Below are 72,089 nucleotides of genomic sequence, written 5' to 3' on the forward strand. Positions count from 1 at the left end.
CCTGTAAAATGTCACTTTTACTTAAGAGGGCTAAAATAAAGCGAAAGTAAAGCTGTGAGGGGATTCGTGAGTCGTGATTTGATATCTCAGATGGTAGAATACATGCCGGTACAAAGCATAGGTCTCAGGCAAAAGTACCAGTACGGCAGAGAATTTTAATCCCACAGGAGGTTTCAAATCAGTCCACATTCTACTACAAAGTGAAAATTCATTCGGGAAACAATCCCCGATAATGTGGTGAACTACGACTTCGCAATATCCTTTCTCCCAAGAGTCCTCCAAGGTATGGAGGAGAACTTCTGTAAAGTTTAGAAGGCAGAAGTAAAGATGAGAGGACACATCAGGAGTGGATCACTTTCCAGCCTATGCCAAAGATCTCAGTTTCGAGAGCACCTCAGTCAACAGTTTTAACCTGCCAGGAAGTTTCAAATCAGAGCACGGGCGATACGGAGAGAAAATATATTCTGGTCGTCACTGTGTTTCTACGTCTCCAGAGAGAAGAAGGTCAAACCATAATAAACTTGGAGGATTTTAGCAGTTGCCAACATTTTGCTACAATTAACAAAGTCTCTAAAAATTATAGCTATTGAAGCCCGTCCTCGGGTTTTTATTCTTCAGTACTACGGCAATAATTATAATAAAGTTTATCTTCACTCTGGAATATTTGTATTGTGATTAAAACGCAATATAAAAATAAAAGAACTCAAAATAAAGCTGATACACAGACTGATGGTTTGTTAATTATCAAAGTCCAGGTGGTGCTGTAGTCATTCTTCTTGACTATACATCTGTATGTTTTTCTTTCCTTGTATGGCGCCTAATGTGGACACACTCCTGCATGTGCTTGACAACGACCATTCTTTGAAGTCCTGAGTTCAACCCAGGCGAACCCGTCTGTCAGTCTCTTGAGACCCCGTCGCCATTGTCGACGCTAAGAGAATATAATATCATTTATATCGAATCTTAATATAAAGACATAATTGTCTGTTTTACGATCTGGTCTATCTTATCTTTATCGATTATACCACTGTAGCTTTAAACCTAGACTACATTAACTAATTAAATTTTTTACATTCCATGTGGAAGTGTGTTATATTAATTAAGGAAATATTTATCTGTGTTGGAGCAGTGCGTGACTTTGAAAGCTTCCAAAAGAAATCGAGTCTGTTAGTAGCAAACTGGTTACTGGGATCCATCTAATAGCAGTGAGCTTTTATGTGTCTAGTATCGAAATGCTTACGACTAGACATATAGACGATTCTTTACGAATGTGGATCAGTTTTCTTTTCGCAATCAATGGACACCAAAATTTACATCCCATTTGACTTTCATTTTGCCTCTTCGATTCGGCCCCTTAAACTGTAAAATAGTTCAGCCAATATCTTCCTGCGTTAGCAGGTTTTGAAGTGTAACACGCTATCCGTCGATTGAACGAAAACAGTTTGGAATATTGTGAAGGTCCACTTGTACGTGGAGTCCGATTTTGTAACATCATTCATGAAAAATGACCTGAAACGGTTGTCATATGTGGAAGAGACTGTATTTTTGATACGACTGAACCAATGATGTTGCCTGAGTGGCGGAATCGATTGTAAGTAGGGGCGCGCGGAACGCAGTAGCAGTTGCCGTTGCACTCTCATGTAGGTAGAATGTAAGAGTTCAAGCTACTGGCTAGCTGTGAGCATTTAGTCGTTGGTCTATGGACGCAGCATAATACAGTTTTCAGAAAATGAAGTGATGAATGGTGTTGTTTGTGCTCACGCAGAGAACATAAATGTTAGGTTGTAGTTATTTCTATAAAAGTGTAGAGAGTGTATCATTAATTTCTAAGGCTGTAAGATTATCAAGAATTGAAGTGATACTTATCGTTAACAAATATTGACCACTGTCCATGGCAATTAGAGAAGAGTAATGAATTGATACTGTAACCAAAGGGAAAGCAACTGGAAGAAATCTGTAAAGTAATAAAATTTTACATATTATTTTTAAGTATGCAGCAATGGAATTTGTGGATTTCGCTGAATTTTAAAGTTCTGATCCTTGAATGTAGGAACCAACTATTTACCAGCAGGTTTAAATTATATGTTCATTAGGTATACCCGATTTTCAATATTTTGTGTGGTTTGGAATCCCTGAGACAGAGAAGTCAAATTTTGAAATTTATTTTCTCAAACGATGTCAGGCAATTTTCATGTACCAATCCAAATGGTTTTAATTACGACAGTGAGTGAGAATTGTAGAACAGTTGAGAAGGTCACTGATGTTGAAGTTAGTATATTAACTGGCAAACAAAAACCAATTTTTTATAAAGGAACATTACAATATGTCATTTTTAATCCTTTTCTGTTACATCAATCTAGTTCTTCCAAGGCAGGTGGCAGGCATATACTTTGTAGGTTATCCCATGTTCCCTCGTACAGTTTTGGATGTAGAGGAAATACTATATTTGAAGTAGTAATGCAGATCTGCAAATTTATGGTCTGTAGCAAGGTATCCGAAATAAAACACTGTTTTTTATTCCAACCTCACCGCCAGAGAAGTAGTAGAAGAACAATCGTGACTATTAAACCAGAGAACTCAACAAGATAAAAGACTTAAAAAGTGGTTACCCCGCAGAATTAAACAAAAGATGTATATTTTGATATGCTAGCTCTCCCATGACATCTTATTGCCATTAAACCAGCCGATTTGGAAAAACTTTCGTTCATAATTTTGTGGAAAATGATTTTGATATACAGGATAGAGCTGCCTCTAGGTTTCGTGAGAGATAATGGATGAAGAGAGAAGAAATCGTTTCAGGCACTTGCAGCAAACTTCAACAAAAAACAACCTGACAAAACCTAAAGCAAATATGGGTTATTACATGATCTGAAATATATGTCACAGTATCTGAAGAAGGACGCTGAAATTGAAATAATGTCAGTTTTGAAGATGCGCAGCAGGTTTCACAGTCCCAGTTAGTCTTCCCATCCAGCCAGCGTTTTCTTGTGGGGCATCGGATATGTGACAGGTATGTGAGGAGGGTGTGGTCACCGGCGCGATACCATAGGTAAACGGTATGGACGACAAAATAGCATCCACTCCATCTACCATAAGAAATGTAGAGTTATATGCGTACACCAATAATCTAGACCTTCTAGCTGCCCAGCTGCCATTGCCTGAGTAGGTGCAGTGTCTCTGTCCACCATCTCCAGGCGCCTAAGTAGACACTGTTCAAAGCCCAGTGTGGACTCTAGCCCTCATGTTCAGCCTTTCTGGAAGCCAAGGTCTGACCTTGGTTGCCCTAATGTGTCTTCCATCGCCACTACGGAAGCAGGCCAGCAATTAGAATTGCCTCTGTCGCTCGTAGTAAGCAGCCATTGCTGACTTGGGTCAGCACTCTAGTGCTGACTTCAGCATGACGCTGCTAGCAACAACGCCACACGCGGTCTTCCTGGCAGGCGGCTGCTGCAGCTGGTATTTTAGCTGGTGCACTACTGCTAGCACCGCCTTTCAGAGACCTGCCTCGATTCCTTCGCTGCAGCCATTACGAATAAAATACTTTCCTAATCATGAATGTTACTGTGATGATTATCCATTCGACTGTAGCCCCAGCACCACCATTGCTATCCACATTAGTGCGAGGGAACTGTGGTTCATACTGACAATCCAGCTGCCCATTACAGTCAGCCTATGCACCAGTCTGTGTCTTCATCGCACGTAGTCAGACGCCAGCTCGCTGAGCACAGCACAGTCCTTTCGGTAAAGGGACGCGGATGTAAAAAATTCATGAAGAAATCTATTTGATCTCTCTAATGATTTATGAAACGACAAAACTCCCTTTTCGAAATTGCAATTGTTTTATTTGTAAGCTACTCCTGATTAGTTTCTAAACAAAATGATCATGTTTTTTAATTACTTGGCCATCTTCTGCTGCAGATTTTATGTTTCAATTGTGACCTTTCTGATAATTTGAGAGGTTTTTCACCATACGTGTTTGCATTTATTTATAAATTAACTTTTCTTTCATCTTAAATTTACTTCCGTTTACAAGACGCTTTTAAGCGAAAGCGTTTCGAATTCGTTTATGAAGCGTCTTATACGGTAATTGTCGACTGCTCCTCTTGTTTACATGTTTTAAGGTCCACTGTTTTTATTCGTTGCTAGTGGATGTTGTAGTCGGAAAACAACATATTGCACAAAAGCTGAGAGTGGAACAGGTAAAACTGAGAGAGAGTTTCTGTGAAAACTGTGAAATTCACGTAAGTAAAGTAAACATAAAAAAATCGGAAATGCCACAAAATGGAAAGCGAGTATGTAAAAATTTGCGAAAGGTAAATGTGTAACCCTGTTTTTCTTTTTCGATTCCAAAGTGCACTAATAACGCATAAAAGAGCAGCGGATTTCAAAACATGTAACCGAAAAGAAACAAAGCAGTGAACACAGAAGATGCTTTGTAAATACAATGAAGACGCTTCTGGAGAAACGCTCCTTCTAAATTTGAGAAAGTTAAAGTTGGGTAAAGGAAATAATAATTGCAAATGAAATATTCTTCTTCACAATTCGTATAGCGTCTACATTCAAATGTCCCACTTGTTCAAGATGAGTATGTACGTTTTTGCCAGAATGTTATGACAGGCCTACTTCACAAATTACGTGGAATTCACTTTTTTCTGTAAGCCAACTGAATTTCAGTCAGTATTATAAAATGTTATCACGTATCACATTACGGGTTACCGATAAAAATTTCACTTATATAACTCCAGTAGTTATGAAGAGAGCATGTTTTCTTTTTCTCAATGCTCACATTGTAAAAACAGAGAAACAATAAGTCCACTTTTAATGTCCTAACTTTAGTAGTAATGTATCATTTGCTTACTTGGAGCAAAAACATTAATTCAATGTCTTCAGTATTGAAGGACCTCTCACATTAAAGGTGGGCAAGAAATCCTTTACCTGTTAAAAGTTACAGTGATTGAGAAATTGCAGCTTTGTTAACAACAACTTTACCGGATCCGGCTACGATGTCAATCACAATTAGGTCACAAGTAGCAACATAGAACATTTCACCATTATAACATTCAACGCCGTGTCTGCTGAACAACGTTCGTATTTGTACTTACTTAGTTTAACATCTCATTTGAATTGCAATAACAAAAAATTCAACCGAGATGAAAATATGTGCAACACCTGAACAGAAGGTTACTAGGTGTGAAACACATTGCAAAACAAATGCCAGTTGTGATTGTTGGTGGTGTATGGTGTTATTTAATTGCTGGTAGATTGCAGTCACTGTTGAAATATACGATAACTGATCAACTACAGACGCGTTTCTAGGAAATGGCTATGACTACCAATTTCTTGAAGCAAATGGAGCATAAAAATAACAATACAGCCTGTGGGATAATAGTACTGACGTCAGGAAGTTCATAAAATAATATAGGCTGCTACAATCAACTATGGGCGTCACAAGGTCGGTTTTCTGAGATCTGTTTTTTCGAAACATTTACAGAATTGCTTCTATTGCATAATATTGAATAGAAGTAAAAGTACAAGTAATGTAATGTTAGCAAGAAGCCAAACGAATTACGGAAGGATAAAAATTGAAATTCTTAGAGGAAAAGTGTAGCGACTCCGAAAACTCAGCTCTTGAAGAGGGTTTAGGTGAAACATAGACCAAATACTTTGAGACCCAAATCCATTGCATTTGAAGATGGTATCAGTTCCCGAAAGAACAGATACCAATGATGACCGTGCTGCTTCTCTAGAATGAAATGATAATTAAATCGAAACCCTTAGATGGCGACAGGTGTTGTTGATATACATCATTGGGGACAACTGAAAATGTGTGACCCGACCGGGGCGCCAACCCCAGATCTCTTGCTTGCATTGCAGACGCCCATCCATCTCAGCCACCAAGGGCACAGAGGATAGTGCGACTGCAGGGACTTATCTCTTGCACGCTTCCCGTGAGATCCACATTCCCAACTGTCCACAACCTACATTCGTAGTGTTCCTAATAGATATTGGCCCATTCAATCATTACTCGCGCCAGACTAAGCTGACGAGTCCAGTGAAAGTTTAGGCAAAGTGTGCGCACTCTCACGGAAGAAGGTAAAGGCCGTGTAGCCTTTAACGATATGAAGATGGTATCTGTTTCCGAAAGAACCGATACCATTGATGACCATGCACGTTTTCTAGTCTGGCGCGAGTGGAGACCATTCCACACTGCACGTGGAGTGCGTTTCTGGATGTACGCCACGCCGGCCACGTTAGCCAGGTACAAATTCACATAGCGGCGATAGTTGCGATGCTATACCGGCCACATTTTATGCCAGTATGGAGAAATATGTCAACTCGTACGGTTCCGTGGTGTCAGTCTGGATTTTCGTGCGGCTTACCTTGGTTCGATGACAACAGCAGCAGCGACAGTAGCGACGTTGAGTTGGTTTTATTATATACTTTGGCTTCAAGAAACAAGTGAGTGCATTCAATCAATAGGAAAAGGAAGAAGCATGGCGAATACCACCACTTGATGCGTGAACTTGAGGCGGATAATGAAAAATTCAGCACTTATTTTAGGCTACGTCATGACCAGTTCAATGAGGTCCTGACAATGGTTGACAGTGTCATCAGGATATAACACACCACCTACAGGGAAGCAATTAGTAACAGGGAACGACTGGCCATTTGTTTCAGGTAAGGAAGAATGCAATTTTGACTGTATTATAGATCACGTAACTAATGAGGAGGTATTGAATAGGATTGGGGAGAAGAGAAGTTTGTGGCACAACTTGACTAGAAGAAGGGATCGGTTGGTAGGACATGTTTTGAGGCATCAAGGGATCACAAATTTAGCATTGGAGGGCAGCGTGGAGGGTAAAAATCGTAGAGGGAGACCGAGAGATGAGTACACTAAGCAGATTCAGAAGGATGTAGGTTGCAGTAGGTACTGGGAGATGAAGCAGCTTGCACAGGATAGAGTAGCATGGAGAGCTGCATCAAACCAGTCTCAGGACTGAAGACAACAACAACAACAACATTTTATCCGTTTATTCTTTAATAGTTAACAAACATGTTTATGTTACAACTGTAACTCATTAAAAAGTAACATTTAGACAAATTACGTTTTATTAAACTTGTTTTTATTGTTTATTTAAAAAACTAAAGTAAATGAGAAATTGAGTAGCTTAAAGTGTCATACGAAAATGTTACATGTCAAATAACTTAAATTAACCTTCTTGACAAAAATGTTAATGTAGTTCAAAGGTGTTTTCATTGACAGATTTAAGGAAATACCCAGCTATAGAAAGTGATGAAGCAATACACTCTGGGGAAGGATAGATGAAGGTGCAGATATAGTTGGCAAAGGAGAACAAGAGGACTGATTGTGTGAAATTGTAGGTGATGGAGTCGGTACAAAAGACGAAGATGAATCAGGACTAGTAGCTGAATGGTAGTACAGATCGTTTTCGTCTTCCGCTTTACAAATGCTACATAGCGCCTCAATTTTTGTTTTGTTTTGTAGGCGCCGAGGTAATTTCTGAACAGACTGGGCTGCACTGGAAAAAAATAACCCTATTCCATCAGGGACACTTTTTGTACGAGAGTTCTTATTTTTGCTTTGAAATGAATGGAATTTAGAACTTTGTCTATGCCTCTTGGAGATCAGTTTCGACGTTCTTTCCCCACTGCAACTATTTCGTCCACTTTTTCTACATCATCGGCATTACTTCCGATATCATCGTGGAGGTCACGTTGTTATTCATTTTCGTGCTGCTTCCCAATACTTAATTCATATTCCTCGTTTCGATCCGGTAACGGAATGTCAGAGTTACTCCTGAAAGTATAATAACGAAATAGTACTATCCTGATATGTGTTGGGACCAAACATAAAATTTATGTTTGATGAAATAATTGTCTTACTTTATACCATACTGTCTTTCATAAATTACGAAATGCTGGTTTGTAACTACCAGTAATGACAAAACAATTTTTTAGTAAATTCGAAAATGTCCGCAATAATTTTTTTAAAAACTAAACCTTCCATCACCAACAATGAAGTCAAAAAATGAATAGTGTTCACTTTGTACAATGAAAGTTTGCTTTCAACCGTACAACTGCGAGAAGAGAGATATTTCAGGATTAGATCAAATCCCTAGTTAAAATAACTGTTATACTAATCTGATGTTTAAAGAGTGAAATAAAACTTAATTTACAAATTATACTTACGATCTGTGCATCATTGTCTTAAGTACGATCTTCATATCATCCTCGTACTTCCATTTTCTTATTTTGTTTGAGAGCTGCGCAGTCGTAGTTCTTCTTCTATTCAAAGCTTGGCGGTGGCAGTGCCTTAGCTTTTTCCACTGTTGTCTTAAGGAGTTTTCAGAAACAATTTTCATTTTAAGATTTTTGGCAACTGGTGATACGTATACTACGATCAGCTTCAGCTACAGGGTTGGAATTAGCACAGTTGCTAACATCGTGGAAGACGTCTGTGACGCATTATGGCAACGCTTGCAGCCAGATTTCATGCCAACACCAGATGAAGCTATGTGGCGTAAGACTGAGCGGGGAGTTAAAGAACAATGGAATTTCCCTCACAGGATTGGCGCCATTGACGGGAAACATGTTGCCGTCCAGAGAACCCCTCACTCTGGTTGTAGGTTTTACCATTACAAACAGTATTATTCAACTGTACCTCTTGGACTAGTTGATGCAGATTATAAATTTATAGCAATAGATTCTGGTTCATGTGGTAAAAAGTGTGATGGAAGTACTTTCACGGAAAGCGCCCTTGGACAAAGGATCTGCAGTTACAGTATTGCAGTACCTCCTGATGAGCCTATTGTTGAAGGAGGAAGCAATCTCCCACATGTAATAGTGGAAGCTGAGGGATTTCCTCTTAAGCGATTTTTACTGCACCCTTTTCCATGTGACAAAAGAATGACATCTGAAAAACGTGTGTGTGATTACAGAGTATGCCGTTGTAGGAGGGTGGTTTAAAACACTTTCGGTATACTGGCACAAAGATGGCGGGAGTACTTTCGACCATTGACTTGTAGCATTGATACAGTAAAGAAAATAACGAAAGCTGCATCCAACCTGCACAACTACCTTCAGAGCAGAGGTGACCCGGTACCTATGGGCTCTTCAGAGGCCATCGTAGAATCCTACAAGAATTGCTGGAAGCCTGTGACTCAATTTGGATGGCAAGCCTCCAATGAAGCAAAAAACATTCACGATGAGTTTGTGGCTTACTGGCGAAGTGCCATGGTAAGACCAACTTATGTGGAAGCGCTAAATTGCAAGGACTACTTTCATACTTCAATTATATACTGTATTATTTTACAAATTTTTAAATGTAATGGTTATAGATTAACAATATTATTACTTTGATGAAGTTTCGTATGAATTTTTTTTCTCTCTCTTTTAACTTGCTATTGTAGCTGATGTAGGGCATTAGAAATATTATATATGGTTTTCATAAAATAGTGATACAATTTTCACATGAAATAACGAATAAACGAAAAAAGTTCAACAAAAACGTATATTTTATTGAAATACTCATGGAATACATTTGTATATGCAAGACTAGTACATTTCACTGTGCCTATGATTTCAGCTGTGCAAATATCTAAATGACAGTCTAGTTCATCGCACATATGGTGCAACATGAGTTTTGTTACTGAGGATACCGCCTCATTATTGCTCTTAAAAGAAACAGATTGCAATTTTCGATAGCAAAGATAATTTAAATATCCTGTTCACATAGAAACAGCTGAAGAAGGTAATTTACTCACAACAAATTTGCAATGTGGTTCATTTAAGAGATAGTTTAACTGTTTTCTGTGGGAATTTCAATAAACTAAATATTTTGGTTGTATCTTTTTTGGTTTGTTTGCTATTTAATTTCAAAAACGCACCATTATTTTATGAAAACACTGGATATTCCAGTTCCCTGTTATGGATATTCACTGTCTGTAAACACAATGAGCACTGAATGTTAATACTGCATTTTATTTATAATAACTGCATTTTCTCCGCTATTATTTGAACAGACTATAACAGTAGCTGATTTTAAAATTTTCTTGTGATTATTTCAGTTTATTGAAATATTAGTTTGTTTCAAAATGTAATAATTAAATTAATAATACAAATATCATAAATACATACAGTGAACAACTATGGTGACTGGACACTACATTTAACAATTTTGCCCGTTTTAATAAAATATTACAAAAATTTATCTCTAAGATATTTTATAATATTACTGCAGAATATGCATGTACTTACTGTCTTTTGATGACGATTCGGCTATTTCATCCCATGCTTTTTCCTTCAATGTCATATCTCTGTAGACTTCTAATGTAGAGTCCCAAAGCACTGGATGAGTACGTACTTCTTCAATCAATTGCTCCATCTTGTACCCACGAAAGTTACTGAAAGCACAATCCCACGCCTGCTACTTGCAAATGATCCATAATAAACACAACAGCCGGCCGTAGCTAGCGTAGGTGCGGACACGCACGGCACGTGCAGTGTGGAATGGCCTTAATGAATGAATGGGCAAATACCTATTAGGAACACTTAGAATGTAGGTTGCGTACAGTTCGGAATTTAGGTTTCACGGGAAGCGTGCAAGGGATAAGACCCTGCAGTCGCACTATCCTCTATGCTCTCGGTGGCTCAGATGTATAGAGTGTCTGCCATGTAAGCAGGAGATCTGGGGCTGGAGTCCCGGTCGGGGCACACATTTTCAGTTGTCCCCAATGATGTATATCAACAACACCTGCCGGCAGCTAAGGGTTTGGATGTAATTATCATCCCATTGCCTTTGCTTTATCTCACAGCAGCAGCTTTTGCGACTAAGTATGGAACATAATATTAAACTTTTTGGACCTGGTATTTACATAATGTCAGAATGTAATTTGTGTCATAACCATTTATAACCAGTAATTTAAAACCACAGTGTCAAGAAAAGTCATTCAAAGCTGTTAAACACTGTGACGCTCCAGGCACCAGTGGCCGATAAGCTACACTGAAGCGCCAAACAAACTGGTACAGGCAAGCCTATTCAACTACAGAGATACGTAAACAGGCAGAGTACGGTGCTGCGGTCGGTAACACCTATATAAGATTAATGTTCGTCGCAGTTGTTAGATCGGTTACTGCTGCTACAGTGGCAGGTTATCAGTACTGAAGTGAGTTTGAACTTGGTGTAATAGACGCGCCCGAGCGATGGGACACAGCAGCTCCAAGGTAGCGATGAAGTGAGGATTTTCCCGAACGACTATTTCTCGAGTATACAATGAATATCAGGAATTCAGTAAAACATCAAATCTCCGACATCGCAGCGGCCGGAAAAATATCCTGCGAGAACGGGACCAACGACGAACTGTAGAGATTCTTTCAACGTGACAGACGTGCAACTCTTCCGCAAATTTCTGCGGATTTCAATGGTGGGCCATCAACAAGTGTTAGCGTGCTAAGCATTCAACGAAACATTATCGATACGGGCTTTCGGAGCCGAATGACCAACCGTGTACGCTTGATGAGCGGGCCACACAAAGTTGTACGCTTCGCCTGGAAACGTCAGGACTGTAGATGACTGGACACATGTTGCCTGGTCGGACGAGTCGTTTCAAATTCTATAGGTATGGAGACAACTCCATGAATCCTTGGCCTGGAGGCTGTTTAATGGTGTGGGGCATGTGCAGTTGATGCGTCTAGATGCTACTCTGACAGGTGACACCCAAGCATGCTTTCTGATCATATGCCTCTGTTCATGTCCACTGTGCATTCCGTGGGACCTGGGCAATTCCAGCACCACAGTGCGACACCACACACATCCAGAATTGCTAGAGAGCGGTTCTAGGAACCGTCTCCTTAGGTTAAATACTCCCACTGGCCACCAGACTCTGCCGACACGAACATTATTGAGCATATCTGGAATGCCTTGCAGCGTGCTGTTCAGAAGAGATGTCCAATCTTACGGATTTATGGACCGCCATGCAGGGTTAATGGCGTCAGTTGTCTCCAGTACTACTTCAGACATTGACCGAGGCCAGTCCTTGTCGTGCTGCGCCACTTCTCCGTGCTCACGGAGGCCCAACACGGTATTAAGCAGGTGTACCTATTTCTTTGGCTCTTTAGTGTATTTTGCTGACTGAGGAGCATCACCTCGAGCCGCACGTGTATTGATCTTAAAACTGGGTAACCTAGATATGTGAGTAGTAACGAATACATGGAGAAAGAACCAGTGAAATAATACAGATAGTACAGATAACGCATAGAGTTAGTTGGTCATTTTCAATGAGGCAGCAGTGGGAGACGTTCATAATAATTTTCACCATTTTTATCTGGCAACCCTGCGACACCATGCTGTTACTGTAATAGCAAACGAACTCTGTATGTTGTCTGCTCTGTCTATACTATTTTACTAATTCCTTTTCCATGTGTTCTTTACTACTCACCTGAAAACCGATAAAAGGTCGCTACTTCTTCTTTCGTCTGTTTAGTCGGTAGCAAGAGACACTAATAAATAGAACTTCTCTGATAACAGGCCTGACTCATTTTCTTGTTACTGATGACGCTGGTATGAACACAAACTTTCACACTGTCATACCACGTAAGAAAACAAGTTTATTTTTTATGAATACATTAATAATTAAATGGTTATGTAATGAGGCATATTTGAACTACTAATCGGCATGCTATATAAGAAAATGGGATTACAGAATAATAAATTTCAATAATAATTAACTGAGTGGTTGATGGAGTAATTTTAAGCTACTAAACAGCATATTTATTTGCATCAAAGAGAAGCCACGAAACATTTAGAGAAGTGACCCTACATTTCTCATTTAACGTAATGATGTACAACAATCTTTGTTATCGGCGCCAATACGAGCCCAGTTGGCATTTAAGTGATTGAACCGGCAAGCCGTATTAGTAAGCGTAACTGTAGAATGATGAATTTAATGACTCAGAACAGCAGCTTTCATTTAATTGATCGTAGCGGCATGCCATATTAGTAACTGGATAGGTGATTGAGAGCGGTTAATGTGCTCCACTAAGTTGAACTGGCTGCTTATAACCGGAATCTGTTTCAAAATTTATGCACAGCAAGTTCTACTTAGCTTCTATTATTGCCAGTCCTACTGTAAATAAATAGCTTGATGTTCAAATTATTTATTCGCCTAAAATGAATTACTGAGGACAGCACTGTTCTGTGCCGTAGTAAACAAGTTTTCTTGCGCTTCTGGTTGCTGCCAGAGATGTGTAGCTTAGGTCGGCCTACCTAAAGTTGAAGATAGTTGGCAATTGCAGGAGACTGTGCGTTGTATTTCTGGACCGTGACTACGGGATATCTGTGTTACGTTGAGTCAAAGTGGTGGCAAGTTCTTTCCCAAATTGTAATGAATATGCAGAAAATTAACACAGTGATGATTCCACTCCAAATAATGGACGAATGTACTCTAAGCATCTCGTACAAGAACGCGTGGGATAATTCAGGATAGGTTGCATTTAGGTATTTTTCTAGATATCCAACTATTTACTTTAAAAAATTAGAAATCACATAGCTGCTATATTTGATAGATGAAATGCATATTTGTTTAAAAATGACAGTCTTCATGAACAAACAACAAAAGCACTTACAAATTGTCCGTCGTATACAAAAGACCACGTAATAATCATTCCTTCTCAAACGCCAATCGTTCATTTGCCACAGTCCACCTTAACGACACAGCCCAGATACACCTTCCCCTTTAGCAGGAAATAGATGTTTACGAGTGACAGCACTCGTTGTTAAAATCGTGTTTAACCTCTCGTGCCCACAAGTTTTCAATCAGGGTCTACATAGTTACCCAAAAGTCCTCAGCCACGACTTGCTGTCGTCTGCCATTGAACGGTTCTTGATCTTCATTAACTGACTGTTCGATTGCATCTTGGTAAAATACTGTACGCATTATGAATGAAACGACACCGACAGTTGTGTTATATTCTACAATACTTTTATTAATTGTTTTCTGTCATTAGGACAAGTAACTTTGTACCTGACGATGGGATAGTTGTTGAAAACATGTTTTTAAAATAATAATTCTTGTAGATTATTACAACTGTGTCGTGTGTTTTTCCGTTCATAATGATTATTCTTTTCTCTCTTATGAAACTTCATCACACAGTTCGTTCTTCTCCTCCTTCTGTCTTCCAATTGTATCGTCTCCACAGTTTTAAATAATAAACAAGTCAGTTTACATTTTATGACTCCACAATGAAATGACGCCATTACCTTTCACGGCTACAATTTTCATCGTTAGATCTACGAAATTCTCCAAAGCCGCATTACTGCTTCGCATTACGGTATTTCTTCCTACACCCTTCCTCTGCACATTACAGTTTAAATATTGCTTCAAAACAGTTCTTGTCCAATTATAAATCGCTACCTTGGAGGAAACCCGGCACATCTCTAAAACCACTAATTTAGGGTAAACCCCACTTAAAGATAACAACCGAAGTTTTACTCAACATTACTTTTCTCCATGAAATCACATCAGCACTGTCTTTTTCTTTGTATGTAGTACATACGCAGGGGTAACTTTTACATAGTTTTTCTTTCATTTTGAGTCATAAATTAACCCTAAGGGCTTCGATATGTGACACTTTTCTACAAATAAAACTTCTATTTCAGTTAAAGAGCTTTGACTTGTAACACATAAAAATATAAATATCAGCTCTTATATCTGTAAAGGGTATGAAATAAATATTTTAATAAAAATAAATATAATAAAATATTTATTTATAAAAATACAACATAACACTGCACAAATTATTTGAATCAAATCAAGAAATCAATCAACTCATTCCTTTTGGTTTGTTATACATTTTACATAAAATAGTTAGCGCAGAAAAATTAACCAACAAGTTAATAAAAAATAATTTGGAACTATATTTTTATGTATTAACTGCAACAATCCAGCCTTTTTAGCATCTGATACACCTTTTTTTTTTTTTTTTTAGAAATATAGGCTTTTGTCAGACACGCCTTATGCTTGCCAGTTTCTGATGTTTGTGATCGAGTTCTTTCATGATTATTATTTGGTAACACTACTTTAAAATCTTGTTCACTTGTTCTTGTAAAGCAGCTCCTTTGGTTTGTCTCGGTTAATCCCAAAAATATTGACTTCAGAAATCTTGAATGCTTATTGTCATTATTCCTTTTATTGGCCTCCATGCCATCATTTTGAAAGTCATAAAAATCGTCATAATGCAGCTCGTGCACAGTATATGGCATGCTAGGTTTTTTTTCTGACCTTATTAGGCTCAGATGAAGATGAGGAACATAGATAGGACCAGATCTTCCAGCTTTCCTGATCTTTATATCAATATTAGAATGTACACTATCTCCCTCGTTTTGGGTATGACCAGAGATTAAATACTTGGGCCTTATGGCTTTAATATACTTGAAGTCAGAATAGCTTTATGGTACATAGTAAAAATGTTTTCACTTATATTTTGACCGGCGCAGTTATCTGAATAAAAAATGCCCTCAATTTTGTTTTCGTTGTTTGACTCATGGCCCCTTACTTGATGCAGTTGTTCTAAATTAAATAACGCGATACATATGAAGTAATTTCAACAGGACCTGGCTTTGCTTTCCTTCGTGCCAAATGTAGCTATTAACTGAATATGTGTTAAGGTGAAAAATAGTGATATTGAAAGGGGTCAGTTTGGAAACCTAGTAAATCATAGAGGTGTCACCCACAGGACATAGTAATACACCTTGTCTGTGATAAGCTGCTACTATATTACTAGACTTCTTATCCTTATCTTCCTCAATTCATAACAGATCATTCTCTTTCAAATGTTTCTCGTATCGCACTGCTAATTTTTCTTTTTCATTATTAGATGCATTCTCGAACTTGATGTAGAGGTCACACTGATCCCTCTTCGGAGTAAAAAAAGCCAGATTAAATTCTTTGGTGAAAATTTTGTAATACATGAGGTAATTACCATACTTCAACTTTTCTTTGCACTTATTTTGTAATCTGTATACTGGTCCCTTATTGTTTTACCGCCTTCAGTGTATTCTTTAGAAGTTCTGGCACTGCAGTAGTGACTAGAATCTTTGGAATTGAGCTGATATTTTCCTAATTTTTCTTTCGTTTCTGTTGACACAGTAGGTTGTTTACCATGTTTTCCCCCGTAAACCAGTGAAAATAACTCTTCCTTGAGCTGACATTCTCTTTTCCTCAACAGTTCGAACCATTCGTATACTTATACGCAATGTAGCAGTAAAAACTGTTTACAAACTCTTGCTTTTTCTCCATTATGACAAAAATAAAAACCAGTGTTAAGACGACGCCGACTATCTACCTTCTAATAGCGGTACCTTGGCTGCACGGTTGTCATGTTAGCAGCGATGTAATCACATTGCCTCTGTAAGTCTCCCATTTCCCAGTTCTCCTGAAAATATTTTGTCTCTCTTCATCAGAAAATTTTTTTGAACATCTAAGCGTACACTTTTCCCCACATGTAGGCATAATTTTCGACCCTCTCTCATTATTAGAGTCCTTTCAATTGTTCCATCGTCATGTTGTATTTTCTTTGTAGACTTTTAAATTTTATCACAGTTCCTAAGGATTGTGCTTTCGTTTTTTCCCCTTTGTCAACATCCGTCTTTCTCTATCGAGTTTTATTCTCACATTCTCTTCTACCACTTCTTTACGCTTTGTAATTCTTTGAGCAGATTGTGAATTTTAAGTGAATGATGAGTCACTAGAATAGCAAAAAATTTGGGTCAGTATCTGTGTCGTCGGAATCAAAATCTTCAAAAAGTTCATCTGCAACACTCTTCAAAAAGGTGGAGGTACTGTTTTCACCTGGATCACTACAAACGAATCAATCAAACCGCTACTGCCTTATAAAACCTCAGTGTCACGACAGCATATCGGAAGAGCAGCAAGAAACTAAATAAGTAAGTACCTTTCATGTGAATCGCATAAAACTTACTTAATATATTATTTGTAATTGCAGAGAACCGATCGTGAGAGCTGGTCATAACATGCTGTGCATTTTCTTCAGTATTGTTTATATGTTGGAGCTCCCTAATTGTAGCATTTTGATCATTTCGTTTGACAGCTAACGTGACAATAGTGGACTTCGTGAACTAGCCGATATTGTTGCAACTAAAACAGATTCATCACTATATGAACTTCTTTGTTCAAGAGCTGTACAAGACAAAACATTAGAGCATTATATTTCAGTTTCGAAAAAAAGGTTATGAATAATTTTTGAGAAGAATGGCACATCTCGAAATAAAACAGGAAAGGAAATAGTATCTAATCTCATTTTGTAAACAAAACTGTCAGATCTAAAAAAAATTATTTCTCATGTAAATGTACTGTGCCTACTTACTTCCTCATGGAGAACACTGGCACAATTCAAAACATGACTCATTTCTTCCAGCATCTACATGAGCATTTGCCAAACGCTGCTGCACATCTGACAATGAGACACTCATTTTCCAGTTGTTGGAATAGGTTCTGTTAATGCATCACTGAAATAACTGCTCTCTATTGGCTGAATACGCCAGTTACGTTTGTGACACTCTTCCACATAAAAGTATTTCACTTTCTCGTTCTGCTGATGACATGAGTGAAAAATCGGCGTTTTCAGAGCTGTGCCGATTTTCTTCCAAGGTAGCCATATGAACTTCCATCCACCTACTGATTGCCATCACCTCACGCTACTCCTTCCACCGGAAACTGTCTTCTACTTCTAATTATAGAACGTAGGTAATAATTGTAGCCTAACGGACATAAAATTTCATTAAACAGAGCACACAACTTGTGTTAATATTACACACGAGTACAGCCGCAAGTACAGTTTCAAATATGTGAATACAGACATTTACGTTTCTCGTACACAATATCCGAGTAAGTCTGTCTGTGGTAGGAAGAACAGGTCCACAGAAAGTTTGAACAACACTCGTGTTCTGAACTTTCCTCTTATGTTAGCAGAAAACACTAAGTTAGGTTTATTAAACAACTATTGGAAAAAAATTTCCAGTTCCATTGACTACTAAGAAACCGAGTAATTTGCAATCATAAAACCGTAGCAGACTGATTAGTAGCGAACAGATTAGATACAACAATGAAAAGTGTAGCAGTACAATAACCAAGCTAGAAATTCTTTCTCGAAAGAAACTTTGAGATTTACAGTCCAAAACGGAAGTATACTGTGCAAATAAGTGTCATATAAGAAAGGAACTATAACGCCGGATAGCGGAGATCCGCAAGCCGCACAAGAGAAATAAGAGGAAACAGATCTCAAAAATTCGTTCTAAATTATTAATAGTGGGAATCTTTATGAAATTTATAGATCTTAAGACTGCAAGTGTTTGAGCAGCCCAAAAACCAATTATGAATACAAGAAGGAAGATTAATAAGCATTCACTTGACGGAGCCATACGTGCATAAACACGTTTAAGTAAATGAATCTAGTAATTATTCAGATGGCAATTAGCCGGTTAACACCAACAGTTTACTTGAGGTAGAAATAAATGTATTTAAACAAGAGTGGCAGTTGGCGTGCAATGACGAAGACACACGTAAATACATCGACGTGCTATACAACCACGTCTTGGCAATCCTTAGTAGTCTCGGAAAGTTTAAGTGGTGCACGACCACCTGCACCCGGCTGGCAGTTCAGTCGAACGCTGCTCCTGCTCTATCATCGAGGTTGATTTCACCCAAGTGACATCAAAAGAAACACCGATAGTTGCCTAATTAACAAAGAAATTATAACAAACTCACGCTACGTGGGAGCGGGGTAATTGAACGACTGCAGAGACGAGCGGAACACTAAACTTCTAGCTAGGTTGGCTATGAACACCTGACTAACGGCAGATAGAATATAAACTTTTGACTAACGTTACATCCACATTTAAGATAGCAGTAACAAACGCAAAATAATGTTTTCACTGAGAGAGAATAATTAAGATTAAGAAGCAACAAAAACAATAAAATAAAAGAACAAAGTCAAACTTAATAGTATAAACAGTAAGACAACGGATGAAATTACGCGCTTCGATAATAGTACATGCCGGATGTGGAACATGAAATGAACCGACTTGCTACACAAATGCTCGCCACCAGAAATCCAACGCCTTAACGGAAATAACATTCATACTGGAGCATTAAATAAACAAACAAATAAATTCAGTAGTTTTAAAAGAGTACACACCCAACTTTCGTGCCTAGGATTAGAAGTGGGTTCAAAAATTAGAATTTCGATATGGAATCGGACGTGAACCTCGAACAAACAACCAGAAAACTACTTAACTAAACAGTCACAGAACTAGTACGAGAAATGGCAATTACAGCTATGGTTACTGGCGATGCTCGGCTCACTCGCATCCGATAAACGAAATCGGAAGCTCACCACACACATCCGTACAACAATCCAAGGTCACCGTGGAGCGGACACACATCTTCAACACAGCGGCGGTGCGCTGTCCGTCTCCAGGTCCGGTGGATCTCTGAAGCGCACAATAAGTACCTTCCCGGGGTACGCGACACACACGTCCAAAGCTTTGCAGTCGGCTGCAGCCGAGGTAACAATCGCTCGCAACGGCAACCCATCTGAGTGACTCCTCCTGTTATCGCTGCTACACTCGGAGCGTGTGACTGTTAACTGATGAACTTGTACCAGCCATCAACTTTCGGCACACTACTCGCCCTGTCACTAGGCTCCAACTCGGCCGCCTCATCCTAAGCAAACTGTTTCACCTTTCCGGGGACACTGCCCTCGTGCCCCGGATCTTCACAGGAACGACTTCTTCCGAAGGCAAAGATGTTCTACTAGAGACTGTGGCGCACGACCTACCGAACGCACTACAGTGGAACTCTGTATTTATATTAACAAAAGTCGATGAAGAAACAGGAATTAACTCGATGTTAGAAACATAGAATCATAACAAAGCAGAAAATACTGCGTAACTGACATATGGCAATGACATTTGACGAAAGCCACCATTACTCTCCGCTCCTCATGGACCCGCCAGCATCGCATTGTCTGCGACATTAGGCATTGAACTTATCTTACAATGTTAAGTTCACCTACCAAACAGCGATTTTGACCAGTTGTGTTTCTGGCTATGTCTACAGCAGTAGTTTCGCATATTCGCAATAAAGTTTTTTTATCGAATGTGTTGTGTAATAGTACAACTGTGTGTCAAGTTCCTTTAACGCCTCTAGGCCTGAAACGGAATTCGTAGTACCTTTTCAAGCCGTAGATTGTTGCTTATGACTTGCATGTAACGTAGATCCGTAGGAGCTGCATATACATAGACTGAAACTAAATTTAACGTTCGGTTGGCGAAGTATTGTGTTATGTCCTCGTCACAGGGCGCTTAGCGGGCCACATATATTAATCTACCTCATCCCATGTGAGGGGGGACGATGGATTGGAAATTGTAACACTTCACTCTTCAGCCAAGAGCTTCATATATATATATATATATATATATATATATATATATATATATATATATATATATATATAACAAAGATGAATTATGATATTATGAAAAGGAAAAAAATATATGCAATGTTTCTTACGATGAATAGAACGATAGAATTTTGTTTTCGCTTACGTACAAAGATAATACTGTCGACCTTTTTGTTAAAAACATATCTGCCCTGGGATATAAGGGTTTGGGACAGGATAGCGTGTGTTCTGTAGGGTAGAAGGTAGTGGGTACAAAATATATGGGGGTCTGTAAGATAGGAAAACTATGGAGGTGAATATATAATACGGGATGGGTTGTGGGAAGACAGAAGGTGAGGAGGAGTCTCAACACGGTTGTCACATTAAGTGGGGACGGTAAGAGGATATGTGAGTAGCGAAAAGGGAGGGGGAGCCCTTATGAGGAGTGGGATGGGTAGGAAAGTCGATAGAATGGATCTCATTTGCGCAGACTCTAATTTGGCGAACTCATCGCAGAGAAGGAGTCTTGATGCAGAGAAAACTAGCGAACAACGTTAACGGAAACAGCAGACAGGAATGCGAATGAAGGACTCGAATGATTCAGTGACGTATGTCAGAGTCAGTTTTATTACACAAGTAATCTACCACGTACAAAAAGCCACCAAAGACAACATATGACTCTTCTCATATGTTAAATCAGGACAAGCGATTCCCTTAATAATGTTAGTAATATTTACATCAACTTCGGCAAAATATTAACTCGTGCTCGATTTGCCGTTTTATCAATAATTACCTCCAAAAAAACAGAAAGTAAGAATATCAGGCCCCCCGCGCTTAGAACAAACGTAACATGTAAACAATTACTCAGCACTGCACTTCATCCTGTCCAGTGCAGATATTTTACATAACTGACAAAACATGATACGATGAAGCTACAATCGTCATATTTTGACTTTAAACAGATCGAACACAATACGTAAGTAACAGATAACGTCAAGGCACATTAAATTAACGTACTCCAAACAATCAGGAGCAGAAAAACACAGAGCGCCAACAATCCATACCTTACAATTGAACGATTATTTGACGCTAAAGTAGTGATTCCATAGTCACAGTATAAAACATTTTCTTTAAGAAAGGGTTTACATTACCGGTTTCAACGAACTACGTCTTCATTTTCAAATGTAAAACATTAGTTAGAGAATATATAACCGGAAATATGACCATACCTGTGACACCATTAATGAGAAATATTGAGAACAGGCAACCGAGGCAATGGTGGCACTGCCAAGTAACTACAAGTCATACCTATGCTTGCCCAAATGTCCATTCGATGCCTTTCTATGGAATGGATAAAAATACACCAGGTTAAAAATTTGCCAAGAAATCTTGTAATGTGGCCTGCTGAGACACAACGATCGTATGGCCGACATACATTCGTAAGTATGATAATTCAAAACGTATATGAATATTTAATCATTATCATCTTCAGTATGCAGGGTTAAATCTGACTTCGGCACAGAAGAGGGTAAATTATGTTGCCACAAAAGTCTTTGGTCACCTACCAAACAGCATCAAAAGCCTGACAGATAGTCAACCAACATTTAAAAATAAATTAAAAGAATTTCTAGATGACAACTCCTTCTACTCATTGGCTGAATTTTTAGATATAAGTTAAGGGAGGAAAAAAAACTAACTTAAGCATTAGTGTCATGCAATATTTTGTATAATGTAATATCTTGTACAGACATCTTTCATTAACCTGACACGTTCCACATCATTACGAAGTGTCGTATTCATGATCTATGGAACAAATATTAATCTAATCTAATCTCTAATCATGGCGCAAACTCCCACGAGACAAACATCTGTAATAACCTCACTCTAAGTATATCAAGCACAGAAAGCTTTCGTATGGTATGGACACACAATTTTACTGCGTTCCGAGAAGAGAATCTCAAAAACAGTGTATTCTCATGAAGGATTGACACACTACTAACTTGCTAACATAACATTGCTCCATTTGCCTGGTAATACATTCTGTCACTAGAGAGCGTGAACGTAGTATAGAAACACAAGAAAGAAAAAACAGGATCTACATAATGTACAACTACAGGCACTAGATGGCGCAACTGACAAGTTTTGACAAAAATTGTCTCTAGCTGACATATTAACGCAAAACGAACACTACTATACAAAACAAAACATTGGCATACATTGTTTATTGCTTTAAAATTGAATAGCGCAGCATAGTCGATAAAGTATGATAACAAAGAAACGAAGTATTATAACGACAAAAATATTGTTGTAGATACATTACAAAATGCCATTCCCCTGTTTTCCATTAAGATGTCGTTTGTTAGTCCTTAACACAGACAATTAAAAATGGTTCTAATAGCTCTCAGCACTATGGGACTTAACATCTGAGGTCATCAGTCCCTCAGACTTAGAGCTACTTAAACCTTACTACCCTAAGAACATCACACACATTCATGCCCGAGGTAGGATTCGAACCTGCGACCGAAGTAGCAGCGCGGTTCCGGACTGAAGGGTCTAGAACTGCTCGTCAATAGCGGCCAGCCAGAGAATTAAAAAAAACTGAAATCCTATTTAACAGATATAATAACTGTGTATCGCGTCAGTACACTGTACAACAGAACAACAGAAGCATAAAGGTCTGGATGTGTTGCGTATTTGAAGCAGGAAGGGGGGGGGGGGGGAGTGGAAGGAAGAACGTAGCTTTTTTTTATACACAGCAATGCATGATAAGGCATTAACAATGGACAACAACAACATCATAATTACAGCAAAACTGAATCTATATTCCATATACTACATTCCAGCATCTTATGTAATGATAAAGCTACCTATGATAACAGGTACACAGTGTGTACAACATATCAACTAACACAACCGATACATAAGAAAGTAATTTATCACATGTCTATTTATATGTACTATTCAATCACAGCAACTAACACGGTCGTCTAGACAATCTGCAAGATTCTTTATCTTATGTAAAAAAAAATCCTGATCCAAAATATACAAGGTAAGCAACTTCAGTATTTTTATATATGGATGAAACCATTACCTTTGAGATATATACAGGGTGAGTCACCTAACATTACCGCTGGATATATTTCGTAAATCACTTCAAATACTGGCGAATCGATACCACAGACAGAACGTGAGGAGAGGAGCTAGTGTAATTGGCTAACACAAACCCTAAAAAATGCACGGAAGTGTGTTTTTTTCACAAACCTACGTTTTCTTCAAATGGAACCCCGTTAGTTTTGTTAGCACATCTGAACATACAAACAAATACGTAATCAGTGCCGTTTGTTGCGTTGTAAAATGTTAATTACATCCGGAGATATTGTAACCTAAAGTTGACGCTTGAGTACCACTCCTCCGCTGTTCGATCGTGTGTATCGGAGAGCACCGAATTACTTAGGGATCCAAAGGGAACGGTGATGGACCTTAGGTACAGAAGAAACTGGAACAGCACATTACGTCCGCATTCTAACACCTTTTTATTGGTCTTTTTCACTGACGCACATGTACATTACCATGACGGCTGAGGTACACGTACACACGTGGTTTCCGTTTTCAATTACTGGGTGGAATAGAGTGTGTCCCGACATGTAAGGCCAATAGATGTTCTATGTGGTGGCCATCATTTGCTGCACACAACTGCAATCTCTGGTGTAATGAATGTTGTACACGCCGCAGTACAACTGGTGTAATGTCGCCGCAGGCTGCCACAATACGTTGTTTCATATCCTCTGGGGTTGTAGGCACATCACGGTACACATTCTCCTTTAACGTACCCCGCAGGAAGAAATCCAGAGGTGTAAGATCAGGAGAACGGGCTGGCCAATTCATGCATCCTCCACGTCCTATGAAACGCCCGTCGAACATCCTGTCGAGGGTCAGCCTAGTGTTAATTGAGGAATGTGCAGGTGCACCATCATGCTGATACCACACACGTCGACGCGTTTCCAGTGGGACATTTTCGAGCAACATTATCAGATCATTCTCTAGAAACGCGATGTATGTTGCAGCTGTTTTGGCCCCTGCAATGAAGTGAGGACCAATGAGGTGGTCGCTAATGATTCCGCAACATACATTTCCAGTCCACAGTCGCTGTCGCTTTCCCTGTCTGAGCCAGCGAGGATTGTCCACGGACCAGTAATGCATGTATCGTAGATGCACTGCCCCGTGGTTTGTGAAACCCGCTTCATCGGTAAACAAGTAGACCTGCAACGCATTCTCTGTTAATGCCCATTGACAGAATTGCACTCGATGATGAAAGTCATCACCATGTAATTTCTGATGTAGCGACACATGAAACGGGTGAAAGCGGTGACAATGCAGTATGCGCATGACACTTCTTTGACTCAGTCCACCGGCTCTCGCAATGTCCCGTGTACTCATGTGTGGGTTCATGGCAACAGCAGCTAACACACCAACTGCACCCGCTTCTCCTGTGGCGGGCCTGTTACGGACCCGTTTGTGTGCTACTACCATACCTGTTGCATACAGTTGGCGGTAGATGTTTTGCAATGTGCGGCACGTTGGATGCTCTCTGTCCGGGTACCGTTCTGCATACACGCTGCAGGCTTCAGGTGCATTTCGTCGACACTCGCCATATATGAGTATCATCTCCGCCTTTTCAGAGTTCGAATACACAATGGTCACAGTTCCTACAACACTGCATTATCACAGACGTCTGGTAACACGGTGTACTACAGTTGGTTTGCGTGCGGAGACGAATGAAGAATAACAATAGCAGCAAGCGCTACATGCGGCCACTGCGACAGCTAGACCAAACCACAACAGTGCAGTGCAGCCACAGTCGTAAACACGGTCGTCATCGTAAACATATCCCTGCAGATGCTGCTCGCCGACCGTGGCCCGTGTTTGTTACAACACGCAACTGAACGTCGGTGGTTTCAAGCCTCAACTTCAGGTTACAACACCTCCGGATACAATTAACATTTTACAATGCAACACACTTCTTTGATTATGTATTTGTTTGTGTGTTCAGATGTGCTAACAAAACTAACGGAGTTCCATTTTTAAAAAACGTAGGTTTGTGTTAAAAAACATACTTCCGTGCAATTTTTTATGGTTTGTATTACACTAGCCCCTCTCCTCACGTTCGGCCTGTGGAATCGGTTCGTCTGTATTTGATGTGGTTTACGAAATATATTCAGTGGTAACGTTAGGTGATTCACCCTGTATATATAAAGGTAATGATTCCTTCCATTTCCTTTTCGTGTATTTTTGTCCCTGGCGGCGCACCGTTTTAGCCATTCCACGAATGCGGATCGTCCTGCACATTCGATAAAAAAAAAGACAGATAACGTCAGCATCCCAGGCCGGACCTGCTACAGGGCAATATTAGACACCAGCAGTGCACAGTGCATGAACATAGGCACTCCTATAATCGATGACAGGGCACTAAGATAGTTAGTAAATACTAGTTACTCGTAGTATCAATATCACACGCGACCTCGTCATACAACCAGGCACACAGAACATTATTTTTGTTTGTTAATAAACACTCTCTAAGCCAGTCTGCTCTGGGATACATGATTCAAGTCTTACAAGAGACAAATCAGCCACCCATAAGCGGCGCGTTGCAGGCGAATGAACAGAAAACAGACCGGCTTGGCCGAAAACAGTACCTCAGTGACGCTGCATCAGCCAGAAGCAATCTTCACGTCCAGCCTGCAGGCTATACTGACGTCCAACATTCCACAGTTCACTTCCTCCTCGTGTCAGCGCCAGGCGTCTTTCTCCCGCTAATGTCCCGCGACCCAACGGGAAGTCACCTCATTGCCGACACTGCTGAGAAGAAGCATAACCAACATAGTCAGCTAGTGCCAACCTAAACCCATAGTGCAGTTCACAGCACATACTCCCCCCCCCCCCCCCCCCCGCCCCGGTCCCCCATTCAGCGACCCCCTAACACCAAAGAAGGAAAGCAAGTCATCTGTTAGCTTCCTAGGACCCAGTTTAATCTGAGACATATGACCTTATATCTTTTTACCCGTTTCCTGATTCATTACGCGTACAGTAATGGGTGTCAGGAATTCCTGAATTTCAAAAGGCCCGTTACATCGGGGTAGCAATTCCTTGACAATCTTATCTGAAGTCTTACTCACGCCTTGGAAATTACAGGCCCACACTGGGTCCCGACCTTACAATAGTTGGCCCGCTGCCCGTTATTGTATCGCCAGGTTTGCTTTGTTTCCGCCTCCTAGATATTCCTCCTCGCACCCCACCGCTACGCAACAGCGTGCTGTTCATCCTCTAATTCAGGTAATAAGTCCTCAATGGATCATAAATTGCACTGCCGAGTGGCCAACCGATATCTCAGAAGCAACCCGGTGGGTATGAACTGATGGTTCTCGTCGTGAGCGGTATTGAACACTACCGACAGCCAGGCCCCCTTAATCTCCACAATGGTACGCGATTAAGGCAGCTTTGAGATTTCTGTTCAGTCTCTCAAACATAAGCTGGGTTGGGATAATAGGGGGCCGTGGTTATGTGGCAAGCATCCATCCCAAGGCAGAACAGTCTAAACTGAAGTCCATGGAAGGCAGTGGAATTATCCGTAAGAAGAATTTGGCGGGGCCCAGAGGCCCCAAATATGACCTTGTAACTACTGTAGAACCATCTTTGCATTTGGCCCCTGAATAGATGACAACCAGACGAACCTTGTAAAGGCACCGACACATGGTAATATACATTTATCCCTGTTTTAGATCCAGGCAATGGCCCAACAAAATCGACATACATCCACTGAAAAGGACTGTCTACCAGTTTCTATGCTAGATAGCCAGTCCTGCTATTTTGGCCAGGATTACTCATGGCACATACTTGGGAACTACTTATCTTTGTATTTCCTTATCCATCCCCACCTAAATGAACTTTTCAAGGAACTTCTCCCTAGTCTTTATGCATCAAAGTGACACCGCACCGGAGACTCGTTAAAATATTCGCATAAAAGCTGGACTAGCTGGTTAGATACTATTACTTTAGGTCGTCCTAAAGCCTTATCTTCCAACACACTACCCCATCAACGAAGGTGTAGGACTTAACCGTCCCTACACCAGCAACATCTTCTTAATCGCTCTAATACCTCGGTCGGTGGCCTGGAATTTCCTGATGCCGCGGAACAACTAAGGAATCTGAGTAAGGATCGATACAATCACAGCCTCCTCCACATACACTCCTCGAAATGGAAAAATGAACACATTGACACCGGTGTGTCAGACCCACCATACTTGCTCCGGACACTGCGAGAGGGCTGTACAAGCAATGATCACACGCACGGCACAGCGGACACACCAGGAACCGCGGTGTTGGCCGTCGAATGGCGCTAGCTGCGCAGCATTTGTGCACCGCCGCCGTCAGTGTCAGCCAGTTTGCCGTGGCATACGGAGCTCCATCGCAGTCTTTAACACTGGTAGCATGCGGCGACAGCGTGGGCGTGAACCGTTTGTGCAGTTGACGGACTTTGAGCGAGGGCGTATAGTGGGCATGCGGGAGGCCGGGTTGACGTACCGCCGAATTGCTCAATAGGTGGGGCGTGAGGTCTCCACAGTATATCGATGTTGTCGCCAGTGGTCGGCGGAAGGTGCACGTGCCCGTCGACCTGGGACCGGACCGCAGCGACGCACGGATGCACGCCAACACCGTAGGATCCTACGCAGTGCCGTAGGGGACCGCACCGCCACTTCCCAGCAAATTAGGGACACTGTTGCTCCTGGGGTATCGGCGAGGACCATTCGCAACCGTCTCCATGAAGCTGGGCTACGGTCCCGCACACCGTTAGGCCGTCTTCCGCTCACGCCCCAACATGGTGCAGCCCGCCTCCAGTGGTGTCGCGACAGGCGTGAATGGGGGGACGAATGGAGACGGGTCGTCTTCAGCGATGAGAGTCGCTTCTGCCTTGGTGCCAATGATGGTCGTATGCGTGTTTGGCGCCGTGCAGGTGAGCGCCACAATCAGGACTGCATACGACCGCGGTACACAGGGCCATTAAAATACACAATCAAACACAAATAAGAAAGGCAGTACAGCCAGCAGTGCTCAGAAGTTTCCGGGGCCTTGTCTGCCTTGAACTATTAACGTTCGCTTAGGGGAGACATGTAGTCAGCCCAACTATATCAGATCTGCAGGCTACCCAACCAAGAGACAGTCAACGGACTCACCGACAAGACGACTTGCTTTCCACCCGACCGGTACACAAGGTTCAAATGGCTCTGAGCACTATGGGACTTAACATCTATGGTCATCAGTCCCCTAGAACTTAGAACTACTTAAATCTAACTAACCTAAGGACATCACACAACAGCCAGTCATCACGAGGCAGAGAAAATCCCTGACCCCGCCGGGAATCGAACCCGGGAACCCGGGCGTGGGAAGCGAGAACAGGTACACAAAGAACTCCAAAGCCAAAACGCAAAAGGCGTGGCCCCCAACAACCAAGTATGCATAAGCTGTCAAAACTACACACACGTGTTGGACAGCGACAGCACGTTGAGGAAAGGACACTGCCTGATTTTTACGTCAGCGGCCAGGGCAGGTAATCGGAACGCTAACGACCACAAGGCAGAAAATTCCGCTGCTGCCCTTGGACTTCAAATAACCAAAATACAGTTAAACTCCACCAGATGGTAGCCAAACTTTTGCCAACTCGAACACTCGCTATTGCTCACGGGAATAACCCCAAACAGCAAACCATGAAAACCAACGCCACAATGTGAACAGAATGGCTTCCGTAATTAAATCACCACTCAACCTTGATGTCCCGGGTCGGTGAGCCACGAACCTCGTAGCAATCGGAATAGCTCCCACACATTCTGACACTGCGTTAACACCGCCAGCGGGCCCGACCCACTGCGCCGAGAGCAGATTTTCTGGTTGATCCACACCGACAGACCTATTGCTCGAAGTCAGTACACCGACAACATTTAAAATAACTTGTCAATCAAAATCACACAAACTACATACAGTTTCACGAATACTTGCACGAAGAACTAGACAGTGCTAACGGCAGTTACTGTACAATAACAGGGACGAATCACGAGTCGGCACACACAGCCAACCCATAAGCGATCACCGGTCAAATATACGTCGCCCGGAAAGACGACCGACCGACGACCAACCAAAGCCATCGCTACTCCAATCATGTGTGTCGGCAACCGTCGGGCGAGTCATGGTGGTTCGGACCTTACTGCTGACGCCCCTGACTGAACTTGAGTTGCGTGCTGACTCAAACACAACCAGGTTAGAACTAACTGCTAGCGCGTTCCAACTCCGTTAGTCACACGACGACCGGGAAGTAAAAGCAGTCCAGCAAGGATAATATGGTAGGGCCTATATTGACAAGACCTGCTGCTGCCGCTCACGGGCAGGCAAGGCAGCAACTCACTGACACAAGTAATTGGAAATTACATAACGAGGCGTCAGTGCGCTAAAAACAAGATGTAAAATATGAAATTAATACGAGCCATGCACGGCTCTCTTCTGTGTTATGCAGCCGTTGGGATCACAAGTGCAATACAAACAACACAAAATTGGTTCTTATGAGAAGCCAACGACGAATGGAACCTTTACCCGGGACCGTGTTCAAACCGATGTCCATGTAAAACAAGATAGCGACGTACTCGATGCCTTACCACTCTCGAAATGTTGCAGGCTCCGTTCATCTCATTCTGCTTAGTCTAAAGGCAATTTTCAGATCCTTGTTGTAACTATAGTACGTTCTCCGTTGTAGCACCATACACGAGCTTCTTGAGACGTCCAGGGGGCTGAGATCGCACGGGCCAAGCAACTGGTTCAGCATGACCTATCGACTTATCGGGACAAACAACAATGCAAGGTCACAGTCTTGCATAAACCATTGATAGGTTCATGTAGCGAGCTGGACATCACGAAACAGATCATTCTGTTTATGTTACAAAAACTGTCGACATATTCTGGCGGCCAGGCGCTGTGGAATAACATGTGATCCTGTAACTCATTGTCCCACTACCACACCAAAGGTTCACTATAAAACAGTACCGTTGTACTGAAAGTGTTGTTAATAAAAATTCCTTTTTTCAACTAGACTGAACTGCATATGACTGCTTTAGTCTTTAATAAAACTTGCATCTGACTGCGTATTTAACTGAACTGAACTTTATCTGACTGCATGAAAATATTGTTGGAAAATTAATACTCAAAATACACATCTGACTGCATGAAAGTTTAGTGGTCAAAATAAATGAAAGTCACCAACCTGCATCTGACTTCGTCTTACCTTTTGGTTCAATGCGGAGATGCGGAGAACGACATAAGGTGTGAGATGAAACTCAAATTCTATCTAAAAATTATTTATTGTTCCAACTTTTAAGGCACGTGTGAAAAACAAAAAAAAATTCTATAGCATGGATTTACGAGAAAGTTTCACAAAACCCTTATTCCACCAACAATGGGATTTATATCTATCTTTTAGACATTATTTAACCATTTTCAGTTTCCCCAGGTATGTGCCGAGTTTCGCTCAATATGTAGCTTATTATGTGCGTAGCGCCAATTCTTACTTTGAAGTTGTCACGACCCGGCTGCCTCCTGCAGGCATATAGCTCCGACTCGAAACACGTCTGCTGTCTCTGCACATCTCCTCACTACTACTCAAACTTTTGCCGCGTCCACCTAGCTCAGTTAACTGTCAAAGATCTTACTACTCGAATATGTACTACTCGTCCAACCTTGCGGTTGGGAGCTATCGACATTTTCACTGGCTCTATCCTGATCGAATCTCAGCACATACCTTTCAATACTTACGTCAGGATTCTCATACCCCCATTCTTGCATGTTATGAGCATTGACAATACTCGCAAGAGTAAGGTTGTCATCCATAAAAAGTACGCAACGACTGAAGACTGAATCAACAGCATGGCGCTCTAATAACCACGGAGAGAAATTTTGAAGCCTTGGATGGCTTACATGTGTCAGCTCGTGCAGCTTCTGCAGGTGAAAGGTGTGGAACTGCTCTCTCCGAAACAGGCGCCATATAGTGGATAGAGGAACTCTCACAGCGGGTACTTACTATCGAGTCTTCATCTATCGTCCCCAGGATGTTCTTTACACCTAGCCCATCCAATTGAGACCGACCTAACCATGACGCATCCCGAATGCCATATTCTCTTTAGCGCCTACCGATACCGGCGAATGTCTGATGTTCTGAACTCTTCTGTTTGGAAACATTCCAAATACCGTCGTCTTGCTATTCGTGCATTGTCCTCTGCTGCTCCGTAAAGGAATACATATTCGCGTATTCATCGTTTGAGTATATCATCGTGCCACACACGACTACAGTCTATGAACTACCTACAAAATACATGCACAGGACGTAGCTCGTCTGGTGCCGCTACCCTACAAGAGGGCCATATAGTACAGCCGGCCGGTGTGGCCGTGCGGTTCTAGGCGCTCTCATTCTGGATCCGCGTGACTTCTACGGTCGCAGGTTCGAATCCTGCCTCGGGAATGGATGTGTGTGATGTCCTTAGGTTAGTTAGGTTTAAGTAGTTCAAAGTTCTAGGGGACTGATGACTACAGATGTTAAGTCCCAAAGTGCTCAGAGCCATTTGTCTGGAACCGCGCGACCGCTATGGTCGCAGGTTCGAATGCTGCCTCGGGCATGGGTGTGTGTGATGTCCTTAGGTTAGTTAGGTTTAAGTAGTTCTAACTTGTAGGGGACTGATGACCTCAGCAGTTTAAGTCCCATAGTACTCAGAGCCATTTGAACCATTTTGAACCATTTGAACCATATAGTACAAGGAATCATAAAGAAGTAAACAAAGGCATTTCGTACCAGAATCAGTCGAGCAGTGGAGAGGGACGTATAAAGCAACATCAGTCGATATACCGGTGAATACAACACGCCAAAATCCTGTGCTGTCCCATGATGTAGCGCCTGCGACATCTGTCATTATGCATCACAAAAGGAAAATAAACAATAACCTTTATTTTGGTGCATATATGAAACCCACAAAGTATGCACAGCTACTTTTGGATTTCCTTGCGTACAGGACGTAGATGACGTTACTTCTATCTAATCTGATTGTCCGTTAAGAAAATATTCACTTTTGCCCTGTTATGTTTAAAAAAAATATTGGACACTAAGTCATTCCAAACCATTTATTATTTAAGTGAAAATACCAAAACTTTAGTCTCGTAAAATATATGTTGCGTTACAACCCGTTTATGATAGAAAATAATCTTCTCACAAAGAAGTACTCTACTGCAATGGCGCCTTACTTAGCATACATTTATCGCGAATCCCTTGCCCAACGTTAAGTCCTGAGGGAGTGCAAAAAAGCGCAGGTGACGCCTGTATATAAGAAGGGTAGATGGACGGATCCTCAAAATTACAGACCAATATCCTTAACATCGGCTTGTTGCAGGATTCTCAAATACAGGTATATTCTCAGTTCGAATATAAAGAATTTACTTGAGACAGAGAAGTTACTGTCCATGCATCAGAACGGCTTTAGAAAGCATCACTCTTGCGAAACGCAACTCACCCTTTTGACATGATATCTTACGAAACCATGGATAAAGGGTATCAGAAGGATGCCATATTCCTTGACTGCCGGAAAGCGTTTGACTCGGTGCCCCACTGCAGTCTCCTAACTAAGGTACGAGCATATGGGATTGGTTCCCAAGTATGGGAGTGCCTCGAAGACTTCTAAAGTAATGGAACCCAGTACGTTGTCCTCGATGGTGAGTGTTCATCGGAGGTGAGGGCACCATCTGGAGTGCTCCAGGGAAGTGTGGTATGTCCGCTGTTGTTTTCTATCAACATAAATGATCTTTTGGATAGGGTGGATAGCAATGTGCGGCTGTTTGCTGATGATGCTGTGGTGTACGGGAAGGTGTCGTCGTTGAGTGACTGTAGGAGGGTACAAGATGACTTGGACAGTATTTGTGATTGGTGTCAGGGATGGCAGCTAACTCTAAATATAAATAAATATAAATTAATGCTGATGAATAGGAAAAAGAGTCCTGTAATATTTGAATACTCCATTAGTAGTGTAGAGCTTGATACAGTCACGTCGATTAAATATTTCGACGTAACATTGCAGAGCGATATGAAGTGGGACAAGCATGTAATGGCAGTTGTGGGGAAGGCGGATAGTCGTCTTCGGTTCATTGGTAGAATTTTGGGAAGATGTGGTTCATCTGTAAAGGAGACTGCATATAAAATACTAATACGACCTATTCTTGAGTACTGCTCGTGAGTTTGGGGTTCCTATCAGGTAAGATTGAGGGAGGACATAGAAGCAATTCAGAGGCTGGCTGCCAGATTTGTTACTGTAGCTTTGATCACCACGCGAGTGTTACGGGAGTCTCTAGAGAAAAGGGAGCGTTGTTTTCGTGAATCGCTACTGAGGAAATTTAGAGAACCAGCATTTGAGGCTGCCTGCAGCACATTTTTACTGCCACCAACTTATATTTCGCGAAAAGACCACAAAGATAAGATAAGAGAGATTATGGCTCATACAGAGGCATATAGGCAGTCATTTTTCCCTCGTTCTGTTCGGGAGTGGAACAGGGACAGAAGATGCTTGTTTGATGTACGAGGTACTCTCCGCCGCGCACTGTATGGTGGATTGCGTAGTATGTATATAGATGTAGAAGTAGAACCTAAGTTCCATTGCGATTCCTGAAACAAGAAACAAGTTTTTTTATGTTACCGTATATATTAATTGTAGATGGCGTTACTTTCATCTACTTCGATATGCAACTAAGAAAATATCTACTTGTATCCTGTATTTCTTTCCAGGTTGGAGCCTATGTTACCCCAAAAAAATTATCATGTACTAAATAAATAACAGCCCCAGTATGGTAAAACGTATCTTGCATTAAGACCAGTTTAGATTCCGAGGCATCGTTTATGCTTTCAGGTATTATGTGAACAGACCACTGTTTAGGGAACATATATTATCGTGTTCACTGTATAAATGTACGGCAGTTCACTTATACTTCGTGTTTCTGCTGCGGTTGTGTGGTGGAGGATGAGCTAATGTGGAATCAAAAAATTTGCAAATGGGTGGCCAGAGTTTCTCTTGTGGCTGTGTACGACGGCCGACAAAAAAAATATCCACAAAAAATTTCCACTGCCACTGCCGACCTCCAGCTTCTAAATACTGGCTACTCTGCTAACGCACCAGCGTTGTTTACTTTATGCAAGACTCCCACACCGCTTCGTGTTTTATAGAAGTAGCCATATTTCTGTGTCGGGTAATTCTATAACGCCCCACAACTTTTTACCCAGGAATATGTACGTATTTTTATTCTTTAATTAAGAGCGTCGTACTTAAGAGCGACTTCATGTTATACAGACACTAGACGACATAATACTCAAGGACTCTCGAATTCCACGAGCATCTGAATCTATAGAACAAAATATACTGGTGTATGTTATTAAAGTTGTAAAAATATCAGTACGTATGACATATAGACTTAGAATGTAACATTGGCCACTCAACGCGAAGGACATATATTCCACTGTAACAACATAACTTTAAATGTGGTTTCTAAATAAACTGTGACTTTCAAACGAGTTTGTAAGAGAGCCCGGGTTTTCTGTTGAAGTACATCACAACTGTGCCCATAAGAGTCTTCCCTAAAGCAGTACAGTAAATTTAACAACTATTTTCTGCTGATTTCAATGCAATGAAGAGAAAACCGGGTAAGTGAATCAGATATTCCGTAAGTCTCTCACCGGCTGGCATTAAATTGTTTGTTTTTGTTTATGTCTTCTATCTGTACTGAGAAATACGGCATAACGTTAGTATTTCACAGGACAAACGAGTTGCGATTGGGTCTCTCTTCGGACAATGATTTTTGGTTAGGAGAACTGCCATAGTTAATGCACATTCTGCGATAGTTAATGTACATCCTGCTATAATTAATGTACTTCCTTTCATTGTAACTAGAGAATTACACAGTAACAATCATATTAGCAACTGCACGATAGAACTGGGTACATTTCCCGTAAGAGCTACTTTATTCAGCTCGGCATCTAGTTTTATTCCGCCATTGCTACAAGTCGTATTGGCCGCTCGTTGTGGCTGATTGCTCACAAAAACATGAGGTCATCCTTCCTTCAGTATCAAACAAAGCTGCTACGCCGTAATGTAATAATCGCTCACGTGTCTGCGAAGATCGAGAGTTTAATAATGGGTCAATTGTACACCGTAACTTCGCACCACTGCGACGCAGACGTTCGAAAGGTTCGTCAATTGTGATGGCAAAAGCGTGGCAATAGGGGCCACAATCATGTGGCCCAGTATCGAAATGACGCAGATTTTCCTACGAGTGACCGACGATAACATTTCTGACACATCGCTGCTCACAGTCGATACGAAAAGGTCTCAAAAGGTGGCATAAAACACTTGAATGTGACCACTCCCTCCATTTCATACAGTTCACTGTCAGAAGCGACACCTCTCAGCGCTATGTGCAACAGGGCGACGTTCTTGTCTGTCTTTCAAAATCGTTAAACAAAATTGGAACGGGACAACAAGTAAAATCGCTCCATTTTCGCGCCATTCTGTGATGCGTGCATTGTTGGTTTGCGACATTGACACATGCGTGAGTAAGACCACAAAGGGTACCTCAGTGACGATTTCAAGGCACCAACGGGGAAGACAACCCTTCGCCACCCCTCATTATCATAAGTACGCTGTACTAGCGCTTGCTGGTCACATGCGAAACACCACAGTTGAGTGTCATTACTCTACTATTTTGTTTTGATGCACAACCACGTCTTTTGAGGGTGAAGAACGACACAAGTTCTGATATTAATAATTATGTTTAATAAAGCGAATGAATTTTCAGTAACAGATAGCATGGCGGGGTGCGAGGACTGCAGCTGCAGGTCGAGGAACCGATTTAGGTGTTGGTGATTTTGTTCCAGAGTTGTGTAATGCACTGACCAATTTCTCACCGTCTCTGGCTGGAGTTTACGTTCCTTAGCCTACGATCCGATAATCACACACATATTCGTCCGGTTTTAAATAAGAAATGTTGGAAGCAGCATAACGAACGCCTACCTTCAGTGCTGTTGCTTGTCACTCCCGGATTGCCTACCGCTGAATAGCATGATTTTTCTGGGACGGCCCGGACCTGAATGTCACGTACTAAGGCCTGTCTCCCGGTGACGTTGCAGAACGCTTTCTACCACATTATGTGACTTGCCTAGTGTGTTCTCATTATTTCGCTACGAACTGCCATCTCCAGACAGAAAAGTAGCTAGGCTACCCTCAGTGAAAGAAATCTTTGTCCACATAAGGACTCTGTGAACCCAACCAAACATTCCAGTTCCTCTGTCCTGAGGAGAGCCAGAGCTTACAGCACGTGTCTTTATTAACAGAATCCTCATCATGCTCTGATAACAATGGCAATAACGGAAACAAACCACACTGTGTGAGGGATGTCTGTAGAATGATTTGATTGCATATCTAAACGAAACTGCTGAATGGTCTAAGCAGCTAGGCTAGCGTTTGCTTGCTCTACGAAAAATCTGAGTGGTACTGAAAGGTTTGCCTTCTAGAAATTGGTGGCTGTGTATCTCTGATCAGTGGCAATTTGCAAGTGCCCCACAGTGACTTGCGAGTGGCACCAAGAATGTAACTTAACTTGGGATCTCAGAGGGTGAGCCGTGCACAGCTCGTATTTCCGCCATCGTGTATTTTACACCTTGTTTTTAACGTACTTCCACCTCACTACGTTAATTTAAATTACTGCTGTCACTGAGTTATGCTTTGCCTGACCGAGAGCGCCTTTAGCAGCGCGTATCGATATATCTCCTCCCGTAGTACCTTTGCTCGACTGCTATTACTTCCCGCTCGTTGTCTGTTGTGAACCGGAGATCGGGTGGCGAGTTTGGGTCGGCCAGTCAGTTGGAATGCGTCTCGAGTGCAGTCCGGACCTGCCACTCGAAAGTTGCAATGCGTCACTAGTACAGTCGTGTTGGAGCAGCAGTGAGGTCTTCATCGACAGTACAGTCGTGTTGGAGCAGCAGTCATGTCTTCATCGACATGGCTCGCCCGACCATTGCCGTCACACGTTACCTGAGCCGGGGCAAGTACCGGACGACGCGTTTTGGCTAGCCAATCGTTCATATTGGGTATTGTTCAGGTCTTCGTGCAAGTGTTTGTTAGGTTGTGTATGTAGTTCGTGTTTTTTTCCACTAACGACTATTTTAGATGTTGTCGCCATTGTGCGGTAGTCGGTCGGTTGCTGCGGACCAGGGAAGTTATCTCCGTGCGGTGCAGTCGGCTGGGTCCGCTGGCGGTCCCTGCACGGTGTCGGAGTGGTTGTAGAGCTGCCCGATCGCTACTAGCTTCCTGGTTCACCGACCCAAAACGTCAAAGTCGAGTAGTGGTTTCAAGTACCCTAGCCACGTCCATTCATGTTGTGTGGTTCGGTTCAGTAGTTCGCTGTTGGGGAGGTTTTCCTGCGCGCAACACCGAGTGTTTGTATTTCTGAAATTTAGCCGTCATGCGACGGAATTATCTGTATTGGTTGACTACAATTCAAGTTCACCAGCAGAATTTTCTGCCTTGTGGCCGTTGGTGTTCCGGTTACCTGCCCTGGCCACTAACGTAATTTCTGGCAGTGTCCTTTCCTCACCTGTTGTCACTGTCCAACACGGTGTGTAGTTTTGACAGCTTAATACTTATACTTATTTGATTCTGGATAATCACGCACATAACATTTTGTGTTTGAATTCTCATGTATTTATAGGTGGCAAGCAAGTGGTTTGTCACTTGATCCGTGGCTGTCCCTTGGTTGTGTTCCCACGGATCTAGTGTAGTTGGGATACCACCTGTCTCACCTAAGTGAACGAGGTCAGACCGACTCCCTGGAGACTTCTGAGGGCTGTTGACTGTACTATCTTTCTATCCGATGTTTAATTATCTGTTTATAATCTATAATAGCCAATGATAAAAGAAAAATTCTGGGTTTTACTTTGTTTTATATAAGTAAGTTTGAATTTTAGCAAGTCGATTTTTGCTGAAAGGTTATTGGCGTTGTTTTGTCTTTTCTTTTAGTCCGGTTTCAGCTACTTAAAACTAAAGGCTTATGGTTATATTCTTTTTAAAATTTTGGAAAATTAATTGTTGGCCTTCAGCCTTGGAACCTTATTCTTACAATTACCTTTCAAGCTGAACCAGTACGGCCTCCTGCCTTTGAAAGGTTATCGTAATGTATTTTAAAATTTTGAAAATTATACTGTGGGCCTTCAGCTATTTCTATTTCTTCTAGTTTATGTCTGTCTATCCACCATCGCCTTGAGGCTTTCAGCTTAACTGTGACATATACATATATTTTAATTATTTTATTTGTAATTGTAACTGACTGCTTTCAGTCACTTGAAATTTACCTTGTTGATTTTTAAGTTTGCTCGTTTGGAGTCCTTCGGCCGTGAAAGATTGGAGTTTGAAACTCGTAGTTATAATTGTTCGGCTATGTGCCGCTTTGGTTGTAAATATGTTATTAAATTGCAATAAATTACAATTTTAAGTTGGAACACACCCCAACCTTATTTTGCCTTTTCCACAATCCTAATCACCTGTTCTGCCGAGCGGGTTTAGCGAGCGTATCAGAGGGACCTTCCCATTTCATTCACCCACGTGTGAGTGTTGCTCCTGCACAATTCACAGGCTACAGGAGGGCGTGGAAAAATGGGATAAAAAAGGATTAACAACAATTTATACTTCGATACACGTTCAGATATCGTAGAACGAATAGTCCATAGTGGTTGAACCTGTATATTAGAACAAAACGCTACAGTTAAAAGGATGAGAACATATTCAGTATGGTTGAAGTCCTCTGATGTCCTTAGAGATTGGCTGAATCGTCCAGGGATGTCATCAGTGCCAAAGGTTGGCAGAAATGTTTTCCTGTGGCACACCTAGCTGTAAACTGTCGTTTTCGCCTCCTGCAAAATTAACAGGCGTGAAAATGCCTGCTGATGAACGCCCGAAAAAAGGGGTAGTTTCATTCACGTCCTTTATGGCACTTCCTGAGGCCTTTCGGGTCTGTTCTCAGCACCAGTGCATCGGAAATGTTTTCCTGGACCATCCACATAGCAGCCGCTTGGTTTCAACACTGGGCATGAAAGCCCTGGCCTTCGTCGCAGAAGCGTTAAGAGAAGGGGTAACACGTGAGTAGGAGGAGATGTGATATGTCACATAATCATTAACCCACCTTACCCTTACGTAAACTTTCTCATTATTTTTTAATTTTTTGTTTATTTATTTCTGCACGTGTTGACACCTTGCTGTCCGAAGCGTAGCCGTGTCCGATGGTGACGTACCAGGGCGCCACATTTTCGCACCAGCATGGAGGAAGGTCGTAGGCACCTTCGAGCCAAATGTAGAACTTCTGGTCGCAATGTAATAATTCGGTGTTTCAAAAAAGTGAACCTTTAATGTGGTTGCGCAGTTTATTAATGTGCATTTCCACTTTTAGTGGTATCGGTGGTTTTGTGAATTTAATTAATGCTGCCCAGAGTCAGTAACTGAGAATTTTATGTTCAGTAATGAAATATACCTCACTAGTTCTATGTACTTTTGTAAAATGCGGCACAGAGAGGGGGGAGAGAGAGAGAGAGAGAGAGAGAGAGAGAGAGAGAGAGAGTGAGAGAGATTGGGAGGAGAGGGAGATAGGAATGAGACAATCTGAGATTATTTTGTGCACCAGCGAAAAATTATGATTTCCTTGGGAGCCAAACTTGATAGCTTATGAACCGCTTAACGTTTAATCTGCGGCACCTTTTTACACCAAATACTCATCAGAAATATTGTATACTTTTTCTTAGTTTTTTACTGACCTCTCTTCGATCCCTTGGACATATGTTTTAGCAGGTCAGATACTGCTACTGAGAAATGTGACTTTCAAAATTAACGAAAAATAGAAAATTATATTTGCGAAATAATCTAATTACACGTTAACTAGAATGTTTTAACGATATTAGAATGGATCGAAACTTGTAACTGGCTGGAAAATGTCCTCACAGAAAACATGACGAAAAAAGTACAATGTATCACGTAATTTACGTTCAAAAACTACAATTGTTATTAATAAGTAAATTCACAGAAGAAATATACTAAATGTTAAAATACTGTAGAAAAAAATTATAAATGAACACTTACAGAATTTCGGAAACACGCGTAAGAGGATTTTAATGTGACATTCATATATGAGTTTATTCACGGAAAAGCGATGATGGAAGACATACCGAATGCTGCTTTGTCTGAGGTGGACGTCTGTACGCGCTACACGGTGTCCAAATATTCTATTCCCTTCAAACGTAATTATCTCAGTGGGAACGTATAATCGCAACGCTACTGCTCCCGGAATATTTCTATCTATATGCGAATCCCGCTCCAGCTAATGCCGGGTCTGGGTGTTGACCGGTCCTCCCCATGTGGCTCGGCCCTCCCACAACTTTTTTTCCTCCACTTACTGCCAGGTCACACCTCTATACTGATATTCTCACTCTCATTTTCCACCTTGTTCTTGGGCGCCCTCTAGGTCTTTTCCCTTCACTCTTCAGTTTTTCCATAATTTTGGTGACTCTCTTCCCATGCATCCTCTTAACATGCCCATACCATCTTAATCACCTTCTTTTAATTTCTTTTCTCACACTTTCTTGTTTAAGGTCCTTTCTATTCTCTACATTCCTTACTCTGTCCATTCTCGATTTTCCTTAACTGCTCTGAGAAATTTCATTTCCCCTGCTTGCAGTCTGCTCCAGTCCCTTTCTGTCATTGTCCATGTTTCTCCACCATAGATGACAAAAGGGATGTAATAATTCTTATACATAAGGAGTTTTGCTCTTTCTGAAACTTCATTGTTCCAAATCAGGTGTTTTATTGTTTTGTAGAAATTGCCTCCCTTCTGTTATTCCTACTAATTTCGTTAGTTAATCTTCCATCTCTAGATATTTCACTCCCTAAACAAGTGAATCTTTCTACCACTTTGAGGGGTTCACCATTCAAGGTACTATTTCCGTTGATCTCTTTCTCTCTTCCAAATACCATTACTTCACTCTTATCTTTATTTATTTTTAATCCAAAACTTTTCATTATTTCCTTCCACGCAGCAAGCTGTAACTGTACATCTACCTCATTATCACCCCATATTACCATATCAGTTGCAAAAAATCATCTCTTTTTCTTTTTCTTTTACTATATCTTTAACTGCCCTATTCATTCCCTCCATCACAACATTGAAAAGTGCAGGAGATAGAATATTTCCTTGCTTAAGTCCTTGTCTTATTTCGAAGTATTCAGAGTTCCCCAATGGTGCTCTAATTCTACAATTGTGTCCTCTGTACATTGTCTTTATGACATTAATGTATCCATCTTTTATATTTATCTTCTTCATTTCTTCCCAGAGTCTTTCCCTGTTAACTGAGTCATATGCCTTTTCTATGTCTATAAAAACCATTATCACCCTTTTGTTATACTCTCAATTTTTTTCCAACACTTGGCGGATAGAAAATATCAGGTCGATCGTGCTTCTTCCTTTCCTAAACCCGTGCTGTTCTTCAATGGGCTCGTTTTCTATCTTTTCACTTATTCGATTTAGTAAAATTCTTTCAAAACTATTGGCTGTATGACTCATAAAGGTTATTCCTCTGTAGTTTTTACAAAGTCTTTTATTGCCTTTCTTGAAGATGGTAACAATGTCTCTTGTTCTCCAGTCGTCAGGTATTGTACTATTTCTCCACACGCTTGATGGTACTCTATACAGCCACTGCATTCCCACTGGACCTGCTGCTCTTATCATGTCCACTGATACTTCATCAGGCCCTGGGGCTTTCCCCCCATTATCTTCTTCACAGCTTTTTCCATTTCTTCCCGTGTAATTTGTCCTAATTCTGCTTCCCAACTTCTCTCCATTATTTATTGTTTCCTCATGTACCTGCTGCTCAGCGTTTAACAGCTTCTTAAAATGTTCTTTCCAGAGGTCTTTTATATTCCCTGGTTCCTCAATAATGGTACCGTCCTCTGTTTCCATCTTTACTGGTACTTCAGAAGCCTTCCTTTTATTTTTCATCATTTTATAGAACATTTTATTATAGCTCTTCACATCTTCTTCAAGTTTCCCGGAATACTTGCACGTGATAAAAACATCAATAAATCTACAAGTTGTTCCATAAAATTTCGGGCAAAGTCTGCAAGCTGGTTGCCACGATATTTGCAGACAAAATCTTGTGGCCATGTTTAGGTGAATACTGACGGAAATGCACCGAGCTCAGCTATTTAAGACCCCACTTGCACAAACGTGGTGTATCTAGTTTTGCGCATGCGCTGCTAGAGGTCGCCTTTCCAATGTCAAATCTGTGTATCATCCTTATCAAGAACGTGCATAGTTGGGCTCTCAACCTGATTGTGCAACAATCCCCGCTCTTGTCACTTCTTGCAGCCTTCTGAATTGCTTGGATGATTTTTTTCTGAATTTCAGATGTTAACGCTAAGCTGCTATTTCGTCCATGGTTTCGAACCCATTACATTCTTTGTTCCTGTGTTTTTCTTTCCATCTTTTGTGACTGCCCTTTTTAGCGCTGGCCATTGATCTCCACCGAGCTCTCTACTGAACTATTTCTTATCGCAGTGTCTATAGGCACAGATAACTGGAAGCGTATCTCTCCATTCCTTAGTACTTTCATATTCCACGTCATTGGGCACTGATTCTTTCTGACAATCCTCTTGAAATCAGCCTACTCTCCATCACTACTACATTGTCATCTGAGTCTATATCTGCTCTTGCGTACGCCTTAAATGCAATACCTGATTTCGGAATTACTTGCTCGACCTGATGTAACTTACCTTAAATCTTTCCGTATCTCCCAGCCTTTACCAAGGATACCTCTATCTCTTCTGATTTTGAACTGAGTATTCGTTATTACTAGTTGAAATTTAGTCTTTCTCCTCTCTCAGTCTTAGTACATAGCCCATATTCTCCAGTAACCCTTTCTTCTTGTCCTTCCCCTCCAACCGCATTCCAATCCACCATGACTATTAGATTTTCATCTCCCTTAACATACTGATATAACTGCTCAATATCCTCATATACTTTCTCTATCTGTTCGCCTCTAGACTGCATCGTCGGCATGTGTAACGGAACTGTCGTTGTCAGTATTGGTTTGCTGTCGTGAGAACAAACCCATCACCTAAATGTTGACAATAACTCATCCTCTGCTCTGCCTTCTTATTTGTAACGAATTGTGCCCCTGTTAAACCATTTTCTGCCGCTATTGATATTACCCTACCCTGCCCAGAAATCTTCATCTTCTTTCGCTTTCATTACATTGACCCTAACAATATTCAGATTGTTCCCTAGCGTTTTCCTTTCCCTACGACGTTCAAACATCTTATGTTCTACGCCCCGACTCGCAGAACGTTATCGTTTCTTTAGTTATTCAATCTTTCTCGCGTGGTCACCTCACCCTTGGCGGTCCCCTCCCGGAGTTACGGAAGGGGGACAAGTCAGGAATCTTTTGCAATGGAGAGACCATTAAGACATTTTCCAACTATGCGTCCAATGTCCTGTAGCTAAACGTAATGTGTCCTTATAATGCAGTAGTTTCCATTGCCTTCTGCATTTTCATGTCGTTGATCATTGCTGATTCCTCCGCCTTTAGGTGCGGTTCTCCAATCCAAAGGAACCCCTGAACCTCTCTTCGCTGCTCCGTTCTCTTTGATAAGGCTGTTAGCAGAATGGAGGTGACTTTTGGTGCCGGAAGTCTTCGACCGTCATTGTTAATCGTTTTCATTCAATATTTAAGCGACGGCAGGCTTCGACCTCGAGTCCAAAAAGTCTCGATTAGAAATCAAAGCCGCTACTGCAAGACCACAGACGCCACCCGCGCAATGTACTAAGTTTTTCTATGTCACGATTTCATGCAGAATGTAACTGAAGTCGCCATGCAGATTGATAAGGGACTCAGTCATATTTTCACTGACTCACTGATGGCACCGATAGCGGATTTATTGGCTCGGAGAAGGCGAGTGTGTCGCTGATGTTGTATGATGTTATCTTAAACAATGCATGTCGTCAGTCCTACATTAGATTTGCGCATTGCTATAAACACATAACCTCTGTAACTCTGAGTTGTCCTTAAAGGTCTCACTCACACGGAGAGATTGGAAAGAGGACGACAGATTACTTTCTTTCTTCCTATTTTCCGGTAGCTTTTTTGTAGGCCCCCATACTGCCACCTAAACACTTCAGATATGATCCTACATTTTGTTTTGACAAGGCAGAGTAAACATTGGTTTAACTCGTACTACATAGCCTTAACAAAGTACATACAACAAATTTTACATCCACAGTGTACTGAAGCGAATAAGAAACTAAAAAGGAAATGTGACACAGAGTACACAGTGGTAGTATACTATAAACGCACTACTAAAAACGTAATAAAAATGTTAAAATGCAGTTGTAACACATTTGTGATATTCCCAGTTCAATTCAGATTAATGAAAACGTATCTGAATTAACGGTAAAATGTTCTTTTGTGTGTCGTGTAAGAATTATTTCAGACGCTTCGGATAAGTAAGTGAATCTTTGTGCTGGTTGTAAGTTCCATTTAGACAGACAGAACATAACACTAAATAATGACAAAATTTGGGTATTACAGCCATATGTACAGATATATCAGTGTTCAGAGACATGCAAATAGACAGAACATACTGACAAATATTTATAGATAAAATGAAGGTGGAGAGGGGGAGAAAGGAAAGGAAACGGAGAGGATCATTGCTGTCACCTGCTCCTCCAGCTTCAATTTACTTATAATGCATCACGCATTTATATAATGTCTTTATAGGCTGAGCCTTTCACAGCATGCTGAGTTGCTCTTGGCAATATAGACTTTTAATTGTTTTTTGGGATTGTTTTGGCATTCTAATTACCAAGAGCATTAGATTAGCAGCGCATCTGGATGTTGGAGGCGTAATAGTAATTTATACGTTGCTACATCATTGGAAGCTAACAAGGTTTCGAGGCTGTTCTGGAACTGATGACGTAGCGCCCGAGCATTACTTTTAAGTTCGTTGATGTGATACACTTTCCGACAAGAATGCAGGGATATGTAGGTTGGAGCTTCTTCTCGCAAAACACAGAGAATGGACGCGCTTAGGTTGCGCCGATAGAAATGTTTGTTGCACTTCTAATGATTAAGTTTCAAGCGTGCTGTAACTATAGTGAAGCTCCTCAGTGTTGAAATCTTATTATACCATAGTACTCTTGGATAGTGGGATGACTAGTGCATAGTGTCTGCCTTTGCTTTTAGATGTCCTCTACCATTCCTTTTGTCCGATGACGAGCGCTTTCTGAACATGAGTATCACATCAGTGAGAAAGATTTTGTCATATTCTTGAGCTCTATGTTAAGACGATTGCTTTGCTAGAGTGTAAGTAGGCTGTTTAGGTTTTTTTATTGGTAACGCCACATAGCGCTCTGTATGAAAAATCACTGGCTGTGCTGTGTGCAGTCTGTGGCTGGTTGGCATTGTTGTAATACTCGTCATTGCAGTGTTTTGCAGCTGGATGTTAACAGCGTGTACCGTTGCGCAGTTGGAGGTGGGCCGCCAGCAGTGGTGGATGTGGGGAGAGATTTGGCGGAGTTTTGAAATTTGTAAGAATGGATGTCATGAACTGCTATATATCTTATGACTCTTACGGTAAATACACTGTTTGTTCTCTATTAAATTCTTTCATTTGCTAACTGTACCTATCAGTAGTTAGTGCCTTCCGTAGTTTGGCAGTAGTGGCGCTCGCTGTATTGCAGTAGTTCGAGTAAGCAAGATTTTTGGTGAGGTATATGATTTGTGAAACGTATAGGTTAATGTTAGTCACGGCCATACTTTTGTAGGGATTTTTGAAAGTCAGATTGCGTCGCGCTAAAAATATTGTGTGTCAGTTTAAGCACAGTTGTGTATAATTTGTCCAAGGGGACGTTTCAATAGGATCTAATTATTCATCACCAGGCGTCGGGGTGTAATGCTTTGCTAAGCCCTATACTGCTGCCTTTTTTTTGCAAATTTGCATTTTTTGTCATTGCTGTTTGTGTTAATTGTTTTGTGCTGCTGCATTGCGTCGTCCCTTAGTTTAGCATTTGAGCTCAGTAGGTTTAAGTTAGCTTGAGAGGGGGTACACTATATAAGAAAGTAACTATGATGAATTGGAAGAAAAGCATTGAGAAACTATAAAAAAATGGTTTGGCCAAAAAAGTAGTGTACAGTGGAGAAAAACTATTTTTGAAAGAGGATGTGAACAGAATACAGAAAGCATACTTGGATAGGATTTTTTTTCTTTTTTTTTTTTTTTGGCTGGAGCAAATGTTGAAATAAGAGGGACGATCTATGGAATGAAGGTTTGGGCTGGACTGCAGTACGAAATGTTAAAAAAAAACCTTGTCCTTTCCTTTCGTGTTATCCCACTATGTCTTTGTGTACTCTTGTGTATTTATTTTCTTCCTGTCTCTGTGTAATGTTTCATAGAATTTTTTCTCTTCTAATACTAAGCTACATTCACTATGATGAGGAATACTGTTATCCTCAAATATAATTTGCATTAATTATATGTTATTTACATCCTAAATATGTTTACACACTATTTATTCTGTTTTGTTCTAATGCTCATGTGTGAAGTTGATGTTTCAAAAGTTATTCTTATCTTTTATGTATGTACTTATGTCATAATTCTTGTAAAACTGATGTATTTGTTATTTCGATTCTTTTGTAAAGCCTGTATTACTGCAAATGTTATCTGTACTATTATGTTCTTTAATGATATATTTTGTACCTTTGTTATTGTATTCTTATGTTATAAAATTATAATTGAAACAAGTTCATCAAATTAAGTAACTTGTAAATTACATTTCAGTGCACACGTTTCTGTTGGTCATAGTATATGGACAATATGTGAGAAGTAGGGACTGATAGTGTTTTCATGTGTGTTCATAATTCAGCAAGGGACTGGATAACAGCATTGCTGGTTCTAAGGACATTTCAAACAAATTCTTTGTTAGTGGACAAGTGGTGGTTTATGGACTTGCTATATTGTCCATAAGACTGTTCGATGGTGATTGTGCACCTGCACAGTCGCAACATTTCGCTGCTAGCCATCTCGACAAGGACTAGAGTGGGTCTACACCTTTGATGACTCACCGATACCATTATTTCTACTAGGACTACAGTGGGTCTCCTCTGTTATGACCTACCTACTACTATTCTTCAAAACTTCGACTGACTCTGCTGTGGGTTTGCTCTGTTGTGGCCCATTACCTGTCAGCATGTCAAGAGTCAGCACAATCTTTCCGTTAGAAGGAGAACACTAGTTCTTCAAGACTGCATGTAAATCCACTACTTCCGTGTGCATTTTCTTTTACTGCTCTGACATTGAGCAAAAACACTGCTATTTTACTGTGATGAACGATCAGGACTGTCTTTATGGACTGTGAGAAAATTTTAGCTCTTGACCAACATTGTATCGATAAGTGTGTGCATTTTATTTCTTTGTTATTGTAATTATGAAAAAAAATTTCAAATCTGTATAGGCCACTGCCCAAAACAATTTGTAAAATTTTTTGTGGGGAGCGTGGGAGCTATGTAAGTAGGCTGTTTAGGTTTTTTTATTGGTAACGCCACATAACGCTCTGTATGAAAAATCACTGCCTGTGCTGTGTGCAGTCTGTGGCTGGTTGGCATTGTTGTAATACTCGTCATTGTAGCGTTTTGAAGCTGGATGCTAACAGCGCGTAGCGTTGCGCAGTTGGAGGTGAGCCGCCAGCAGTGGTGGATGTGGGGAGAGAGATGGCGGAGTTTTGAAATTTGTAAGAATTGGTGTCATGAACTGATATATATATTATGACTATTAAGGTAAATACATTGTTTGTTCTCTATTAAAATCTTTCATTTGCTAACTATAACCATCAGTAGTTAGTGCCTTCCGTAGTTTGAATCTTTTATTTAGCTGGCAGTAGTGGTGCTAACTGTATTGCAGTAGTTCCAGTAAACAAGATTTTTGGTGAGGTAAGTGATTTGTGAAAGGTATAGGTTAATGATAGTTACGGCCATTCATTTGTAGGGATTTTTGAAAGTCAGATTGCGTTGCGCTAAAAATATTGTGAGTCAGTTTGAGCACAGTTATGTGTAACTTTTCTAAGGGGACGTTTCAAGAGCATCTAATTATTCATCACCAGGCGTCGCGGTGTGGCATTTCATCCATAGCTCACGATATTGCGATAATTCTTCTGCATCCGAAACTCAACTGTGGCAACTGCTGCTACTATGGGAGTGGTATAACTAATACGATGGTTTATGATCAGTTGTACGATCGATGTAATATCGGAGACGACTATTGTGTGTACTGTGATGGTCTGAGGTAATAGAAGGGCTTCCAAAATGGCAATCAGGTTGGCTGTCGCAAAAACTGAGTTTGCATCCAGCTTGTACAGACTTTGTTGTTTGCTTCGGGCATCCAACTAGCAATACCAGTTCCGTCAATAGACTTGGACCCATTTGTATACTCCACGCACGTATCGTCGGAGTGAAACAGGAACTCCATTGCCATTCGTTTGTTTGGTCCCAGGTTTGAAACATTAAACTGCGCCTCGTATCAATCTGCAGCGTCGACGTTTCGTATGGTGTGTTGTAGTGAAGAGGACTTTTCCACACCTTGTGCCTCAACGCCTGCATCTCCACATATATACATTCATGACGGATGAAAGTTGCTCATTTATCCAGAATATTCCGCACACACAATAGGATGTCTACTCCTGGATTTTTCCGTCAAGGCGCTCCTATTCGTTGTAACAGAGCCGCAGGAAGAATTTGTTGCAGAGGAATATTCCTCAAAACTTTAACCGCTCGTTCATTGGCGCAAGCCGGCAACATGGTCGTTTGAGTTGACATGAACGCCCCAATAACTATACGGAAGGCTTTGTACCTCATAGGGCCAAATCTTTCGAGTATGAAGCCGAAGGCTATGTGCTTCATAGGGCCAAATCTTAAGAGTGTGCTGTCTATTGCTGATCAGTAGCACACATTATTGTAATCAATGTGTGTCCCTAGTAGAGACCGTTACAAAGGACATCACTGTTGGCTGGCAGAGCGCTACCAGACTCCCGTCTTAGCTCTGATGAGACTCCACTGCTTTTTACAATTAGTAGTGATGAGCCCAATGAACACACCTTACTTTATCATCAAGAATCATAACAAGTTATTGTAATGTTTTCGTAGCTAGAAAATTATTTTGCCCAGTTACACAGTGTAGCGAAGTGGAGCCCTTTGGCGAGTAAAGATCATCAGATTAGACTTACTATAAGAGATTCCTGTACATCATGTACACATATGACTGCGGTGTGCGGTTTCAGACGAGACGATTAAAGAATACTGTCTTCGGAATATATGCATATCTTCGGAGTAGATGCATTCGTATTCTGCGGATTGATATATTTTCATATGAGTGGCAAAGATGTCACTAAAGTCTACATTATAGAGACTGAGTAAGAGTCGAATCGAGACTGATCCCTCAGAAGCCGTCTGGGTACCAGTAGAGTTGCATGTAGCAAAACAATTTCTTCCTATTGCTCGGGAAGCTGACAGTGTTACGAGTGACTCGTTTTGGAATCTGGAGCTTCTCCTATTTTTTCCTTAAGACTGACTAGACTGCATAATCATATGCTCTAGTTAATGTAATAATTACGAGAGAAGTTTAAATGAACGATAGTAAGGTGGTAGAAGAACCACTCACGTTTGTCACAGATTTTTCTCGATTTATGGATGGGAACAGAGTGACGTGTTTTCAGTTAATCCATTTGAATCATCTGAGTCTATACGCTACAGTAGATTTCGAGCAGCGGCATATTCCTTTTGTGTTGGATGTGCAATAGCACTGGTTAGACATTATAAAGTGCACTACCTTTCCCTCAGGAGGGCGCAATCTGGAGTTTTTGTATCGAAAAGGTTTGTGTAATTCCACTGTCGTCCGCCTCATATTCCACCTAGTCTTCCGTGTCCAATACATCAGGCGGGGCTGTTATAGACAAGTCTGAGTTAGATGGCGCATTGATTAACTCAATGGACTCGCATTCGGGAGGACGACGGTTCAAATCCGCGTCCAGTCATGCTTAATTAGGATATCCGTGATATCACCGTCTGGTCCCCTCCCCCAAATCCTCCAACCATAAACAAGAACGATTCTAAGGTTCGTGAGACGGTGGAGGTTTGCGTCCGTCTCTTTTCAGACCATTTTCTATGTTCCTTATTTCATTCAAAATGCTGGTTAATCGTGTTTATTTGCAGATCACATCGCAGAAATATCACCGCAATTTCCCTTTTTGTAATTGAACCTTTCCTTGCCTGCAGCTTGTGACTTCCTAAGAGCAATATACTTTGTGTCATTTTCTTAATGTGTCCCTGCATTTCTTGAGAACTACGACACACTCTGGATCCCACAAAGAAGGTCATTATTTGAGGAGTCATGTCCTTTCGAGGTACTGAATATCTATATCAGAAACACAGTTTGCAGGAGTTCCGGTTGCGTTTGCAGATTATCGGCATCTGAGATTGTATGTGCTTCGTAGATTAAGCGTTTTAGAACGCTCATCGTTTGTGCCGGATGGTGTAACTAGTAGCTTGTACATATACGTCTGTATGTGTGGGTAAATTTTATGTTTTCATGTATGGTGTTCAGGTACCGTCGCAGACTGTCCACACCACGAGGCCAAGCGTGGCCCCCAAATACTATTGGTTTTAAAATACTCACGCGGATCGTCGTACGACGAATCACTCGCTCATATCATGGGTTCCTGCTCCAATATTGTACTTTATATACTGTAAAGGCACATATGCTTTGTATATTTTGGACATTCCGTACAGCCTAGGTAGAACAACTAATTGGTCATAATCTGCTGGACGTTCTTTGTTAGAGAACTCATAGAGGGAAGGTTCGCTTATTCGCGTTATTCGGTTAGTACGATCCTTATCGATCCTTCGATACCCTGAGTCATAGAATAAAGCATTGGTCTTATTAATATACCACTCCCGTTGCTTGAGCACAGTAGAATTAGCTTTATCAACTCCTGTAGAAACGTAATCACGTCTGCTTGTAAGATACGCAGAGCTACCCCTACATAGCCGAGCTGTTACTCAACTGTGGTGCGGCCCCCGTCAACACCAGGCTAGGCTACCATATAATTGCCTCTGGTTTGTCTATTGACAGAAGACGCACAGTCTGTTCAATAGAAATGAGAAAGGTGAAGGAGATGTAGGAAGAAAACTAGACCTTCTTGAGTGGTGAAATATGTAACCTCTGAATCTTTAAAGTGAAACCTCTAATGTTTTTCAAATAAAACAAACATTCTACATCTTTATTCTTGACCTTTACATATTTACAACCATCTGCCGATAGAGGGTTACGAATTGTGGCGGTATGTAACGTAACTATACCAGTGCGCGAGAAAGAGCTTGTTGTAATCGAGTTTCTAACCGAATGTTTCGTCCACACACGGAGCACCTTCTTCAGCATGACAATGCCAGACCAAATACGAATGCTGCGACATCTGCAGCACTCAGACGCGTTGTTTTCACAGTCATCACTAATTCTCGGTACATTCCTGACTTGACCTTACCTGATTTTAATCTCTTTCCAAAACTTAAAGAACATCTTCGGTGGCTCCACATTTAAAAGTGTTGAATCGTACAAGTACAGGAGAGATTGTTGCTCCGTCAACAAAATCAAACATTCAACACTGGCAGTATGAACAAACTGATCTCTCGTTGGGATAAATTGGATCATCTCCATTGAAATGAGCGTTTTGCTTCATCGGCCGGGAGGCCCCTTACGGAGCAGGTCTGGCTGCCTTGGTGCAGGACTTATTACATTCGACGCCACATTGGGTCACCTGCGCGCAGGATAGGGATGAAATGATGATGAACACAACACAACATCAAGTCCCTGAGCGGAGAAAATCCCCGACCTAGCCGGAAATCGAACCCGGGACCATAGGATGCTGACCACTCAGCTGTTAGGGCGGACGTTCATCTCCATGGTGACTATGTAGAGAAATGAATACCCTGACATTAGGATTAAACATGTAGAACGTTAATAACGTTTCTTTTAATTAAAAGGGTTTTAGAGTTGCACGTAAATAATTCGGTGACATTAAGTTTTCAACACGCCGTCATAGATCCAGTACGCTTCGGCGCATGTCACACCACCTATCCCTCTCCCAAGACACTACATGTTCACTTGCGGCCACATCTAAACGCAGATAACGCATTCATCTAGACACAAATAATGATTAAAACGAGTTTTTCTCTAACCAGTGCCTTGCTCTCTTTGCGTTTGATGTTATTCGCAGCGGTGGTACTAATAAAAAGCAAATTTTTAGAAACTTTGGAATAATGTCCTTGTCTCTGCTCATCTATTACAGATTGGAAATGTTACAGCCAAAATAGGCTGAATAATAAGAAGACACGAAGTTAAACCAATCTTTCGTCCTCCTTTCAAAATCCGGGCGTGATTGGGATCTGTTGAAGGTGAATTAGAGTTGTGAAAGGCAGTGTTTCAGGAATTCTGAAACATTATGTGTTGCAGACGACGTGCACTGTGCAAGATCTCATTGTAAAACGTCATAGGGATACTCGCCTCCTCTAAGCCAATAATTCCGTTATCGTTGTAGTGGTCAATTGGTCAGTTGATGATATTGGTCAGTTGATGAAATACTGGAATAACACTTGTAGCCTGTACATCAAAATTTTTCATCTGCATTATCAATGAATCCGTGGACATACGACAGAGTCACTTATTAATCAAGATAGCGGGCTCCAGCTAAATTCTACGTGAAGTGCTGTCCTAGGAAAAAGTCGTTCTCTGCGTAACTGGCGTCACTCTGCGATTTCATGGTAGAAGTCGATCGATTTGATGTGGATGAGGCGAGCTCAAGCAGCACACTCGCAACTCAAACTGGGTTGCCAGTGATTAAATGGCTTAACAGGGTCTTAAATAGCTGAACACAGTGCATTTTCGTCAGTATTCACCTGAAAGCGATCGGAAGACTCCATGCCGGAATACTGAGGCAACAAGTTCCAGAAGTCCGGCGGTCTCCCGATATTTGATGAAATAATCTGTATGACAGTAGGATTTAACATTTCACTCTATACGTGTCATTTATTTTTAATCTCATTTAGGTCACTGAGTTAGTGGTCCGTCTGACTTATAAATGAGACTGCGCCTTTGTCAGAAGTTTAGGTTTCAAGGATATCTGTGCTAAACCGAAAGGTAATAATGAACCGTCCACAATCTAAGAGTGACATTGTCTACATGATTATTCTGCGAAGCACACTTCAGCAACTGGCAGAGATTTCATCGGACCAGATTCAGAATATTTCTCTATCTTTCAACTCTGTAACAGCGATTGGGAGAAACGAACACCTAAATATTTACGTGATAACTCTGATTTCTCTTATTTTTTTTTATGATTGTCATTTCTTGTTACTAGGATGGCGGCAAAAGATATTTTCTCGTCTGGGGAGAAAGTTCATGATTGAAATTCCGTGAATAGATTTCGCTGCAACGAAAAATGGTTTTATTTTAAAGATTGCCACTCAAACCTGAATATCATATGCCCGATACTGTCTCGAGATAGTAAAGAAAAAGGAAAAAAATGAGCTGTTCTTTGAAATTCTTCGATATTCTCTATCAAATCTATCACTGTCTGGTACAAATTCCATTACCGCACAGCAATACTCCACAAGCGGACGGAAATGCATGCAGGAAGTCTGTATATAAGATCTGATCTTTGCGTCTTTTATATATTCTGAGAATAAAATACAGTCTTTAGTTCGCCTTCCCCACAATATAATCTATGTGGTCTCTCAAACGTAAGTAGTTTCTAATTGTTATTCTTAGGCATTTGATTGAATTGACAGCCTTTAGATCTGTACTAATTTTTGTGTGACCGATATTTAACGGTTTCCTCTTAGTACTCGGCGTATAACCTCACACTTTTGGTTATTTACTGTCAACTGCCACTTTTCGTAGATCCAGATATCTTATCTAAATCATTTTACAAGTGGTTTTGGTCTTCAGATGACTTTGCTACACGGTTAATAACAGCATAATCAGCAAAAAATTTATGACATCTGTCTCTAATGGTCTCCTGTTAAGAACAGCAGAGGTTCTACAACACTCGTACTTCAGATTTGGAATACATACTTTCTAGTGTAGAAAAGTTTGTTTTGCTTTGTAAACTACTGTGTAAAACCACAAAAACTACGACACATAGACATTTGTTTTGAGAAACATGCATTTTTCCTCCAAAGAACGTGAACTACATCAAAACAACTTAGTTTTAAAAAAACCACAACAGGATTTGAGCGTCATTTTTTTAGGAGCTGATACCGTATCTGAGCCTCTTATAAACATTGCTAACTACGTAGAAGCAAGCTGATTCGGAGAGGCATCCTGCTTGCAACTGGAATTAGAATATTAATAAAATTGTCAAGCATTTCTTCATATCCTGTTTCAAAGCGAAAGCTCTTATGATAAAGTCGTTACACGTTTTGATCAGCGCCGTACCATAAGCGTAGCCATATAGGACATGCCAAGGGTGGGGGCACATAGTGGGCTCAAAACGTGACCGAAAAGAATGACACGAAAGGAAGATCGTTTATGAATTAACCAGCGAGCTCTCCTCCTTCTCTCGTTCGTACCTTATCTACAGGAAAAGTTGCGTATCTCTCGACTAGCGCCTTCAAAACCACAGTCGTAAGTCATATCTACTGTATCGTTCCCTTTAAACAGCTTCATATAGAAACAGCTCTTACCGAATACGTCTCTATCTGACATCCCACCGGCAGGCTGGTTTTGTGGCAACAAGGCGCGTCGGTCTTACATAGGGTTGCCATCCATACCGTTACATCGGGACAGTCACCGTTATGGTCCTTCGACCCGAGTACCCGACAAGGCAGAACTGCGTCTCGATTTTGCAAAATACTGTTACGACCTCGGCTCAGGTACTGAAGCTGCGCCATCTGTTAACGCAACATGTAAATGCAGCCTCAGTTAGTTTTATTTGTATCAACAAGCTTGTCTCCCATTACCTCACCCGAGCTTGCGTTCCGTCTCTAATGACCTCGTTGTCGACGGGACGTTAAACACAAATCTCCTCCTCCTCCTCCTCCTCCTCCTTGCAAGTTGCGTATCCTAATCGACGATGCAAGCACCTTCTAAATCTAGCGTCATCATTTGAGAAAATACCAGACTTCCTTAGGAGTACGCTGCTGGAACTATTTAAGCAGTTTACTTGGAAGGAGTTTTATAAATACCTAAAAGGGAATAATCCTTTCTCAAGAAGTGAAATCTTCCGAAAATATAGTGTACCAAATACGTATGCTGCAACACGTTCAGTACAATTGTGTTCTAAATCAATAGTAATTATATTAATTCTACACCCTCATCAGAGAGTGTCCCGACGAGGTCTCAGCTAGACATGGCCCCCCTAATGTTACAGCTACCACTTAAAGCCACTTCATATTCAACAATGGTATTTTGTGACTAGCACACTCCTATATTGTAGGCTCTCAAGGTTCGGCAAGCGGTGACGAAGCAAAATTCGCTGTCTGACACAAGGATTCTGGTTTTTTGCTGACTTCTACCAACTAAAGTTCGAAGCAAACCTATTTGAATTGGAGCCCTTCTAAGAATCTGTTACAGTGGTAACTAAAATGCAAAACCGACCTCACAGTGTAACCTGTTACAGAAGGTTGCGCTAGTACTACGAGACGCGTGTTTCTGGCCAGTACGATATTTGAGTGCCTGAGTTGTTCAGAAATACGATTCAAGGCTCCCACAGGCATGCATGCTCCATGACAACTAATGGCATCTTGTTATGAAAAGAAATGGCACCCCAGACCAGTTCTGGTTCTCGTCTCTATGGCTGGCGACGGGCAGGTTGGTATCCCACATCTGCCTGGGAGGTCTCGTCTTTAGCTTCTGATCACACTGATTGGGGTAAAATCCTCTTCAGTGTTGAGTCCTGCTGCCTACCGATCACAAACAACCAACGAAATGCTTCTGCAGTCGTCCCAGACAGCTGTCGGAAACTAGTCCGACTGTCGCCGGCCATACATAGTCAATACTCATGGTCTGGGGTGTCATTTCTTTTCATAGTAGGACCCCCTCGGTTGTCACCCGTAGCACCCTTATAGCACAACGGTACGTTAACGAAATTCTACGCTACTTTTTGTTGTCTTCCTAGGCTTACATTTCAACAAAGCAGTTCCTACACACGATGAGAGTTTCCACTGCGTGTCTTCGTGCTTTCCAGACCCTACTTTGGTTAGCAAACACGCCGGTTTTCTCCCCAGTTGAGAGTGTTTGAAGCATTATGGGCAGGGTCCTCCCACCATCTCGGGATTTTCATGCTATAACGCTCCAATTTGACAGAACGTGGCACGACATCTCTCGGGAGGACACCCGAAACCTCTTTCAATTAATTCGAAGCCGAATAACTACCTGTATAAGGCCCATAGATGGACCAACACGTTACAGACTCTTTAAATTATTGATTTTTTTTCTCTTGGATACATCATCCATATTTTCTGAAATTATAATCATTTGTTCCTCTTTAAATGCATATCTCTTCTACCGATTTCCGTCTCATTTGGATAATTTCTTAGTGGTGCGCCTTTTTGTTTTAATATGTATATGTACAAAAATATGGAAATATATTATAGATACATGAAATATATGCGAAATGTGCTTACTTGGGTAAAGCCGCTGCTAAAAGACTGCTTCTAAACTTCTGGATCGATTTGACCAACGCTGGGTACACAAAATACATACTAGCAGGAAAGAAATACCATGAGGGTGAGAACCATCAGCCTCCTGCTTTGGTGAGGGTGAGAACGGAGAGGAAGAAACAGGGAGGAGAAGGTGGAGAAAGAGAGGGGCGAGTGAAGGAAGAGATGGACTGATTGAAGACTTGAATAAAGACATACCTGGGTGAGTTCGGGTACTCAGCTAGTGTTGATATAAAACAAGTTACAGTGGAATTACAAAGTATTTAAAAAAGATTACTTCTGTGTTGCTCCTCCCCCACCGAAAATTTTATTTAAATCGATCAGGCAGTCGAATACAAAATTACAGATGCTTATTCAGACTATGTATATTTTTCTACTATGTGAGGTCCTTTCGAAATGGACAACAATATACAGTAACATTTGAGCTCACACTAATCAGATAACCCGTCAAGTGATCAGACAACCTGTGAAATGTTTCATTCTGCATAAACAAGATATGTGTCTACCGGAGGGCGTAGCTAACTAATATACTGACTAAATTGCTGCTTGGTTGAAGAGGTAGAATTCAACAGATGGAAACGGGCAAAATATTTATCGAAACGTACTGAATAATGTTCCAGAGCTGACTGCAAATGAATATATAAAGCAAATTTCCAAGTGCATTCTCAATATCTGGATACTTCGCATCGCAAAATGCTTCTCAAATAGAATTTCGTAAACAGCAAGCAAAACAAATCGCCTATGAAATTAATATTGACGTTATATTACTATCAGGCGTTGATAATCCTTGAACTCTGTTATTTGCCCCTCCATGGACATGGACAGCCATCTTCCATTCATTAGATAGGCTAAGTACCTAGAAAAAACATGATGAAATAGGCCTAATGTAATTGGCAGGAAAGCATATTAAGTCTTAAATACGAGGGGAGCTGAGAAGTAATGCCTAATAATTTTTTTGTGAAATCTGTTGAACGTTTTCAAATAAATAAACGTTCTTAACATTCTTCATCTTTATTCTCGTTTTCTCCGTATTTGCAGCCCTTTGCTGCTAGGGGATTCAGAACTGTAGCGTGTAGCACGTTAGTGTGTAACGTAATTATGTCGGTGCGTGAGAAACCGCGTTCAGTAAACCCCCAGAAAACTGAAAGCAAGATTTAGGAGTTCTCGACACATGGAGCATCCCCACTTTCAGCATCAGAATCCCAAACCACACAAGAGCGCAATATTACGCTTTTGGCTCTCTGCCGTCGACCATCCTCCATACTGTCCCATATAGTCTCCTTCCAAAATTAAAAAATTTCTTCGTTGACTTGACTCTGATAGTATGAAGTAGTGTAATCAGAGGTGAAGGTGTATCTCCGTCAACAATGTCAAACATTCTGCAATGAGATTATCGACAAAATGGTCTCTCGAATCTTCCAGGAAAATTCAAAATGGCCTCTCGTTGGGAGAAAATAAATATGTAGACGTGAAAAATACGTAGAAAGATAGTAAGGTTTGTCTTCTTTAAAAAGTTTTCTCAGTTTTCACGTAAGAAGCACGGAGTTATTACTTTTCAGAATGCCTTCGTATACGTCGTTAGTCGAAACCGCCCCATATTACTTCGTAGAAATTGTTATAATATCTAATGTTGGATTTCTGACTCAGTGTGCAAAAGGTTACTAGGAATTAACGTAACCATAAACTTTATCAGATTTCCCAGTAATTTACAGCATTTACTTCGGTTTCAGAAGGTAACATTACATATAAAGAAGCGGTATTTTTAATCAGACAACAAAAGATTATTATAACATTCTTTTGCACATGCATCACAGTCGTTCTTAGGTATTTTTCTCTTCTGGTATCAAGAAACTTGAAACGATGATTACGAGTCTTACTCCTTGGTAGCAGAAGGTTGCACTCTCATTTATTTGCATCTGTTACTTATATCTTGTTTTCTTTTCCGTCTGATGAACGTTGTGAGAAATTATAATCAAGCAAACCCAGAGCTTCAAAAATTAATTGTGTACTGTTGACATTAATTAATTAAAATACAGTGATTCTACCACAAAAATGAACAGAAGGGAACGTTCATTTTGCAGAATAAATATCACATGGCAAGCCCATAACAATTTCTCATGGACAGGAAATATCCTCGCGAAGTGACACCGAATGCCTTTCTTCGTCACAGCCACACTTGAACAGTTCTGTAGGAATACGGTACATCGAAGAAACCAAATCTCTCAATGACATCTCAATGTGAAGGGATGTGTGTGGTAAGAACTGCAGATTAACCTGCTGTTTTCGGTGAAAGTGTAAAAAGGTGAAAGTTAAGTGTAGGGAGACTGAGGTTCGCGATAAATTTAACTTCTAAATTGGAGACAACGTGCTGGATGAAGTGAGGGAACTAACGTAATATTTCTAAATGCCGTTTTCTGTATCCAAGTTGGGGCAAAATTACTGGCACACAGTTTCTTGTATGTGCACTGGTACAGTAGAAATACTTAGTAGCCTCGTTAACAAGAAAACAGATTGTTGATTATTACTCACATTCTGTTGCAGCTTTGATTCCTTCGTACACATGTTACCTGAAAGAATCGATGTGCTAACTGCCTACCACATACGGGATGGGGGCTTTTGTAAATCCTTGTCGCCATTTTTCTAAAGGCTTGTCACCGGTGCTTTGGGGAACAAGTTACCACTGTTGTTACGGTAAGATAGGAGATTGAAGATCCTAAAACACTCCAACAAATCAGTAACAAAGTCACTCAAATTAGTTAAAAATGTTTACTTATCTTTGTGACTTGTTGAATGATTGTCTGCAGCTCTGCATCTACTATAACACAAAAAAGACCCTCAATGGCTAAGTGCAAATAATCGTAGGTAAATTTCACTTTACATAGCAAATGCAATTGAAACATCCCCTTAGAGAAATTAATGAATTACTGTGCTGATAAACCTCTTACATTATTTGATTTTCAAACAGCTGAGCAGAACTGAACGTACTCCGAAATTTCGCTCTTTACATATTCTGATCAACACTAAAGAGACACACAACATTTTTAGCGCAACGCAATCTGACTTCTAATAATCCCTACAAAAGAATGGCCCTGACTGACAATATTCTATACCTTTCACAAATCACTTACCTCACAAAAATCTTCGTTACTCGAACTACTGCAATAAAGCGAGTGCCACTACTGCCAGCTAAAAAAAGAATCAAACTACTGAAGGCACTAACTACTGATAGGCACAGTTAGCGAAACAAAGATTTTGATAGTGAACAAACAATGTATTCACCTTAATACAGTTCAAAAGTCATTATATATATATCAACAATGCAAACTAGCCACAGACTGCACACAGCAAAGAAAACCTAAACAGCCTACTTACACAATTTACAACAACAGTCTGTTCACTTCTAGTAATTCACTAAACGACGTTACTTGTCTAGGTCTGGACGATGATCTGTTACCAAGTTGAAGAGAGCTGCTCTTCTATCTTCCGAGTAGGCTTCTGTCCGTTGTCGTCCGGTCATTGTCGGATTGTACTTATCTTTACCCTCAGGACCGCCCGTAACGCTGGTGGAACTCAGGCAAGTGTCTACTCTCTATGACACCGGCACCAGCTCGCATATTTGCGCCTTTCGTGCTTTTGTCCTGGCTGTGTCTGGTTCGGACGACACTACAGCTGCTATTCCAGTGAAGAGTGTAGTGAAGAAGGGAAACTAACGTTAAGTATACGCCATAGATTATACCCCATTTTTTAAAGGTTGTTAGTCTTTTGACTGGTTTAATTCGGCCCGCCACGAATTCCTTTCCTGTGCCAATCTCTTCATCTCAAAGCACCACATCCTACCTACGTCCTAAGTTATTTTTTGGATGTATTCCAACCTCGAATACGCGAATTCTTTAGAGACGAATGGAAAAACTAGTAGAAGCCGACCTCGGCGAAGATCAGTTTGGATTCCGCAGAAATGTTGGAACACGTGAGGCAATGCTGACCCTACGACTTATCTTAGAAAGTAGATTATGGAAAGGCAAACCTACATTTCTATCATTTGTGGACTTAGAAAAAGCTTTTGACAATGTTGGCTAGAATACTCTCTTTCAAATTCTAAAGGTGGCAGGGAGCGAAAGGCAATTTACAATTTGTACAGAAACCAGATGGCAGTTATAAGAGTCGAGGGGCATGAAACCGAAGCAGCGGTTGGGAATGGAGTGAGACAGGGTTGCAGCCTGTCGCCCATGTTATTCAATCTGTATATTGAGCAAGCAGTAAAGGAAACAAAATAAAAACTCTGAACAGGCATTAAAGTCCATGGGGAAGAAATAAAAATGTTGAGGTTCGCCGATGACATTGTAATTCTGTCAGAGACAGTAAAGGACGTGAAAGAGCAGTCGAACGGAATGGACAGTGTCTTTAAAGGAGGGTATAAGATGAACATCAACAAAAGCAAAACGAGGATAATGGAATGTAGAAGAATTAAGTCGGGTGATGCTGAGGGAATTAGGTTAGGAAATGAGACACTTAAAGTAGTAAAGATGTTTTGCTATTTGAGGAGCAAAATAACTGATGTTTGTCGAAGTAGAAAGGATATAAAATGTAGACTGGCAATGGCAAGGAAAGCGTTTCTGAAGAAGAGAAATTTGTTAACATCGAGTATAGGTTTAAGTGTCAGTAAGTCGTTTCTGAAAGTATTTGTATGGAGTGTAGCCATGTATGGAAGTGAAACATGGACGATTAATAGTTTGGTGCTACAGAAAAATGCTGATGATTGGATCGGTAGATCACATAACTAATAAGGCGGTATTGAATAGAATTGGGGAGAAGAGGAGTTTGTGGCACAACTTGACAAGAAGAAGGGACCGGTTGGTAGGACATTTTCTGAGGCGTCAAGGGATCCCAAATTTAGCACTGTAGGGCAGCATGGAGGGTAAAAGTCGTAGAAGGAGACCAAGAGATGAATCCACTAAGCAGATTCAGGATGTAGGTTGCAGGAAGTACTGGGGGATGAAGAAGCTTGCACAGGATAGAGTAGCATGGAGAACTGCATCAAACCAGTCTCAGGACTGAAGTCAACAACAACAACAACAACAATTCCAATCTCTGTCTTCCTCTAAAGATTTTGCCCTCTATAGCTCCCTCTTGTACCTTGGAAGTCGTTCCCTGATGTGTTAACAAACCTCCTGCTTTCCTGTCTCTTCTCCTTGTTAGTGTTTTCCGCATACTTCTTTCGACTCCGACTCAGTGTATAACTCCATCATTCCTTACCTTATCAGTTATCCTAATTTTCAACATTAGCCTGTAGCACCACATCTCAAATGCTTCGATTCCCTTCAGTTCCGGTTTTCCCATAGTCCTTGTTTCACTAACGTACAATTCTGTGCTCTAGACGTACATCCTCAGAAACCGCTTCCTCAAATTAAGTCCTATGTTTGACAGTAGTAGACCTCTCTTGGCCAGGAATGCTCTTTTTCCCAGTAATAGTCTGCTTTTGATGTCCTCCTTGCTCCGTCGGCCGTTGGTTATTTTGCTGCGTAAGTAACAGATATCCTTAACTTCACCTACTTTGTGACCATCAGTCCTGATGCTAACTTTCTCACTGTTCTCATTTCTGCTACTTCTCAGTACACTCGTCTTTCTTCCATTTACTCTCAATCCATATTATGTACTCATTACATTGTTCATTCCCCCAGCGGATCGCGTAATCATTCTTCACTTTTATTCGGGATTACAATGTCATCAGCATATCGTGGCATTCATATTCTGTCACCTTGAAATTTAATTCCACACCTGAACATTTGTTTTATTTGCATCATTGCTTCTTGGATGTACAGGCTGAACAATAGGGGGGGGGGGGGGGAGACTGCATCCCTGACTTACAAACTTCTTAATCCAAGAACTTCATTTCTTTCAGTCGTTCAGTCTTATTATTCCTCATTGGCTCTGGTACATATTGTATATTACCCGTCTCTCACAATATCTTAACCCAATATTTCTTAGAATTTCGTAAAATTTGCTCCATTTTACACTGGCAAACCCTTTTTTCAGGTCGCCAAATTCACTGAACGTGTCTCGAATTCTCTTTAGTCTTGCTTCCATTATTAACCGGAACGTCAGAATTGCCTCTATGGAGCCAATACCTTTCCTAAAGCCAAACTGATCGTCATTGAACAGATCCCTAAATTTCTATTCCGTTCTTTTATAAACTATTCTTGTAAGCAACTTGAATGCATGAGCTGTTAAGCTGATTGTGCTATAATTCTTGCACTTGTTAGCTCTTGCAGTCTTCGGGATTGTGTGGATAATATATTTCTGAAAGTCAGATGGTATGTCGCCTGACTCATACATTTTACACACCAGCGTGAAGAGTCGCCTTGTTACCACTTCTCCCAAATGATTTCAGAAATTATGGTGGAATGTTATCTATACCGTCTGTCTTATTTAAGTCCTCCAAAGCTCTCTTAAACTATTATTCTAATGCTGGATCCCAATTTCTTCTCAATCAACTCTTGTTTCTTCTTTCATCACATCAGACAAATCGTCCCCCTCATAGAAGTCTTTAGTGTAATCTTTCTATCCTCCCTCTCCTCTGCATTTGACAGTGGAATTGCCGTTGCCCTCTTAATGTTACCATTCTTTCTTTTAATGTCACCGAAGGTTGTTTCGACTTACTTATATGCTATGTCACTCCTCCCGACAATCATTTCTATTACGATTTCTTCACATTTTTCTTGCAGCAATTTCGTCTTAGCTTCCCTGCACTTCCGTTTATTTCATTCTTCTGCAACGTTTATTTCTGTATTTGTGAGTGTCCCAGAACATTTTTGTACTAACTCCTTTCATCGATTTACTGAAGTATTTCTTCTGTGGCCCTTGGTTTCTTCGCAGTTGCCTTCTTTATAGCGATGTTTTCCTTCCAACTGTGATTGCCATTTTTAGATATGTCCACTCTTCAACTGTACTGCTTACTGAGCTATTTCTTATTGCTGTATTTATAGCGTTAAGGAACTTCAGGCGTGTCTCGTCATCCCTTAGTGCTCCGTAACCCATTTCTTTGCGTACTGATTCTTCCTTGCTAATCACTTGAACTTCACCCTACTCTTCATCACTACTATATTGTAATCTGAGAGTACTTCTGCTCTTAGGTACGTCTTATAGTCCCGTAACTGATTGAGGAATCTCTGTGTAGCCATTATGTAATCTAGCTGAAATCTTCCCTTATCAGCCGGTTTGTTCTGAGTACACCGCCTCATTTTGTGATTCTTGAACAGTGTTCACTATTACTATCTGAAATTTAAAATAGAACTCTAATAGCCTTTTCCCTCTCTCATTCCTTGTCCCATTCCCATATTCTACTGCAACCTTTTCTTCTACTCCTTCCCCTACATCGCCAGTCCTGTCACCCATCACGAATAGACTTACATCTCCCTTTATGTACAGCATTGCCATTTTAATATCCTCGTATACTTTCTCTGTCTCTTCAGTTTGCGACCTCGGTATGTGTACCTCAACTATCGTTTTCGTGTTGATTTGCTGTCGATTCTGATAAGAACCACCCTATCACTGAACAATTCACTCTAACACACTCTTTGTCCTACCTTTCTATTCATAACGAATCCTACTCAAGTTATACCATTTTCTGCTGCTGTTGACATTACTCTATACTCATCTGACCAGATATCGTTGTCTTCTTTCTATTTCACTTCGCTGACCCCTACTATATGTAGATTTAGCATTTGATTTTCTAGTTTCCCCACTACATTCAATCTTCCGACATTCCATGCTCGTCGAACGTTACCCGTTCGTTGATTAATCAGTCTTTTTCTCATTGTCACCTCCCCCTTGGCAGTCCCGTCCCAGAGATCACAATAGGGAACTATTCTGGAATCTTTTGCCACTGGAGAAATCGTCATGAAACTTTTTCGATTACAGGTAAAATTTCCTACTGATACACGTTATGTGTATTTATTGCAGTCTTTTACATTGTCTTCTGCATCCTCATTGCTGATTCTTTCGCTTTTAGGGGCAGTTTCTCATCCCAAGGAAAAGAGATTGCCGTGAATCTCGGTCTGCTCCTCCTCCCTCTTTAACAAGGCTGTTGGCAGAATGAGGCTGACTTCTTATACCGGAAGTCTCCAGCCGCCAATGCTGATCATTAATCAAAATTTAAGCTATGGCAGGTTTCGAACCCGGGATCGATGACGTTTTGATTACGAAGCAAAAACGCTATCTATTTTCCTGTTTTTGTTGACCTTATTGTGTTCGTTATTATTCTTTGTATTTGTTCGGCGCGGACGTCTCATGATAGTCTTTGAGGTTCTTCATTGAGTCATTCGCTCAGCTTCTTTATTACATAGGGCAGCTAATTCTTTGATCGAACACGCTGAGCTGTCGTTCCAGCAGCCCTTAGACCACGGGTGTGGTTTTACATTATCCTTACTTTAATATAAATATATAGTGTCTCCTAGTATAGAATTTTTCTGACATTTGTTCGACGTGTTGCATTAGCTTAACAGTCACTAAGCAACTTCATTCTCTGTATTTCCTTAACTGTCGTACATAAGTAAATGATATGATAAAAGAATTTTCTTCCTGAACATATTGTACTTTCAATATATGCTGATTCTGAATTTAATCTATTCCCAGTAAATGTTAATTACAAACCTGCTTTAAATAAATCAAATATACTCTTTCTTTAATTAAAAGTTGGTAAACCAATGGGAATAACCGAAGGATGCATTGGCTGATACGTTTCATTTTCGTGTTACTGACCAGTCTATTTTAAAGCTAAAGGATAAACGACCCTCAAGTAAGTGTTGCTGGAGTAACTACAGGAATGGGCTTTTGTTTTTAACTGAATGTTACGTGCCAGCCTGCTTTAAATAACTAACTGCACCCTGGGCCTAGGAGGCGGCAGTGTGCTTTCGGCAGTGTGCTTGTTTGGGTCTCACCTGTTGTACTGCTTACGACCGAGCGCGCGTTTGTTTAATTCCGCGCAGCGGCTTGTCTACGCGTTTGAATTGGCCAACCATTATAGCGTTTTCTTACCGCCACACCACGAATAAATTAACGTTTCCTTTGCATCACGAACGCCAAAAGTGTATGAATCTCAACGCTTTATACGGGAATGCTCACTTTGATCCTTAGTGTCACTGTTTACATAAAGCTGGCGAATGAAGAGCCGTGCGCCGACGTTGTCCGACGCCATGCTAAAGATTTCAAGTTCCGATACTCTGACAGCCATAGGAGCTGTCGTGATTGAACATGCTGGTTTTGGTCTCCAAAAGTTGCAGGTTTTCGAACTCCCATTTGAGGTGCGGTCGGACGTTGTAGTGGCCGCCTTTAAACCTTACCACATAGTCGTCAGTCACGTTACTGAAACGTGGAAGACTTTCGCCACATATCATTTCCTCAATGGTATCCGGCAGTCAAAAACTGAACTGAGGAACCTACTGCCTTGTCACATGGTAATTGCCAGCTGCAGAGCTGTCGTGATGTACGATGGACAGCCGCACACTTGTTCAGGTTGTGGCCAGGAAGGCCACGTCCGTTCTGAATGTCTCCAATGTAGACTGTTTCAGACGCCGGTCGGAGACGCTGCTCCCCCTGCGGCGTGCACTGTATTACCTCAGTCTTATTCACCCGGGACGGTTGCTTCACCCACACTGAGTCGCCGTTGTCTACTCCTCTTGACAACACGATAAACCTTTCGCTTGTCTTTCCTACACTGCCGCCGGAGGCAGTGCCAAAGTATGATGGCCTTGAGCAACCACGAGCTGTGTGTCCCGATCCCATGGTTGATGATCGTGGAGCTTTACCGACCTCCGCATTTCTGCGTCTGACCACAAGTCGGACGATGTATTCCCGTCATCCAGCACAGAACTACATATTATGAAGCAATGGTCCCCGAGGAAACGAAAGGGGCAACGTCGTACCACTTCTGCCTAAATCGGATGTGTGCAGAATACGTCGTAGCTGGTCGCTGTGGCCGAACAGTTCTAGGAGCTTCAATCCTGAACCGCGCTGCTGCTATGGTCACAGGTTAGAATCCTGCTTAGAACATGGATATGTGTGATGCCCTTAGGTTAGTTAGGTTTAAGTAGTTCTAAGTCTAGGGGACTTATGACCGCAGATGTCCCATAGTGCTCAGAGCCATTTGAAACATTTTTGAACAACGTCGTACCCCTTCTGATGACTGCCTCCCTCGGATATGAGTACGGGAAGACGACCTTTGTATCGCGCTGTCCTCTGACGCCCCAGCATGTGACGACGGAACGACTTCCCCCCCCCCCCCCCCCCCCCCCTCCGTCGCGATTCAGCATCCCCCTACGGACACCGAACTTCCCCGCCTGCGTTTGATGTGGTTGCCTCCATTTCTGTATTTGACGCTACCTGTTGGTGCACCAATGGATCGGCCGGGTGAGGCTTATATCTCCCGTGTGAACTACGTCGATGTTGGGGATTGACGTTCTGCATGTGTACAGAGCTCCCTCCATGTCACAGTGATGTGCCGTTCCACGGGGCGCCACAGGGAGCTCCCTGTGCTTCTACATGTTGAATCGCCCATTTCCCTAGCGATGGCAGCTTTCCAGAGCTTTCGCAGAGCCACTGACAATGATAATACGATTTGTATACACCACAAACTGCCTTTACTCCATGGTTCCATGTCATACCGTATGCTGGAGACGTTGACGTTGCCCTCTTTCAGGAGTTCCACGTAGCATCTTCTTGTCGCCCCTCCCCATGTTTTGCAACACCTGTCTCCCATCCTTCCTCTAGGGTAGTAGAGTGGCGATTCGCCTATGTGACGGTATACTTTATGATACAGTTGCCTATCTCCCTAACGCCAAAGGTGTGGCTCTCTCGCTTAGTGGCGTCAGGATCATCAAAATCAATGCACCAAGTGGTTCGGTCGCCACGGCGAACGTTCCACTTTCTTCTCCAAGGTAGTCACACTTTTTTTCCTGTGTCGGCAGGAAGGCGATGTCTACGCCACCGAGGCACTCGAAAACCAACTCCCACGTACCTCGCCGTGGGCGCCGCTAGCGACAATTCTCAAATCTCCAGCGCCTCAAATTCGTCGTTTTTTTGGGGGCATGTTCATGGTGATCGTCCGGGATTTGAGCATTTCACTAGCCATTCTTCTAGCCGCCTCGGATCGTGTTTAAATATCCCGCATACTGTCAGTGGGGTGCAGGCTGCTGAGGTGCCCATTTCTATCTCGGACAATCATATCTGCTCTATTAATCTCAGCCGCTGAAGTGTGTGGCGTAACCAAGGACCATGGAAACTGAAAAAGACCCACCTTATTTTACCCAACTGACGACAGCTCATTGATACCATGTGGAAAGCTTGTATGAAGATACTATCTGTTCTTTCCTACCTGTCAGATTCCATTGATGATCTAGCAGCTGTCGAAGAATGAAATTGCAATGAATTCAGACCATTATCGACGAGAACAGATGAAAATTTGTGCCTTGACTGGGGCTCGAACCAAGGATCTTCTGCTTACATGGGAGACACACTATCCGACTCAGCCATCGAGGACACAGAAGATAGTGCGACTGCAGGGAATTATGTCTGGCACGCTCCCCGTGAGACACTCACTTTCAACTTACTGTCCACACACTACATTTGTAGTGCACATGCCTACTATACCCACTGAGGAATGTGAATGCATCCGAGCTGAAGATGATCATTGGCTGTTAGGCCTTATCAATATGATGATCGTATCTGTTCTTTCGGACATGTCCGAAAATCAAACCAATTAGAAAAGTGATGACAAAAAATTTGTTTTCTGAATTAAGTGTTGAATAAATGAAATACATGTTGGCTAATGATGTCTTCATGAAATGTTATTTGCCAAACAGTAGAACTACTAGACACTAACGTTTTCTTAACTGTTAGTTATACATCATCTTATTGAAATAAACTCACTAATGACTGTTTCGTTTCACATACTGACTGTACATTAAGCTAATGTTTCCTTATAGTGGGCAGTAAGTCCATATAGTATAGATTATGGTGTTGTTAAATTATATTACAGTTTTCAGTAAATGTGAATATGAAAAATGTGAAACCCCAATTGAATCAACAGTTCCATCCTGTTACCCAAATGACCGAGTAATCGGTTCTACACTCTTTTCGGTGGAAACCGACTTAGAGGAAGATAATAAACCAGAACATTTTTGTTTACACAATTTCTGTTTGAAAATATATAAATATTATATAAATATGATTAAAATTTTGTATGAGAGGATCTCCTTGTTTAATGGTTTAAATGCCCTTCCTGCCTAGTTAAAATTTTCTGTGAGAAAGAAAACAAAACGTCATACTTTACAGCAGGGCGCTGCACAGCAGTCTCTTTATCACCCTCTCCTTTAAAATATAATCTGTAATTCTTTGTTTCAAATAATGTACAGCTTATATACTTCCGAATGTTTGTTATGTTATCCTGAAAAATTTGATGTACATCGGTAAAGAACTTTATTAGATTTTTGGTAACTACGATTGCCCTTTATATATTACAGATGTACACATTACATATATTAAAAATATATAACCGCATCCGTCCTAATGTTCATCAGAGTCTTGTGTAAAAATCTGAAGTAATTTGGTCCAGAATTTTTCAGAATCTTTGATAACAACCTTTCCCCTTCACACAGTGTGTTTCACAATGTTGCAGTGATTTCATACGTGGACACTGCGCTCTGTTAGTAGTGCGGAGTGTCGCGACTCACCCCATATATTTAGCTGAGTAGTCATTTCGTATTGCTAGAGGCAACATCGTTCGTTCGCGGTGCAATACTATTTTCGCTACAACGATTCTCTCATGGGTGTGCAACTTGCGTTTCGCAAGCATTTCTACATTCAGCTGCGAAATGCATTTCCTGATCGTGGAACAGCACTGCACTACAATAATGAATTGACTAAAAAACCTTCAGTGCAACTGCCGGAGCACTGAATCGAAAGTCAACGGGCCGTCGGGAAACCATCCAAACGCACTTTTGTCGAATGGCCGCATTCCTCGCCTGATTTCACCGTTCCAAAACTTTTACCCACGATATTATTTGAAGGTGACGGTCGACTCCGACCGGTCGTGCAGCTTGCCACAGCTAAAAGAGCAAACTCACAGTGGAATTCCCAGAATTATTCCAGCAATACGAAAGACGCGTTCAGAAGATGGATGAAACGACTCGGGTGTTGTGTAGCAAGGAAAATTCGTAATTTTTTCGATGTAGTATAAGAGAATTTGAATAAATGTAGTACATGCTGTAAAATCTGTGAAAATGTGAACTAGATGATCAAGAACTTCTCGAGATTTTTGGTAGCAACATTTTCCTTTTATACTTTACACATATTCTTGTTTATTATGTACATTAAAGAAACATATTACATGTGACCAGTCTAATGTTTTTATTGTGTCGTTTAAAATTAAGAGTCAATCGCTCTAATTAATTTCTGAGATCATAAGTAACAACGTTAAACAACGACTTGTGTTTATCGATACGCAAGAGACAGAATGTTCCAAAACGCTCGAGTAGAAGGATCGTCTTACCGTAACTATCTCACTGTTCATGGCCATTCGTTTGTTTGTTTTCTTTGGTTAGTTGGTTGGTTAGTTAGTTAGTTCGTTAGGTGGCCTGTTAGTCTAATCATTAACCTTTTAGTTAGTCAGAATGTTCATCCACTTACATTCATTCCAAGAATTGCATTGAATTATCATAAAATTATCTGCGCTACAGAATTGTATTGAATTATCAATAAATTATCTGCGCTACATAAAGGCTTTGAATTATTTGTGCTACAGAATTGTTTTCAAAAGTATTAGTAACTTGGTCGTTGAAGGTAAACTGAATTGTTATTCGTACCTATCTGATAAAATTCCGAAAGATACCTTTATGTATGTAGTAATCTATGGTATAAAGAATTTGACGTATGAGTCGCAGCATAGAATTCTGATTGAAAATTTTGTAATAATTTTTACTATTCGTGGCTTGCATTTGTTTACTAAGTAAATGGATGGTGTGTGCAGTTTATAAGAACAAGTTTGTGAGAAAATAAGAGTTTTCAGGAAAATAATAGTTTGTAAGAAAGTAAGATTTTGTAAGGAGATGAAGAAGATCACTAAATTATCTGCGCCTGCTCTCAACGGGCCCACTTACTACTGACAATGGTTGGAGCTTTTGCACTGACCGGCCCGACCACATGTTGTGTGTTAACAAATACAACAATTTTATTGAACCGGTATGGCTAGTTATTCAATTTTTTTTTTTTTTTTTTTTTTGATTCACCCGCCTTCTCAGTACTCGCCGCGATGTCAATATCAATATCGAGATCCAATTAGAGTCCAGTGTCGCCGTATATCTTTGGCGAATTGGCTTCCCGCGTGCCACGAGGCGACAGAACGAGGAAGAAGGGGGTTGGTGTGAGTTATCTCTGGACTGTGCGTGAGGAAGGCAGGGCCGCTTGGACGGTGGGCCCCGCGGAAGCAATCGATTGGGGACGGAACGCCGTGGGCTCGAAGATCCCAGTGTGGAGGGCCGGTGTTGTCCCGACGGAAGTCTTCCTGTGGCCAGTCATGGGCTGAGAAGCAATTTCTTGGTTCTGCCCTTAGATTCCGACGTAGAATTACGGCAAGGTTGGTGTATGAGGTGAACATAAGAATTCTAAAAAGGTGCACGTTGCTGGCGTGCTGGCACGTATATCAGACTTG

This window comes from Schistocerca gregaria, chromosome 5, assembly GCF_023897955.1.
Source record: "Schistocerca gregaria isolate iqSchGreg1 chromosome 5, iqSchGreg1.2, whole genome shotgun sequence".
In the NCBI taxonomy this organism is placed as follows: Eukaryota; Metazoa; Arthropoda; class Insecta; order Orthoptera; family Acrididae; genus Schistocerca; species Schistocerca gregaria.